This window comes from Centroberyx affinis, unplaced genomic scaffold (assembly GCF_046629955.1).
Source record: "Centroberyx affinis isolate AG114_WGS23_722 - 3 ecotype Tasmania unplaced genomic scaffold, CSIRO-AGI_Caff_v1 ptg000102l_1, whole genome shotgun sequence".
Classification (NCBI taxonomy): domain Eukaryota; kingdom Metazoa; phylum Chordata; class Actinopteri; order Beryciformes; family Berycidae; genus Centroberyx; species Centroberyx affinis.
The window spans coordinates 46345-117461 of NW_027278804.1; the positions used below are offsets into that span (position 1 = coordinate 46345).

Below are 71117 nucleotides of genomic sequence, written 5' to 3' on the forward strand. Positions count from 1 at the left end.
TCTGTGTCCGGGTTGGTGGGGTAGAAGTTAAAGGAGGACTGGAACACAGAATGGACACATAGTAAATGATTACCATCATGAATATCGATAATGATAATAAACAGGCAGGGTGGAAGTTAAAGCTGACCTGCGTTGGCTGTCCGACAATCAGAGAACGCCCTTTGTTGGTCACAAATGCCACCTGATAGATGTAGTTACTAATGTAGTATTTACCAGAGATCTGTAACATGGGAGAGAGTATACCCAATTAGTATGAGCAAGTTAACACAGTTGGTAGATATAGTTGCTTGTAACACATAGAAAAGTAATTATGTAATGTACTCTATATGTTATGATAGATTAATAAAGTTAAAATTGCGATACATGCATACCTTTATTCTAAAATATGACAAGAATACTAGTGTACAATATTTCTCAGACCATAGAATATACCCAAATGTATTAGTATAATGTATTAGAATAATATATAATGATGCTTTATTAAAAATATTGAACTCTTGAAAATAAAAAATAAAAAATCACTGAAAACTATAAAAATCGAGTTTCAGGCTATCAGTGCTGTTGCGTAAATACAGTAAGATCAATTGAAAAAAAAGCCTATTTTTACTTCCAAAATAGCTCACTTTTTGAGGTACACTGGTTTAACAGACTTCACCCAACATAATACCCAATCAATATTATAGTGATGGATGATATTGTCAAGTCATGTCACATTAATCTAATTTAAATCACTGACCTGAATGATGGCTTCTCCGTCATGTAGGTCTATCTGCAGTTCCTCGCCATTTTGGCGACCCAACAGTTCAGACCATATGTAACCATAACGCAACTGGATACTGGGGAGGAGAGAGAGAGAGAGAGAGAGAGAGAATGGGGTTAAACATTAGACTTCATAGATACTGGAGGAGGAGAGAGGAGTTACAAGGAGAGAGGAGAGAAAACGATAATTCAGTTGGACACTGGAGGGAGAAAAAGAGAGAGAGGAGAAAGTCAATTTCAGGGGGTATAACTGTGGACTTACCCAGTAATGTAAGCGTTGGTGACCTCCCAGATCCTGATCCCTGTGATTCGTCCTTCTCCTGTCGAGGAAAAAGCAGTGCCAGACCCAGACCCAACAGGCACAGAGAAGGAGTAGTACTGCGACACAGCTGGAGAGGCGAAAAGACAAGTTAGAATACAAGAGAAGGAAATAGGCTTCTGCTTCTTGACTTGACCCGGCCCCACTCTCTACATAGAAAGGTGTTATTAGAAGCCGGGTACGAGTGTTGAAGTGTAGAAGTGGCAGCGGGAGGGCTCGGCAGATGGATGGACTACTTACGTTTTGCCAGGCAACTGGCGCACATCACAGCAAGGAACAGGAAGGCAAACATCCTAGAGTAGGATGGACGAGAGAAAGGAAACAACACAGAGAATAGAAACCCATTCTTTAGCATCGTCATCAGCATCAGCATCATCAGAAAATTGCCTAGAATCACATTTGGTGTGCCAGCTAGGTTTATAGTTGCATTCCTGACAACAGACAGGTTTCGGGCTCTCAAGTTGGAAGGATAAGGAAGGAGGTGTGATCACCAGAGCTTGAACTGGGCTGTTCAAAATTCCCACTGAGCATGTGTTGTAATTAAACATATGCTGTTTGATTGACAAATAAATTATAAATAAATGTTGAATTGAACAGAAGATGGGAGATTCCATGTAATTTGTCTCCGTTTGGATAGCTGAACTGTGAAATAAAAACTGATTGTATTTTCTCTCCCTGTGTAGTAACAGTCTTGATACTAACTTGGATTGGCTGAATTAAAAGTGATTTTTTTTTTAGAAACCTTTTGTTAATGCAGATACATGGAAACTAATTGCATGTCACATAGCTACTGAACCAAAAATAATCAACAACTGGAAGAAAAAAAGCGAAATGATGACCAAGGTTCCAATACAACCAACTCCCGGTAACAGACCTAATGAAATGTGTTTTTTTGAGTGGTTCTATATATCCCAGAGGCATACCAGTTATAAAACTTGATGAAACACTGAAGCTTACTCAGCACATAAAGGACCATGTCAAGTAAAACAATAGAAATACCAAAATTGGAGTTCTACGTGACCCATAGTCGGGTCTAAATAAAGTACTCCAGCCTAATAGAATAAGTCAAATCATTAAAAACAATTAAATAACAAGTGCCCACAGCCAGTGAGATGCTATTGAAGTGCGTCAACTATAAAAAAAAATCAGCCACAAGCGGAGACAGGTGTAAATATGTAAATACTCACGTGCTACGCAAGTTCAAGTGATCTTCTGGAATCAGTGTGAGCTCCTGAACTGACAGTGTGCTGACAGTGGGACTTATATCTAGCCACCCCAGCCCCAAACCTTCCCACAAACACACACGCACGCACGCACGCACGCACACACACACACACACACACCTATCTTTTACAAGGTGCAATTACCCCAGCATTCCTAAATGACACCTTGTTTCTGCTGAACAATAGCAGGTGTTTTCTTTTGACAGGTCTTGAGGATTTAGGTGAATAAGGAAGTACACGTGAGGATGTAGTTGACTGCGTTCTCAACCACAGAGATACAACCAGACTCACTGGAATGGCAGACACACTAAATGACTAAATGACCTAGTTGTGGCAAGACACTTCAGACAATTCAATGATTGGACCCTTAATATAGACCACATTAGGGCCACGGACCCGCATTTGATGAGATTTTGTGTCTAGGATCCAAATCTGAGAATTTGTCCAGAATTCCTCTATTCTGGGTAGTGAGATAACAGTGAAACTATGATCCAGTCATTCTTCTACATTCTCTAACTGTGTTAACTTCTTGTAAATGAAATAATGGTGAAGTTTAACAATTCATCAATTTGCTGGAGACTCCCTGGAGCGCCCTCAAGGACCCCTGGTGGTTCACGTTGAGACCCACTGCGTGCTATGCTGTGTCAGCATAGCACTCTGGAGGGTCTTTATTAATCTCCATGATGGATTATTTGCAATCTTATTCATCATGTGCTATGTATTACTATGCTGATATGCTGTTTTACTGCAGCAGAGATGCAATTACTCACTACATCCACCTATGGGAATTTCTGTGTCATGTGAGGTTCAAATGAAGTAAACTCCTATCCCTTTACAAGTTCCTCTGAGTTCGTCTCAGAAGATTATTTACACAATTCACAGTCCCAGTTAAAATGAGATGCACTTGCGTAACAGAGACTGGATTTCAAATCTGTTCTTTTTTTTAATTGGCAGATTATTGTTTGTTTGTTTTTTTTTTGTTTTTTGTTTTGCCTTAAAGCTATAATTTGATTCCAAACCCTGTTTTTGGAGATTTGATGACTGGAGTACAATTTGAATACTGTGTTTATACCTAACAGGTGCTGATTTCTGTACAAGAAATGCCCGCAATTCCCCTCAAAACTACACTTTTATGAAAAAACATTAATAAAGACAGACTGCATTTACCCGACAACAGAACATCTCCAGTTTAGCACGGTTCTGTGTCTGTATCGACCCCCTACTGCCACCACATGAGAAGAGAGTGGATTCTCAAACAGCAATCAGACAGTATCATTAGACTGCTAAATAGAACCAGAGAACAGTCAAAACAAACAAACAAAAAAACATTTGCTACAGCAGTTTGTTTTTCTGGATCAGAACCCAAAGGTGTATCACAAGAAGAATAAATTGGCTCCCCAAATTATTTTGCATAAATTGATTTTGGGGATATGGGATATGTTTTTTTTCCAGTGCTTTCCCCAACACCTTGGAAAATTAGGCCCAAAGGTTGAAAATACAATAGCCTCAAAAAAAAAAAAAGTTTTGGGTTCTGAGAAGAATATTTTGGGAAGTGTTTGCTGACAGAAAAAAAAGGTTGAAAATTGCCATTTTATAATGTTTAATGGCCTTTGGCATGGTATGAAACAGTCCAGGGCTCACTTCACTTTCAGTTCAGTTGATACAAAAATGGCAATACATCTGCTAATGATAGAATATTCAATCTCATTTATTTTTCAACAGGGTAACAACAGGGTAAACTTTTCATGCTTTTTCATCCTGAACTGATGGAATTGGGAATGAACCGAACACAAGTTTGGTGATAAATCTTGGTGTCAAATGGAACAAGGAAGTGACCTGTAGAGAAAGGTTTACGGGATTATTCCAACTGGCTCCACCAGAATAGCTGTTCTAAAAAAACTGCTGCTACGTCACAACCTAGTTAGCCTACTCCTCAGCTTTGGAAATTTCTCAGTTGTTCAAGACTTCCTGCTTGTGATTTGTGACACACGTTTGGCCACCACACCACAAAGCCACCAGTCCTAAATCAAATTCACACAACAATCATGGGTCTAGTTCATGTTTATTGAAGTGATTTTACGTATGTAAACGGAATCAGGTAGAACATTTCATGAACTGATTTTGATCTAGTGAAAAAACAGTGAAAAAATAGATATTGCACAGAACCATCACTAATTCTCCATTCTATTAGATGTAGTTTGAAACATTATCATTGTATATTGAAACAAAAAACAAAACAAAAAATCATTTTCACAAGTGAAAATGAAGATGAGAAGTTATGGACTATGCAGAAAAGCATGGCAGCCCCTTAGTCTGATCTGTCCTACAGTGTTATGTGTCCAAATGGCAACATGAGTGTCGGCCAGTGTGTAAATGCTGGAGATGCATGATTCTATACTGCATGTACAGTGTGTACAGCAGTGTTTTTCACCTGAAGGTGACTCATGACAAAATGAAAAGATACGTTTGGCATTTCAGCTCGACTTGACTTCCTTGTAAACACAGCGGAGAATAACAAAGAGTCTGAGGTCAGTCTTGTCATTGACAAGTCAACAGGAAAGTCAACAAAGGTAAAAAGAGCCAACCTTCAGTTCTAATGTCTAAAAAGGGGGGAAGGATTACACACTATCTTTATCTGGTGTTATTCTCTTACACAAGCATGGATATGTTGAATATAGGCTATTATTCAACTAACTGTCACAATGATGGATTCTGGGTAGAAGTGGCATGAGGTCAGTCTATATAAAACTGAGAGGAAGACAAGGAGGGATTCTTAACTGTAATCACATCTTATCTGAAAGCTTGTGCAAAATATTACCCAATATTGCCATTCTTGATGCCTCAGATAAAGAAACCCAATCATGAGAACTGTCTAGTGCTGTTTGTATTATACATCATGTCAGTGTCCACCACGGCCCAATGAGCTCCAACTGAAGTGAGGCCACTGCCGTCAAAGTAGCCGCTAACCAATAGCAGCTCACTGCCGGAGTGTGTGGGGGTAGATGTTGAAGGAACCACCGTACGGCTGGCCTGCTGCCAGGAAGTGCCCCCTGTTGGTGACAAAATACACCTGCAGCACAGACGACAAGGAAAGGATTAATCAGGGTTTAGTTTGTCAAAAGATCAATTCCATTCTGAGTGAATGGAGAGATTATCTTAGTGTCAATTACTCATGACTACCTGTTACAACAGAAACAGTCCAAAATTGAACTGTAAGTTTGGTATAACATCATATTTGATTGGATTTTTTGATTCCTTCATACCAAATTAATGAGTTCATTTTGAAATTCTATCTATCTATCTATCTTACTCTCAGTTCATTTGTTTGTTCATCTGATATTTGTTTGTATCCAACCTATCAATTAATTGCTGATTTTTTATTGTTAAAATCTTGGTTAATGGAAAAATATTTCTTATGTTATTAAAAGTGTAACTCTGTCTTTTCCCCAACACAAATGATTTGAAAGGACTATACAAAAATGCAAAAATCAAGTTTTTGAGGAGAGGTGAGTGGGTGCAAACTGTTGACTTCCGTGTGAGTCTATACATGGTAAGAGTCTGTGACGACATCTTTGTCTTCTCTTTGTTCCTGCTGGATGTACCATAAATGTAAAGCATGATGCAACTCCAGGTCTGACCTCTTGCTACATTTCAAACAGTTCAACCCTCTACTAGTCAGAGAGCAACCTGACATCCTCAGAGTTAAGACTGAAGCTGACCAGGCTTTTGTCATGCAGGGCCCAAGACTTTTTGGAACTTATTAGGCTGAAAAAATCAGTGTCATCACTTAAATCACTTCTTAAAACACCTTCGTCCTGATAGGCTCTAATTTGATTTGATTCATTTTGATTCATGATTTCATTTTTGCTTATTCCTATGTAAGTGTGTTTGAATTTGCCTCTTTCATGCCACAGTATTTTATTTTTAATGCTTGCCTTATATACTTTTATATTTTGTTTGCTTGTTTTAAAAGCATTTTATTATCATAATTTTGAAATTATATAAAACATTTCTTCTTCTGATCCTTCTCCTTTCTTTTTCTTCTTCTACTACTACTACCACTACTGCTAATAATAACAAGTAGTAGTAGTAGTAGTAATAGTAGTATATATATATATATATATATATATATATATATATATATATATCTCCACCCAGCTGGAGAGAGAGCTGTAGGTCTGGCTCAAGGTTAACAGACAGAGAGAGAGAGGGAGAGACACAGCAAAGTTTGTAGACAAATGTCATGAAATATAACATTAGTTGAAACGCACAGTTTCTAAATTGAATTAAACTGAATAAAAACGCAGGGCAGCTGACACAATATGGCTACTAACTACACACACACACACACACTTGGCTTTGTTATAATCATGTTGGGCCCACGACGAAGCAAGTAGCATAGTCACACACAGAAGTGGAAACATGTTGACTGCAAGTCAATGAGTCTGGAAAGAGATGATAAAAATGGACACACAGATGTCATACCTCACACAGCATGCTCTGATGATAATATATATGGTATATACGCTCTTTATTAGGAGCCACCCTGTATGTGAAGGCTGCAGTGATACCAGAAGGAAATGAACGTAGACATTCCAAGGATTCCTGTGGTTCAAACTAAGTTTTTCACGGTAACTGAACCAGGAAAAAGGAAAAAATGGCTGGAAATTTTCTCTGCTGACTGATTTAGGATAGATTTTCAAAAGGTTCAAACCCCCGTAAAATGTTGTGACAGCAGTAAAAGGTTGAAACCTTAACTTTTTATTTTTACAAAATAAAACAAAAAACAACAACTTTAAAATGTTTATGCTTTATTTTAAAATTTCTTAAAGACTTTCCATAAAATTCAGTTTCAAAATGCATTTAAAAAAAATCTTTATATGTTTAATGTTTTTGTAGAAATAACCAGTTAATTCAGGACTGAAAAATGTCTCCAATCTCATGATTTGTTTTTCTGTAAAAGGCCAACCTTTTCCTTTACATTTGAAGTAAGAGAACATTTGAGTTTTTATTTGTTATTATTCAGGTAGAGTTTTGAAGCCCTAATGTTTTTCTTCAGAATCACGAGAAATTAGTTCTTAAAACACATTTTTCAATAAATCTCTTGCTTGGGGAGCATGGCCCTCTAACACGGCCTTTCTCAGATGTCTGACCCCACCCACCATCAAAACACATGTGAAAGAAACTTTAAGGTTTAAGAATAATTCTTCAACATGCCTCTTCCTGCATTTACATCTCCCTTTACTGACTGAAGTGGTGTTGATATGTGAAACCAATAAGGGATCAAAGCTTTCACATGGATTCACCCACTTAGTGTGTTTCATTGAAGGATCTAGTGTTCCTAATAACAGCACACTCTGCGTGGTTTTCAAAGGGAAAATGTCTACAAGCATAACATTTCATAATTGCATACCATGCTACTTTATGGGGCTGGATTAAAGTATTGTTTGTTATTCCCAGAGGCTGATTTGAGTGGGGATGACGTGAATGTGACAACATGTCTCAATCAATCAAATGAAGAAAAGACTTAGTGGTAAGGCAGCACAGGCGAGGCTTTTCTAAAACTCCTTTAAGACATTGTTGTGACTGTGATGGCCTGGATTTACTGTAAGCATGTGTGGATTCCTGTCATTATCACAATGAATATCAGGAAGTGGGTGAACTGGACTACCCAGTTCCCGGGAATATTTGACAGATGACAGCACACACACACACACATGCACACACACGCACACGCACACGCTCACGCACGCACACGCATTCCTTTTTCTCCTGACTAACCGCACTGCACCAACTTTTACCAGAAGTGTGTGTGTGTGTGTGTGTGCTGTCATCTGTCAAATATACCCAGGAACTGGGTAGTCCAGTTCACCCACGTCCTGATATTCATTGTGATAATGACAGGAATCCACACATGCTTACAGTAAATCCAGATCATCACAGTCTTGGCTCAACACTGACCATGTCATATTCAGAGGTCCCTGGGTAGAGTGGAGAGCCAAGGGAAAGTTCAGCAGCAACGCGGCCCAGAGACCAGATGTCTATGGCCTGTGTAGGGGAGGCCCAGCAAGATCTCTGGAGACCTGAGAGAAGAGCAACACAACACATTACATCAACCACTGTGTATCCACATTCACACACTTCCATACGTTCACACACTTCCATACGTTCACACACTTCCATACGTTCACACTGGGAGCTTCCCAGTACAACCACAGTCTTCTTCTGTTGCTCACTGGCTTGTCCAGTCAGTCCAGGGATTGGAAGCGGCAATCTTCCAGTCACAAGCTCTCTTATCTACAGTTACTCACCTGTACCAACGGGTCTGAACACATGAACCTACAATTTCTGACACATCACAGGCTATACTCAGTCATTCATTTTGACCCTTAGCGGCTCCTGTAGATGGTCCACCAGCATGATGTTGTCCAGCTTGATGTCCGCGTGGATCACTCTCCAGATGGACCAAAGCTGTGGCCAACTGAAGACACATGGACACACATTCTTGTTATGAGAAGTTCAACAATGTTCATAAATACTCATCGTCAATCCATTTTCAGTTCAGCTAGCATGCAGTAGAAAGTGGGACTTCTACAATGGCTACATCTGTATCAATACGGTGGCGTGAGAAGAGCAAAGAAGAAAGTACAACAGACCTGATGCAGAACGGGGCGCAGCTCCTTCATGGACAGAGCCTGGAACCTTCTCTGCTTCATGAAGTCACTAAGACTCATGTCCAGCAGCTCAAACTCCAGACTCTGTGGATGAAACTACTGTACCATCTGACAGTGTTGCATTTGTCTGTCCAAAGTCTCCTAAATTCTGAGCATGTTGATCTGCAGAATATATTAAAGGTTAGGGAGAGTTATACTGTTGTCAAATCAGATTGAAAACGGGGCCAATGTGGACCAGAGGTTTAAACCAAAACAAATGCTGCATCCAAATGAGTTTTTTCTTCATTCCCACTGATGTAAATATATTGTATTTTGACAAGCATGGTGCAAGTTAAACTTTGATAAGCAAACAGTTTGTGTTGTACCTCTTCCTCTGCCTGCTTCATCAGTTCCGGGTGGTTCTTGGTGATTTTAACGGCCACCGTTGTGTTGGTGGGTGTCTTTACACACTTGGCGACCTTCCCAAAGGTTCCCTCCCCCAGGAAGCCCTGCACCCGGTAGGATGAGGACAGGGCTGAGCTTTCACCTTTGACTGTGCAGGCAGGTATCCTACATTGCCTTTTCTATTATAAAAAGTAAACATATTTACAAATTAAATGTTATTTCTGCTTTCAAAGCCTTTTTATGTAATTTGCAATTACAAATATATTTAGGCCACTACAGTATGTAGCAAAATAATATCTTAAATGTGTGATTCCATGGTAAAATGCCATGGTTGTGCCACCAAATTTTGTGACTGCGCCACCAAGTGAAAAATGTATTTTGATTTGTCCTTGTCTTCTTTTCTCCCACAGGTTAATACCAGTTTGACAAGACCCACATTTTTTTCACCCGAGTCCAATTTCATGCAGTGGAAATAGCACAAGTAGCACAAATAGTCACAAAAGTCTCATAAGGCATTATAAGATTAAAGAAATAGTGGGCGAAGAACCGTAGATAAAAGAGGTGAAAGCTAGGTGGCCAGCACTCTTCACAGAGAGACAGGTATGCAGTCAGGTGTCTGTGGGCAAGCTGTGTTTACTGTTTGGCATTTCTCTCCCCTTTCTATGGTGACACAAATCCATGAATTGAATTTCATTTGTGATTAAACGTTTTGCTTTTGCCTATTTTGTTTCTGTCTTTGAGATCGCTCCTGAGCTCACCAGGTTGGTTTCTGTCGACCTCAAGAGGGCATACTTTGACGGGCTAGACCGGCATACTCCCCGTCCCGTTGAGGTGTACACAAATCGGAGGTCTGAGGGTGACATCAAGTTTGGGCAGTTGATGGACAGTCTGTTGTGGAATGTAAGTGATACAGCTTGGGATGAAACTATTTGGGGGTCTGATAGTTGCACACTCGTTTTCAGAGGGGAATCAAAATCTCATACAAATACAAAAAAATGTAGAGTGAAATACAAAAGAAATGGATATCAAAATCATGCCTTTAGTAACGTGAAGTAAAAATGTAATGTCATTATTAGGACTCACCAATGGAAGAGAGCAGTGGCCCTCCAAGGATTACCATACTACTTGAGAGAAGACCCTTTTCCCCTAATCCCTTTGCTTGCTTTCTTTATCAATTTCAATGTCTGTGCAAGGTGTATTGTAACACTGATGTATAAAATGCACTTCAAATTCATTTCCATTGCTTTGAATTGGAATTCTTTAGATTTGGATTTTTACCACTCTGATCTCCCAAAGGATGCAGGAACCCGCTGAAAGACTCAATACACTAATAAGAAAATAGGTTGGCTGGTGTTATCATGATTTTGGAAACTTACCTAATAAAGTTATTAGAATCCCCTTTTTTCTGCATTTTGTGCCATTAAACTTTCATATAAATAGATATCAGATTCTATTCCAAATTACAGCATTCTGTACACCGATAACCAGAGATGTTTAGTTGTGCTTCGGTCCTGTTTGTCTACCAATAGACTGTTATACATTTAGCTTCTCCCCTATTTCACATAACATTGGCTTCCGTATAGATCAATGCAACAGTGCTACCGCTTGGTGGCAGGCTCTACGCATACTGTGGCTGGTTTGGAGGCAAATAGGCTGCTGTAAGTGGAAGTTGACATGATGTTACAATTAGAGGCACTGTGGGGTTCTGTGTTGTGTTACAGGAATTCACCGAACATGCTTTAGGCCTAGTAGGAGGGAGTTCTTGTATACATTTTTGTCATACAAGATTAGATGCTGATTAGATGACTGCAACACATCATGGAAACTGTCATCACAGAATATCATGAGAATATAATTTCTCGTAATTCCCCCTCTGTACACAATTTACATCACTCACCCCTAAGAACTTATAAGACCATAGATGGAGGCGGGACCACTAGGTTATTAAGTCAATCATGTATTTACTACTGTTGTTTAGAGTGGTAAAAATTACCCCCTTGTTGTGGAGCCAATTAGATGTAACAACTGTATCCTTCTTGTGATATTTCAGTTTTTGTCAGTCTGTGTTTATTTATTCAAACATGTATTTCTTTATCCATTTATTTAGTTATTTGTGTGAAATCTAACAGTTTGCTGATGTCAAAACCCTCCTTACCAGCAAAACTACTGCTGGCAGCATTATGAGTTCACAAGTAATCAACCAAATAATCACCATTACCAAACTTGTTGATACACCCCTTAAATGTGTAGCTTAGTTATGCAACAACACCTCAGTCGTAATCTCAGTGAGTCTGCAGATAAGTATAACTCACGCCTGGTAGCAAGTGTGGGTTTCACAATGGTTTCAGAAGAACAGAAGAAACAGGTTGGTGTTTAGCTTTGTATAACTGATTTGAGTACCATTTATCTCTGTGAGCACAATGTAAATAATGTGCATGCCACCTTTTACATCATAGCTGCAGGTAATCCTATAACTAATTTCAGGGGGCATTCCCCCATTTCTACAATATACAATATCAGTTTTAATAACATGATGATGCTGATGTATCTCAAGTATATGATGCATTTGGATTCCTGTTTATTGAACAGAGAAATGATGTACATATAAGGCAAGATTTCACACTTCTGGGAATTTCACAGCGCAAGTAATGAAGTTATAAAGACTATGTAATAAAGTTATATCATTGTTGCAATTGATATTGAACCTTTGTTTTTTTATATATATATTACTGCAACTAAAATTGAAGCTTGTATATTGGGAAATGCATTTCACTCAAAAGGTGCTAGGCTAGCTTTACTGAACAATGCCAAAATCACAAACAAGCTTTGTATCAAACTAACTTTAACAACATAAAAAGTAGTGGATGTTCTGAAGAATAATAGTACCACGATTACCAGCTCAGTTACAGTTTGACATTAAGGAAGTGGTGTTAAATGGTTGAGTACTTTTTACTGAAGCAGAACCTAAAGTTTCTGCTTTTATCCATGCAATGCATCCAGCTTGTGATTAGGCTAATAATCATGTCCCTTTAACTGCTTCATGGCAGCAGAGTGCTGCGTCAACTAATCTGTCTAATCTCAGTGCTGCTCAGTAGAATATTAACAATAAAACAAGTCAACTCTGTCACTGTTGGATTCTGTAAATAGAGGTAAATAGTTTGCACTCTTGTCCTGTGCAACTTGTGGCATAAAAGTAAGAATTAATATGGTGGTCTTTCTCTTCTGCAGCATGTTTGAGTTGTCAAAGGTTTTGTTGCAACAGTTTGATTCGTTTTCTGCCTGTTTAGGTTTAAGATTCAGTAAATTTAATATTATAGTTTGCTCAGCTGATACCTACCCATGCTTCACAGGCAAATCTTCCATTGTCCAACACATCATATACAACAGTTCTTGAACGTATTCAGCGGGGACCCAAACATATTTAGTCCCTTGTCGTGGGACCCATTCACATAAGAACATTGCTTCACTTGACATTTGGTAACCCCCATGCCTGTGACCCATTTTGGGCCATGACTAATAGTAAAAAAAAAAAAGAGAAAAAAAAAAGAGAAAGGAGTTGAGATGGGGTATTTTATTAACAGGGATGGCACATAAGGTAATTAATAAATGTGTGGCCTAGTTCAGGCTGCAGGCTGTGAAGTTTATGGTGAATTGTCCTGAATAGTCTGTTCACTGATCCACACTGAGGCTGCAGTGTTAAGCTGGCAGCCTCTCTGCTCACTGTATCAGTGTAGAATCCATAACCTCACACCGATTCCCTCTGTGCCACTAGAATAAAATCTGATCTATTAAGATCTAAAAAATTCTTAAATATTTCCATCACAGGTCTCATTTGCCAAGTGAGTCATGACAGTTTGAAAACAGAAAACATGCAACTTTTCAAACACAACAGAAAATGAAAAGTAACTTTGAGATCCTACTTGCTGTGATGCAAGTACTTTAAAAAATTAGACATTTAAAGTTTGCAACTGTATGTGTTCCCCAACGTTTTTATTTGGAAGCTGTGACACATTTCCTGTGCTTATACATATATTGTAGACATCTGAACGTTCTCAGAATTCAGATGTATACTTTTCCTAAGCGGTGCACAGACCCAGACGATTGTGGCCAGGTAATGCCCCAGATAACATACCACAACCTAGATGTGCACTCCTCCTTTAAAACCAGGGTTATGGCTGTACATATTGTACATACACTCTGCTTTCAAGATCCTATGCTAACCTCAAAGTGACAAACAGAGTTGACCCAGACTGAACTTCAATCTGCCAGTTCCGGTTTAATGTCCATGTGAAACCACAAACAAAAGGGGGTTCATAAGCTCAGCAATGGTGTGGTCATCATGCGAAGCTGCTGTAAATATTTATTAGTTGGAAAACATGAGCGACAAGCTGGCAGGACCTTGACAAAGCTAGTTGACTTGTAACCTCCATTATGGGGCCAAATGTGGATGAATGCGCTTGCAAGGTGCATGTGTTTTCAGGTCTTGCAGGATAAATGAGCAACCTCCCTTTACAACTTGAGATTATTCTAAGAAAAGTGATGATTTCATATTGTCACCTATTGCACAAAGAGACCTGCATTACAGAGTATGATTCATTTACACAAAACAGGTACATAAAATGTAACATTAAAGGAATAGTTCACCCAAAAATGACATTTCTGTCATCATCTACTCACCCTCATGCCAGCTGAAACACAGGTGAATTTTGTCCATATAACACACAGGGAGGTTGCCAGCACAACTCCATAGCAGCCTTCTCCAAAACAACTGAAGTCAGTGGGGACCTGTTCTTCAGAGTTCCAAAAAGACCTACAATATATTTACACCATAATTTAGTGCAAATCTTAACTACAGCTAATTGATTTGCAACAAATAATGGTGTATAGGTCTTTCTATTCACAGTGTGATTGTTTGGCTGTTTTTGTTTTGGAACTCTAAAGAACAGGTCCCCATTTACTTCAGTTGTTTTGGAGAAGGCTGCTACGAAGTTGTGCTGCAACCTCCCTGTGTGTTATATGGACTAACTAATTTCACCTGTGTTTCATTTTGCATGAGGGTGAGTAGATGATGACAGAATTTTCATTTTTGGGTGAACTATTCCTTTAATTTCCCTTTGTAGCTGGTGTCACAAACTATGGGTCAGAGGGGCCAAAATGGGCCATGCTGCTACTTGTGGAAGGGTTCCTACATGATAAAATTAGAGTACGAGGGTAAGAGACTTGGATCATATACTGAAAAGCTTTACGTAGGCTCTGAGCTCATATGTTAGATCCAAACGATATCTTTAAACAAAAACACATATTGCTCATTGTTGAAACTGTGTGGTGAAAGATTGAACACCCACCACTGACTAAACTGATTCTCATCGCTACCTACTCTTTTTTCCAACTGGGTCACAGGATAAAAATGTTCCTTTACATGAGGCGTATTTGTTCACTGATCAAGCAAACCCACCATCAACAGGGCAAATTAATGATGAATCTTCTCCCCCTAGACTGTTTTGTTTTTTTTTTTTTTTTACTTACTTTGATAACCGTTAAACAGGAAAGTTCTCTAATCTCTATTTTCTATGCCAGTTTCGGGCAGACAAAGAGAATTTCTTCTCTACTTTATGGGGGAAGTCATAGAGTTCATTTCTCCTCTACCTCATATAACAATGTAAATCAATTCAACTGTACCATTGGGCCATTTAAGCATAGCAGGACCTGTCTGTTTTTATGACAGCCCATAAACGACTGCACAGATACAGGGAAATGGCCAAGTTTTCATAGGGGGAGTATAAAGTTGGCTGTGACTGTTACTATGTAAAGCCCAGTCTGGTCTAAAGTGCAAAAGTGACAGAAGTTCTATTTGCTGACAGCCAGGTTGGTTTTGGCAGGCCACCAGAGTCTGATAATCTAATCTATCTTTATCAAGGTAAAAAATGGGTTGACTAATGTGGATTTATGTGTGGATTTACTAATGTCAGAATTATGAGCTCAGAGGTGATGAAGGTGATGAGGATCGCTGGTCTTGAATGTCGCGACTGCTCTTGGTGGCAATGTTCTGGACATGGATCAGGTTTAAGTCTAAAGTGAGGAAAAAGAAAAAAAAAGTGATTAAAAAAAACATATCCAATGAAAAAGTAATACTTGTCTACTGCTAAAATTATTCTCCTACACTCTCCATACAGGAAACGTGCACTGGATGTAAAGTCAGTCACTCATCTTTTGTCTAGGGAAACTGTATGAAAATTAATATGAACTGTATGATTTTGAGGCACGCATTACCACCAGGTAAAAAAATAAGGTACATTTTTTGGTAATACAAGTCTGTTATTAAGATTAAAATGTGATCAGTCATAATAAAGGTAAAAGTGATGGAGGCCTTAATCGGACAACATCCAAGGGTTTATAGGGAAATGCATCACATCATCAGCAAATTAAATGACTTTAACTTTATGGAAACGTGATAAGCAAACTGAAAAACAGATAAAAAGCACAACATCTTCTCACTTCTCTTTTAGATATCTTATTTGCCTGAGAACGGAAATATGTACAGTGTGAGTGAGAAGTGTCAAATGATGACGCACACGTACTTTTCTTGGTGAAACCCTTCTTTTATCTTCCACCCACATCATTCTCTGGAAACTAGTACCTACCAGCAGAGGAAGCCTGCCGTTGGTTTGCCCCTTAACCAGGTTTAGAAGTGCTTACCTGTGGTCTTTTCTAACCTCCAGGTCCCCACATGCATCTTATGTATGTGGGTCAATGGAAGCCTTACTCTCTGACAGACATCACTGATTAACCCCGACTGACACAGCAGAGTCAGAGCCATTACACCGTCATCAGGCATAAAACCTTCCTTTATGCCCTGCTACTACTGGCATTGCATCAGAGAGTCACAAAAAAAGCATTAAAGTTAAATGTCCCTGGGAGTGAAGTGCTGGGTAAGCAAATTCTTAACAGAATGTCAATGGGGTGAGGTGGGGACTGCAGAAGAGAGAATAGAGTACAAGAGATAAAGAGAGAGAGAGAGAGAGAGAAAATTTGTCATATATGATAACCTACTTTTATGTTTACAATTCCCACATCAGCACATATGCAGACACTTTGTATTGCATAGTATTGCATTCTATTCTAGTCTTTTCTATTAGAAATCAAGAATTTGAATCATGTTGTAATTCCCTAAATATGCACTCACGCACCCACACATACACACACACACACACACACAGTCCAGAAGCAGTGCTTTATCCAGACCAAACCAGTTCTGTGAGCTCTGAGATTTGGTTCCTCAGCAAGTGGGCACAAGAAAAAAAACCCAATTGCATTAAGCTGGTTTCATGCACTAATACCTCCCAGTTGTGATGGGCAGCCATGGGGAAAAAGGTTGTGACTATGCAAAAGCCTAAGTAGAGGCATTGAACTACAGGATGTGGACAAAATAATGGAAACACTTATAAATATATAGCTAGCCTATAAGCTTCAGTCCTTCTTGCAATGCTGTCACACAAATCCTCAAGTGGGATATTAGACACTCTTGAACTGTGTGCATTGTCATTTTTGATCATTCATCAAGAAGCAAAGCCACCAGTTCTTTGAAGGAAGATATTGAAGGTGGAAATCTTCTTTGCAATCTGCACTCCACCACAGCTAAAAGTTCAGTGGCATTTAGATCTGATGATAGCAGAAGCCACAAGCAACCACAGGTGGAAAGAGTACTGACAAATCCTACTCAAGTACAAGTATTGTTACTTTAGTGAAAATTAACTCAAGTACAAGTAAAATTACTCGTCCAGGAAATTTCTCAAGTAATTGTAAAAAAGTAGCCTATTTAAAAGTACTCAAGTAAAAGTACATTTGCATTACTTTAAAACTGTTTTATATTTTATTTATTTACCCTAATAATTACATTTCACACATCCAGCACGTTGCCAGTGTTACCTAAGCTGTCCCAATGCAATGTCATTAACCAGGAAGTGAAAAATAGTATTCAGAAAAACACTTTTAATACAATTTTCTCAAGACAAATCTGTATGTAAAATACATAAAAAATACATACTATTTATAAAAAATCAAATATGCTGATATTGGAAAGGACATACAACCTGTACATGTACAAATAAAAATATAATACAAAAATAAATATACATACTATTGCATCAACGTATCAAAACATAAATAAACAATAGTTAACAGCCTATGGGTCCCAATTGCAATTATGTTTTACCGTAAGGACAATAGATCTAGCCTTACCTGTACATACTGTGATGTAATTATAAGCTATTGTGCTACGCCAAATAACTGAGTCTCTGACCCATTTTACACTCAAACAGCTCGTTCAGATGCGGCCAGGGATGCTCAGCTTCGCGCTTCTCTCCTTTGCCAGACAAGCTAGAGCTGCTAGCAGCAGCAATATCAGAATCAGATACATGCATTTTGCTATGGCTATATCAGCAGTGTCAAATGAAACTGAGATTTCTGAACTAATGTGACGATTGGGATCATTACAATTTTGTGAATCGTCTACGCCTGTCTAATTCAATTGGCCAGTCTTGAGCGCGATTTAATTTCATTGGCCACTGCACTGCAACGAGCCACCAGTTTGGGCGTCCTAAATGCGGAAGTGATTCTGGACCTGCAGTCCCAATGCTACCGTGTTGTTTTCATAGTGCGGTGTGCAAAACAGAAATCTGAATTTACTCAGTAACGGAATGTACATTTAAAAGTAGTGAAGTAGAATATCTGTTATTCAAATTACTTGAGTAAGAGTAAAAGTATAGCATCATAAATACAGAAAAAAAGTACAAATCCTCAAAAAAACTACTCAAGTACAGTAACAAGAGTACTTTTCATGAACTTGTTCAGCAGTGTGTATATGGGAATCTTGAGGGAACAGACATTATTTGGACTAACTTTATTTTTTTGGCTGTCCAACAGTACTGAATTGATTCAGTACTGTAAGTACTTGTAAAAATGATGCTTTTATAAAATATACAGTACTGTGCAAAAGTCTTAGGCACCCTAGATTTTTTATATAAATTTTGTCTTAGATGTTAACTTATTTGTTCTCTGCATTAGTGTGTCAGTAGACTGCTCTTTATAGTAAATTTTTTGATATTTAGAAACTTTTCATTTGATAATTTTTGAATGCATCTTTGCTTTATAGATTTGTGTCTAAGACTTTTGCACAGTACTATAAATATGCAAAAATACATTTAAAACTGAGCCACCAGGACCCCATTTACACCTTTAGCGATCAGACAGCATTCCGATTGCACTTATCCACATAAAAATCAAGGTGTAAATGCACCCAAAACGCATTGGGGACGGATTAAAATCTGATTGCTTAAACCACCTCGGAGGTGGTTTGAGACACACTGTGGCTGCAAGTTGGTCAAGTGTAAATGGAAATGTTTCTTCTAATCACATACATAATCTCTATACTCCTCCCAAAATGTTACGTATGGTTAAAAACTAGGCCTGCATTCAGGAAGAGGAATTTGCATATTGCGAGGGAAAGCACAAGCGGAGGGCAAGCGCATTTGGATCCGGTTGCCAAAGACACATTTAAATATAATGTGGATAGATTTTGCCTGTAACCTTTGTGTGAACTCTACCGTGGCCATGCTCTCTGCCTGTGGGAATTGATTGACAAATGTTCAGTCCTGTCTTATTATCATATAGACACGTACACTGTTGACACACACACACACACACACAACCACTGAAGAAGTGAGTTTCAGCAATAGCCTCTCATGAACTTTGGGAAAGTTTTAAATCGATGCTTTCTCTGGGTTCAATTTATGGTCATGTCATAAGAAATGACCTCTGCACTGCATTTTAACTTCATTTGAAGTCCAAAGACACATACAGAATAAATGCTAAATATTGCACCAAAGCTGGTTTCTTGGTCTTTTTGGTTACCTTATGATGAAATATCATTTAAGGCATGCAGACTACAGCATAAGCTCATCTTACTAGTGAGGTGTTTTTGACAATTATGTAAAAATATGACACATAATACACATAATAACACATATACTTAGTCTATGTGAAGTTCGTGATTGTAAAATAATAGTGGCAAGATGATAGAAAAATTACATTTGTTCAGCTCAGAGATTCTTTATATCAGGGCTATTCAGATGGCAGCCTGCAGGCCGAATCTGGTCCTTCAGTCATTTCAAATAAGCCCTCTGATTGATTCATAGCAACTAATTAAAAAACAATATTAATTTATTTTTCCTATAAAAATGTGTGTGCCTGGGGGTCATCCTGAGGATGAGTGGGCTAAGGCGCACACCATGTGACCATCCTGGGTTCGAATCTGGTCCAAGAGCTTTGTCGCATGTCATCCCTCTCTCTCTCCCAGTCTCTCTCTATGCTGAACTGTCAAATAAAGGTGAAAATGACAAATAAAATAATCTTAAAAAACAAAAAGGTGTGTGCCTTCTGTAATTCCCCCATTGTCTATATTGAAGAGTATTAGCAAGTTAGTGAGATGAATTGAGACCAAACCACATTGTTTAAACAGACTGAAAAACATGCTGAAAAGTTGCTGTGTTGTAGACTGTTGTGGACCTCCAGCAAGCGCAAAATTCTGATCTCCGGTTCTCAGAAACCTCAGCTGTTTACTGCTAGCTTGCTGTTTACGGCTGTTGAGTGGGCCGCTGGTGGCCAGTGGAGTCATTTAAGATCTCTCATTCTCTCTCAAGTTAGCAGCACGGGTAAACAGGACTGCCTTCAACACCAAAATAATGAAGCATTTACTTTCAGTAACCTGGTGATTGGATCAAGTAGGTGTATTGGTCAGATATGTAATGTCTGGCCACTGAGTTTGGTCACTGATCCACTTTGAGGAAGGGAGACTGATGAAGGCTGAACAATTGCCTTCATTTCTCCAGATATTACGAACGCTCAACTTCAGCCAGGGTCGCACAATGATATATATATATAATGACATATCTTTCCTAATTTACTTGTAAAAACCAGTGTTGCCAAATAATTTTCAGGGGAAGTTGCTACAGGCAGGTCGATTTGTTGCTAAAAGTTGCTAAATGAAGTTGTGATGTCATTGCGTGATGACGTCATTATGTAATGACGTAAAACTGCGTCATTATGTAGAATACACAATGACATTACTCAAATTGACTGTCCATCTCGGCAAAAAATATGATTTGAAATTTGTTTGTTTATTATCACATAGTTTTATATTTGTAAAAGCAATATAAACACAACATTTTTTATGATCAGATATTTTTATTTTTTTACCTTTTTCAAGACTAGCTTAATTTTCGTCTGCAGTGAGTGCGCTAGCATGTAGTAACGTTACTGAAGGCTTAGCCCTTTTCAGATTGTTAATGCTACTTTGTGAAGGAAATTCTAAATTGGTCTTTTTTTTTGATTGTGACTTCCTAACCAAACAATTGTACTCTGAACTGAATGTGTTTAAATGATTTGACCAAAAAAATTAAGTTTGTCTCGTCGAAAGCATGCTACTGCTGCTGCAGTCAGCCAACGATTGCTGCTGCTGCCTGTGCCTGGCTATTGAGCTGAGCCGTCACTACTGCTGACGTCACTCACAATGCACTTTTGCAGCCAGGCAGACAGACCGTGTGTTGTGACTGAGTGTGTGACAGAGAAAGTCATTTTTGTGTCATTTAGAGGGAAAATGTGTGCATTTTAGCGTTTGAGTCCCTTTTCAAAAGTTGCTAAAAGTTCCAAATACATTTTTAAAAGTAGATAAATTTATTGCTAGGTGCTTTTTGAAAAAAAAGTTGCCAGGGTAGTCTGAAAAGTTGCTAAATCTAGCAACAAAATTGCTAAGTTGGCAACACTGGTAAAAACACATTGACACCTACAGTCCTCCACTTTAAGTAGCACACGCCTAGCCGGCAAACTTAACTTATTGTTTTATTCTTTTTTATTTTGTCGTAACTGATTGTGTTTTGTTGTTGTATCGCAGTGATTCCCAAACTGTGGTCCGCAGCCCCCTGGTGGGCCTTGAAGGTACTGCAGGTGGGCCGCGAGAGGTCATTTACAATAAATAAATAAAAAGTTTTTAATTTTCAATTTTATTAAAATATTAAAATATTTATGATTAAATATTTGCATAAAAAAAATAATCAGAACTAATAAAACAAAGCCGTGGGATTTAAATTACGTGTTATTCTTCATTTATCGGACCTATTTTTGATCCAGCCGGAACGTATCTTATATCTCGTCATTGGCGGGGAATTGTTATTGAGGGAATACCTCATCATTGGCGGGGGAAGAGTAAAAATGGAGTGGTGGCTATCAGGTTGCAAAAGGAAAGCTGTTAATGGAGAATCAACCTCCACAAGCGAATCACCAGAAGGTCAAAATGAATCCGTGAAAACAAAAAGGACTCGTAGAAAGTACTGAAGTGAGTACCTATCGCTGGGAATGTTACACGGCAATGAGCCCAGCTGTGATGGATTGTAATAACTGCATCTATTTTCTGTCTGTTTTTTAATTTTATGTATAAGTGTTTTATTATCCAGTGTCAAACAGCCAGGATACGAGCTTAACAATTCACTATTTGCACATTTCTTACATTTGTTGCTTTACAAATTGTTACGTGTATGTGGATGGATTATTGATTTGCACTGCATTGCTGTATGCCCATTCTGTTTCTGAAATAAAAAATATATAGGGAAATACTTCATCTAAGTCTTGTGTGTTGATCAGAGTTGTGATTAAAGTTTTGGGTAGGCCGCGGAAGATTTTCAGATTTAAAATTGAGCTGCGGCATTCTTAAATTTGGGAATGGCTGTTGTATTGGCTTTTTGATCAGTCGTGTTTCTCCACTTGAGAGACTGATCTGAGACTTAGCCTATTTGGGATTTCGGTGTGCAGCATTGCAGCTAGCCTGTCAGCTGTGTTTTAAGCGTTTCCACTAGCCTAGTGGTTAAAGGATAAGGCTGGTGTTTTATAATGCATTGCTTACTGTCAACAAATCCTATGAAAATAACAAAATCAACAATGTGTTTGCTCTACTCCCGTTACTTTCTGACTTCCCACGTACCGTTTTTAGCCTTGAACACGGAAGTCATTGGCTCCAATTGTAAGCTAAAAACCTTGAAATACAGCTCACAAAGACATAGTTTCAATTTTAAAAATCGCTAACTGTTACCTCGAAAAGTCAGGCTGTTGTAGTTATTACCAAATCAAATTCAAATGGGAACAAATTCTTCATTACACCGGGGACTATTTTCGGTGCTACGGAACTACTTTCCTGTGTTTACAGCCGGCTTATTAAGTTGTTTGAGTAAAAAGTCGGCTGGCCTGGTGCATCACGATGATGAAATATGCTGCCCAGAGCAACGGCATGGCTCTTTGACGTGTTTTCAATCATTTTTTTAATACAATGGAGTTCTATGGCTGCATTGGGCACTGGCTACATGGACGAGACTTGTTGGCAAAACAAAATCAATGCTGATTTTGTTATTTTCATAGGATTTGACGACGGTAAGCAATGCATTAAAAAACACCAGCCTTATCCTTTAAGCTTACCTGTGCGCTCCTCTCCAGTTGTGGTTTGTACACTTGAGAGTGAAACCGAGAACTATGGTTACAACGGTCATCTCGTCCGTCTCACAATGTGTGTATGTGTTTGCAAGTGCAGTGGCTAATCTACGAGTGATAAAAAATATTTTTTACCGGCAAATATTTTAGTTACAACTACATCACGCTAGCAAAACAGTTTTGGCAATGCTAACGAAACATTTTGGCTAACAGCCTACTATGATACTGAAAGACAGCTATCCTACCAGAGTGTACCAATGTATTAGAGTAGATCTATTCTTGACAATACATAATTATGTGCCTACCCTGATTATTCCAGGACTGAAGTAACTTAAATTATAGCAACAGTTGATGCTGCACACCTAACTAGGCGCTGTGGGACTGGACAGCATCTGGACTTGTCTACTTGTCTATTTGTTCACCTACAAACACATAGAGTGAAGCAGTCCTCCTCCTGTTTTGGATGAGGCCGCTCCTTTGTGCCATAAGTCAATCATGCATGTTTCGTGGGGAATCGTACCCAAGTAGACATGGAATAAAGAGAATATAACACATAGAATAGACTAATTTCCACTATGATGGTCTCATTTCTCTATGTTATGCTACCAAAATTAATTTGAGAGTGATATATTTAGGTAAATATATATATATATATATAAATATATATGTATAAATACATTAGGTAGTCCATTAGGTAGTTTTTGTATCATTACTGCAATCAAAAATAACAGCTTTCCTGAAAGATTGTAATGCACTTTGCAACATTTGCAGTATTAATTTGCAGTAAAAGTAAAATTTGCATTCAAAGGTTTGCCAAGAATTGCAAATTGAATAATCTTCACTGTGATAAAATGGTGCAATTCTTTTTATGTCGGTCCTTGACATTTCTCAAAAGAATTTGCAGGATTTTCAGCAACAAAAAAGTACATGTTAAAATTGCAAACCTTTTCAATGTGTGGTGAATAGTTGGTTTTGCAAAAAAGTAATCTCAAAATGACTTCTAGGGGTTCCACTGAGGACTAATGTGTTTTTAGACTCCATGGCTGTCGAACAATGACATTGTTCCGTAAGTCAATCTTTGGATTTACCCGCCTGTGACACTCACCCTGGCTTTAGATATTTTGCAAATCCATTGAAAATAGTTTTTCAGCTGACTCATCCATAATTGTTTTGACAATAACCTTAGTGCAATATAATAAGAAGGGCAATAGCGATTTTCATTAAGCATGCATGCACAGACGTAGTAACACTTATACAGAGTAACTTGTACATCTACAGAGAGACAAATGCATTTGTTTGCCAAATGCCAGCATTGTAAATACGATCCTAATCCTAGTGATGCTGGTCCCTGTGGAAAGCTGTGTGTGTGTGCGTGCATGTGTGTGTGTGTATGTGTGTGTGGATGTGTGCATGCCTGCATGCTTATTTGCTGTGTGTTTGTGTATTTGTGTTTGTGTGTGCTTCTGTACAGTAACTCCTTGCAGAAAAGTTGGCATGCAGGCCCATACGGGTTTTTCCACGTCTGGCTGGAGGCATGCTGAGGCAGAGAGGATTTACAAGAATTGGAGGAGAGGTGAAAGAACAGCTCTGCAACAGTTGAAGCAGCAACTCACATCCAGTAAAATGAATGTCTACTGAAGTGTGTGTGTGTGTGTGTGTGTGTGTGTGTATGTGCGCGTGCATGTGTGCGTCTGTGTCTGTTTATGTGGTGTGTAAATGTAAGTGAGTATTGGCCTACAGTTTCTGGGAAATGGTGCAACCTACTTCAGTGACTGATGGTCTGTGTACGTTTATATCCAGAGAGCAGACCCCTCTTCAGTTTTCTTGGACACAGGCCTTTGCAGTCACAGTTGGAAGAATGTCCCATTATCTGTCAATGTGGCCATTATCTCCAAACCCCTCTGTCCCACTATCTGCCTGAAGTAGCGAAAATCACAAAACACTGACGATTATTTGATTGTATTCTGGGTTTTTTTTCCACTTATCTGAACCTGAATTTGTAGGTATACAGTTGCATATACATTATTAATACTAATTGTATTATTAAATATTTTTCCTGTTTCAAAGTACACCTATATAGACTATTGCGTGTTGACTTATTTTGTTGTTAAATGACTAAATAAGTTAAAAATGATGAAAATTATAGAGGATTGTTTTCATTATTATTATTATTATTACTAAAAATTGTACACCTACTTTTGAAACATACTGTATAAACTGATACATCGGAGACAAATTACGAATCACATAGTAAATGTCTGTGATTTTTCTGCTCAGTCTTGAACAGCTGATTTATGTGTGTGTGTGTGTGTGTGTGTGTGTGTGTGTGTGCGCGCACATGTGTAGTACTGACACGTATGCATTTGCGTAGGTGCGTGTATATGAGTGTGGGCACATGTGTGTGTCTGTCTGTGTGTTTGCGCATATGCATGTATATCTGCATGTGTTTCTATTGCAATGTTTACATCTACATCTATATATCTGTGCACCTGTGTATTCGTCTATCGATCCTGTCTGTGTGTCAGACCGGACAGCGTCTCAAATTGATCTCCTCCATCCTATTTCTCTTGTGTAAGCACACAAGCACCCTTGTGTAAGCACCCTATCGCAATCTCCCTACCCGATATCTGAACATGAACAAACCTGTGTTCGGGGGCTGGGACCCCAATCATAAGCAATTTAGCAGCATTTTGGAGATTAGCTGAACACAGTGTTGTATTGTCACTGTAACTGTACACATCTTCATTCTTATATAACTGCAAAAAGATGTCAGGCTCTTCCTTGTATCTATCCTGAATTTGTAGAATACAATTTACAAATCATTTTTTTTCATGGAGTGAAATAACATTGCAGCAGAAAGTGCGTGATGGAAGCATCTGCCATCATAAAAGTGAGGAAATTTGGAAATAACACTCTCAAAGCAGCTCTCGCAAATACGATTAGTGTTTCAGCAGCACGGGGTGTTCAGATGTTCTGGCCCCTTCTGAGATGTTTTGTTTGTCTAGCCTAATCCTAATGACCAGAGATAGAAGAAACAGACAACTCTGTGATTCTGTTTGAGCATTAGTGGAAAGGAGATAAGAACTGAATAGCCAACACTGGAAATTGATCATGTATGAATAGTCAACACAGAAATCACTTGATTAAATCTTGAGATTGAGGCTTGACCCTGAGACTAGGCCTGATAGAGCGGAGACTGTTGAGATAGAGGCCTCCGTTGACAGGGAGAGGGAGAGGGAGATGTGTGAGACAGAGAGCAGCCAGGTAACGGCATACAGAGAGATAGGAAGGCTTATGAAAAGGCAAGCAGACAGACAGGCCCTTATCTCTCTGGCAGGCCACCTCACACTGAGCCACTGCCTTGACACAGTAACTCTCTGAACCAGGGACAGACAGGGACGACAGAGCAGGTCAAGTTAATATGTCACCAACTTTGGCTTTCCAGCACCGTTGTGAAATCCTCGTGTGAATACGTGCCGTGGAGAAAGGGAGGGTTTCTGGTCAAAGGAGCTTATCTCAGGGATCGGGCCGCTGGTATAAAAGGCCGGCGATGGCAGAGACTCAGAGTGGACATGCTGCTGCAGCACTGAGCCTCCAAACCATCCACCTCCACCTCCTCCAGCAATTTGCCACCAGCAAACTCTTCATCCGGTTTCAACCAACCATGGGAGTTGCCTACAGTGTTGGAGAGTAAGTGAGGAATGAATGAAGGAATGAACAAGACAACTGAGAAGATTGTGGGACTGGATTGTGAATGTGGAGACAGCCATGTTGTAAAGATCTAGGGCAAAATCAGAGTCAGCAGAATTTTGATTTTGCTTGTTTCAACTGGTTTACAACATTAAGCAAAAAAAAACAAAAAAAAACAACAATGTTAAGCAATAAAATGCATTCTTATAATTGGATTGCTCCAAGAGAACATTTAATTATGATACAGGAGTTTGAATACAGTCCTCTAAATTTGTGTCACACTGAGACCAAATCAGCTCAGATCCATAGTCAATAGCTTAAACCTTTTTCAGATGGAAATTCTTAATATTCTAATATGTGCCAAGGAAACAGGAGAAGGATTTTACTTATTTGGGCATTGGGGATTTGTATTGTGGAGAAAGGAGTTGGGGCGGGGGTGTGTGTGTGTGAGACATAGAGAGAGAGGAAAGGAGAGACTGGAAATTCCAGGCTTTCAGGAAGTGTTCCACAATCTCCTATTGGATTGCCACAGAAGAACACTGCTTTATTTATTATGAAATACTAATACTTACTACTAAAACCGTGCCTCACTTTCCCGCTCTTCACGTCCGGGCTTGTCTCTGTGGTAGCCTGATATGGTTTCAAATTGGCATTTGTTCAAACATTAATTTGTTTTCATTCTCGTGGGAGAAATAGGTTGGGCCAACCGTCTTTAGAAAACAGGAACAAAGCGCAACTGTAACTGAAGTAAATGTTTAGCCAAAGATGTATTTACTGTATGTTCAGGAAAGTTGACCTAGCTTTACATGAATGTAAAATTGAACTTCATATCTATGAATCAGTAGCAGGGTTTGGTGGTGGCAGCAGTGGTGATAGTGGGGATGTGGCACATGAAGGTTTGCTGTCCTTCCCACATTAAAATTCTCATCTGTTTTCATGCGACAGCGTCTTAAGATCCGCATGCACAATAAATAACTAATGCGCTTTGTCCCTTCGCCTCCGCAGGGTCGATCACCTCTACACCTTCTTCGTCCAGTGGTCGCCGGACATCTACACCAAAGACAACAAGAAGCACCGCCGGCCCCGCTACCTCATCAGGGAGAAGCACCAGAACCGCTACCTGGTAGTGGAGAAGGACAAGGTGGCTGAGATCAACAAGCTGCTCAAAAACCCTGACAACCCCACTGCCAACCACTGGGAGGTGAGGACTGCATGAACACACACACACACATCTATGGTCTTTCAGCTGCGGGGTCTCATCAGGTCAAGTCCGTATGCCTTTTATGTATCGGTTTGTAGATATTGAGAGGTAAACTCATAAAGTATCTCTGACTTAATCGGAGCAGCAGCGTACTTGGCAGCTCTCCCGGAGGTTGTGGGAAATCCTGCCCTCTCTATATATGGACATACTTCCCCTAACTCACCCCAACAGCCCGGCACGGCGCCTCGTTTTCCTGTTTAGAGAGAAAAGAAACCGTTCAGCCACTGCAGAGGCGACCAATGGGATTTCACTTTCGTCCGCGACCAATGGCATTTCAGGCGTGGAAAGTGAAAGTTTGTTTCGAAGGCATTAAAAGGGGTGGATGCTGGCCGGTTCAGTTAACAGACATGTGGAACACCAGAGTAAAGCGCTTGAGAGAGAAACCTGGAGCTATGAGGCAGCTGCCAGAGAATATCAGGGTGCTTTATTTTGCCAGTCAGTGTGAGGAGCCATATGTTGAGGTAGGAATGCTCTCTATGCATCTGTACCGAATCACACTGTGTTGCATGGAATTGTATTAGGGGATGTATTTATGGGGTAAGTAGCATAATATCTGATCTAATGTCTTGGATGGATGAAAACATGTAAGTGTGCTTTGTCATCCATCCAGTCATCAAATTATGAATTCACTTATGATGATGCTGGTTTCAGCTTGCCACTCACTGGTTCTGTAGATTTCACTTGACTTTTACTTGACACAGACTGTAAATGAGTCACCCACCCACAGCATCCTATATGTATAGTAAAGTCAAGTGGTACAAGTGGGCTTTTGTGAATCGAATGTGAAACTGAACATGTTACTGTAGGGTTTCTAACAGACTGTGTTGTGTGTCGTGCCCTCTTGCAGATCATCAAGGTGAAGGACTCCAAGCGGCGCCAGAGTCTGTGCAGCTCAGAGGACTCTGAGGCGGAGGAGCCCGAGGACCAGGAGGAAGTCGAGGATGTTCTTCCCGTCCTCACCGACCACAGCCAACTGCTGGATGACCAACACCTAGAGAACGTGAGTTCCCACTGCAAAGGCATTTTGAATCAGTCTAGATGGGCAGGTTTCGCAATAAGTACAGCTAAAGGTTTTTCTTTTTTTTTTCCTGTGATATCATATATATATATATACATATTTATATATATCATGAAAATTAACCAATTACCCATTGTGGTGTTTTGATGAATTGTAATAATCACTGTTATATCTATCATTTTCTGATTTTTTGATGTATTTATTCAATACCAACAGCTTGCCTCTCATATGCCAGCAAGAACCCAAGGCTATCCATGGCAACTGGTCTACAGCACTGCGATCCACGGGACCAGCCTGAACACACTGTACAGAAATATGGCCGGTCTGGAAAGTCCTGTGCTGCTGGTCATCAGAGACACGCACAACAAGGTTTGCATCTGAAGCCCCACATTTCTCCATCAATTATTTTCCGTCTCTCTCTCTTCAAGCCGTTCCAATATAAATACTGTAGTCAAACTGATACCTTCAGGTACTGACCGGGTGTCTCTGTCTCTCAGGTGTTTGGAGCTTTTTCCTCAGATCCATTCAGAGTCAGCAACTACTGCTACGGCACAGGGGAAACCTTCCTGTACAGCTTCGGCCCCGACTTCAAGGTGAGAATGGGACGGAGCCTTCTTTCTTAACCTCTGGATACAAACCGATGTCGAGCCACAAGTCTGAGAGCTTTTCATTAGCCACTTTCTGATCTGCAGACCCAGTTTCAGAACCGCTAGAGAAGAACAGTCTAGATAGGAGGTTCATAGAAACCTTGAGACTGAACAGAACCTCAGCAAAATAAATCGACTTTAGGCAAACACTGAAAAACTCTCTTTGGTCCTCCTTCATTGACATAGAGTGTGAACAATTATCAATAATCAGTTATTATGGTTGTTTTGAAATGTCTTCACTTAGTATTTAAATGCAGTATATTTGAGCTGTGTGTGATGAGTTTCAGTACAATTTTCTTATGTCTTATATTTTGTTGTTTACCCAGGCGTACAGGTGGAGCGGGGAGAACTCCTACTTTGTGAGGGGCCACTTGAAATCCCTGCAGATTGGCGGAGGAGGGTACGTTATATGGTTATTGCCTTCTCCAATAAAATGTACACATGCTCACAGAAAGAAAAAAACAGTAGCATCCTTACCTATCTATGCCGTAAAACGATAAAGCCTAAAGCCATAAAATGATTACTTTCCTTCTAAGAAACCCTCGAGATACCGTAGATTACAACACCATTTATCTAACGAGAACATTTTACTGGGATTGGACTGTAAAGTGCTGTTTTGTTCTCGGCCTGCAGGGGGGGCTTCGGTCTGTGGCTGGACGCCGACCTGTACCGCGGTTCCAGCATTGCGTGTCCCACCTTCCACAACGCACCTCTCTCCACGCAGCAAGACTTCATCGTACAAGACCTCGAAGTGTGGACCGTGCAGAACTGAGGGAGAGCGGCTGAACGGATGAGAGAATGAAAGCGTCCCGTCTGGAGTTGTGGAACTTCAGGGCCTCGAAGGCTTGCGTGTGGCCTAGACTGGTTTAGCCCCTGTGTGACCTGTTACAGCTGTCAACTGTGCGCAGTTTGGCCTACACAGACAAGTGCTAAGGTGCAGGGTCCTGCTGTATGCTGCTGTAAACTACCTGCTGTTCACCGGTAGCCCTGCACTAAGCCCAGTGAGTATCTGGCCTCAAAGCTTTAAGCCCTCCATCCCGTCCCCTTGGGTGTGGAGAGCGTTATAATGCAAAGTCCACTATGAGATGAAAAGCCTGTATCTACAAAACAGTACATAATTCAGGAATTAAGGAGCATTGCTTATTTTCTGATTAACAACCATGCAATTTTGTTTTAATTATAAAATGTGTGTGTGTGTTTTATTTGGTTTCATGCCCAAGGTTCATGAAACATACCAAGCACATAAAGGGCCATACAAAACTAAATAGAAAATAGAAAAATGGGGTTCAAACATGATAACATGATAGGATTCCAAATGGCCTATCTATATTCTAATTGTATTTTTTGAGTCTTGTCTTCTGACATGTGATTTGGATGTTTTGTATTTGAAAGCGACAGCTTGCAGGTGACGACCTGACCACTCGGGTTCAGAAATAAAAGAAGTGATTTGCACTATACATAAGATATTCTCTGTGATGTGTACAGTTTGTGGAGATGGGGATCCCCAGCTGTTAACTGTCACCTCTGTTTTCTGACACTGAGACATCTGCCTGCCTATTTCCATAGATGGGTAGATATTGCTAGGTTGATTTTACCTTCCACTGTAAATGTATATTTTCTCCTTTTCTGAAAGAAAAGACTAAAAATGGAAATGGTTCAATTGCTTTTTTTTCCTAGTGTTTGTTCACCTTCTATGAAATCTTTTTTTTACTATTTAAAGTTATTTTTAAGAAAACTAATCCAGGAAAGCAATTGTTTTACTTCTGTTTGTTTGTCTGTGTTTGGTTTACTTTTCTGTGTATGTGTGCGTCTGGATATCTGCCAGGCAGTGCTGGCGCTGCCGATGCGGTTTTGTGGGTGAAAGCTTATTAAAACTTTCTGTTCTCCTGGTGACAGTCTGAGTGACACATTCATATTTTTTGTGAATGAGTAATCATGAATTAACTGTGATGACATTTTAAGTAGCATCACCCTTGAAGAAGATGATTGGGTAACCCTTTAAATTACAGGCCGTTATAATAAATAATAAATAACTAAGTAATATCCAAGTAAAATAGATGTAATAACTAGTAATAGCATTACAATGACTGGTAATTACTTGCTAATTATTTTTAGGCAATAATGGTATACAACACTGACAGACTGCTCATTGCATATTATTGTCCAGTAATTACTGGTAATGCTAATATGTCGTCTGGTAATTACTGAGTAATACACAGGCCAAAACAGGGCTTTTTACCAGTAGTTGTATTATAATAGGCCAGTACACACACACAAGAATATATTTGCATGAATAGAGCAATTACAAGTAATTTTCCTATTTTAGTATCCACACACACAGAGGTAGCCATCATATAGGTCACCTCTTTTGTATTTGTGTAAAGTAAATGTAAAGTAGCAGTAGACATATTATTATATAGTATTAGACATATATCATAGTATTAGCGCAAACCTCCTGTCTCTCAGACAGCAGGCTGCTGCACCTTCTCTTGCAGCTTCTGGCAAGTGAACAATAGACTGTTTGGATTAATTCCCTCCTAACAAAGAAGCTACAGCTCAGCTACAGATCAGCACACATTTGCAGTGCCACAAGCTTACAGGGAAAGTTGGACTTGGTCACAGTGCAACAGCAGTCAGGAGGACTGATGGCCCCTAATCAGGTTTAGGATTAGTGTCTTGCTCAAGAGGACAAGTCAACATACATGGACTGAACCGGTTCAGGTTATGCGACTGCACTACCTCTACTTCTACCTCCAACCTGATCAGCTGAATTGAGTTACAAAAGAATCAATGGATGAGAAGGTAGTTCTCTTCCTGTCATACTATAGGCAAATTCACTAGATAAAACATACACATCAACATTGAATGTACAGTAGTCTTTTCATGAAGTACACTGATGAGGTGAATCCAGGTAAAAGAATTATCCGGATAGGATTAAATCTCAAAATTGGGTATTTCAAAACCAGGAGATGTGATCCTCATCTTACAAAATTGGGATACGTATTTGGTAATCCAATCCTACCCAGAATCCAGATCAAATGTTGATTTGAGGTATTTCAAAACTCTAAGGGGGAGATTAGGATAGGTTTGATGCTAAAAATCAGGATTATCCTGATCCCACTGGAAGGGTGGATCCAGCATGGATTCAAGGTGGATGTAGAGACGTGTAGGTCACATGGCACATATTTAAGCATTCTTTTATTCAATGCTTGCATATTAAAGTAACACAGACCATGCCAAAACAATACCCCATGAGAGGGAATGGGAGTTTGTGAACAGGAAAGGGCGGCACAGCATCAATGTGCAACTTGTGGTAAATGCAGACCTCATCATTACTAACTGTGTTGTGAAATGGCCAGGATCGGTCCATGATGCAAGGCTCTTGAGGGAAAGCCATATTTTTAGACACCTCCAACAAAAACCCCCAGATGGCATCATATTAGGTGACAGCGTATACCAACTCTTACCATGGCTAATGACACCTTTTGCCATGGTAAACAATGATGCAGAGGAGAGATTTAACTGCGCTCATGGAAGAACTAGGAGCACAATTGAATGCTTAAATGGGGTGTTGAAAAGGCGCTCTGCATGCCTGAACTACCTGCCTGTAGACCCACAGCGAGCATGCAACATAATTCTCGCCTGCATCGTGCTTCATTATATCGCTGAAGAACGCAAGGTTCCTCACTGTGATGGAAGGGGTGATCATTCACAGCCCCAGGCAGATCGCCCTGACCTACCACTGGCAGCACTGCAACCAGATGGAGCAGCTGGACGGTCAATGAGAGACGCTCTAATGAACCATTATTTTACTTAGGGTCTTATGATCAATAAAAACATTAGTATGCTGACAAAACAGTTTTGTGTTTTGACTTTTTTTTTAATCCAGTAAGACATTTAATATACATACCATGTTAATGAAATGTTGTATTGCTTTGAGCAACAGATGGGGCCTATCCAAAGACTGCAAATCTAGATTCTGTAATCCTGATCTTGTGGTATCTGGATCAGAATGATCCTATCTGAAAAGTCTTTGAAAAACCAGGACAAAACCTACAAGATTAATTTTATCTGGGATAGCAAAAAAAGGGATTACAAAATCTGGGTAATTCTGATCTAGATTAAAGGTTTTGAAATACTGGGCCCTGGTGTGAATGAATTGCACAGTATGCTGGAGCCATAGAGATAATACAGAAATATCGCCCTCTGGCGTCCATTGTTCCTTACAGCAATCCTCTTGAGCTCGATGAGCTCTTGCATCGACTGTATCGGTCTTAATTTTGACAGTTCACACCACAACAATGGCAGGAGTCGAGGATACACAACCTGTCCAAGTCGATATTTCTAAAACAAACGCCGTTCCAGATGAAGGATATGACAAGAAATGTATTTTTTGCAAGATTGTGAACAAAGAAATTGGCACGGAGCTCCTTCATTGTGTGAGAATATTGTAATAATAAACAATAACATTGAGCACTAAGCTAGGTAGCTAACGTTAGCCTGCTGCTAGAGAAAATAGTCATCCAAATTGTGGTGACCTCTGCTGAGTGAAACAACACTTAAATAAACTACAAAACTGCTATAGAAGTACTGATAAAGAGCTAAAGAGAAGAAGAGCTGTGTACATTTCTGTTTTATATTCACAGTAATTGTTTGTGTCACCTGTTGTAGCACCTTTACCCTCCCAGACTGAACTGGAGGTAAATTAAATGTTTTATCTTCATCACAGGACGAGGAGATCTCGTGTTTCAGAGACATCAAACCTGGAGCGCCGCACCATTACCTGGTAGTCCCAACCAAGCATGTTGGGAACTGCAGATCCCTCAGTAAAGAACATGTGCCTCTGGGTAGGCCTTCATCAACACACTTGATGACTGATGCTTGTGGAAACAGTTGCATTCTGAAATTTTGGGCTACCACATGTTGCTGTCTTTAATTGCTGTGAAGTGGAGAATCAGAAAGTACTGACACTACAGTCACAGTAGAGTTACAAAAATCAAAGATAATTTTTCTGTTAATGCATTGAAAACCGATCGTATCTACAACTGGATTATGTTACATTTGAATTGTAATGAGTAAAGTCAACCTTGGGCACTCTACATTCTGTGTTAAAAAGTCTTTATTGTATTGGTATTGTATTGTATTGTATTGGTTACTGGCATATGTTTAAAAAAGGAACTTGTGTTTTTGTTTTGATCCCCAGTGGAGCGGATGGTGGAGACAGGGAAGGAGATCCTGCAGAAAAACAATGTCACAGATCTCAGCGATGTCAGGTGAGCTATTGGTGCACCTACTGATGACAGCATTGTGTCTTACTGCTTCACTTTAACCATTGTTTAACCCTTTAATCAGCTGATTATTTAGCTTTCGAGCATTGTGTTGATTTGACCTCAACTGGGAGACTGGACCATCTTGTGTAATCATGAGTAAACGTTTTTGCTGTAGAGCCTCCTAACTGCATCGTACCTTAAACCAGTGAGCCTGTGTGGAATGAAGCCTTTTCCTTTGTCTGCAGGTTTGGCTTCCACTGGCCGCCATTCTGTTCTGTCACCCACCTCCACCTCCATGTCCTGGCACCTGTCAGTCAAATGGGCTTCATGTCCCGCGTCTTCTACAGACTCAACTCCTATTGGTTCGTCACGGTAAGCGCCCCCCCTTGATAGTTTGGTCGTTATTTGTTCCAGTACTAAAAATGTTCTTGTACATGATTTGCGAATGAGTGCACAGGCTGTCACAGGCTGACCAGTAAGTCAGAAGCTAAACTAATGCAGAAGTTAACTCTCAAAGACTTGCCATATAATAAAACGACCATCAGAGAATGCAGTTTTTACCATCAAGTGTTAAATCCTTGCTGTTACAGTGTTTTAGAGTATGATGACACCTACAGTTTGTATTTTTGGCCTGAGCCGTAGTGAGTAAGTCCCTGTAACTTGAGCTAAGCATGATGAACTCTGTGTTCTTTGCTGTAATTTACCTTCTCCGGTTTTCATACCTCAAGTTGAGAAATTTGTTCCTCTATATATACTGAGGATGCGTTTCACCTCATCGTGACTCCAAGGTTTCCCTTTGGGTAATTTTAGAATGTTAATCTTTTAAAGCATGAGTATCTGCTTCTTGTCAGATGTCAATATCTGTTTCCTTATACCCATAAAACGCTGCATTTTGGGTTTGTTTCCTGTAACTCAGGATTGTGTCAGTTATTGAACCACATGATAGTTTGCTTGAGAAGGAAGAAGGACCCGCATTTTCTGGCACTCTCTGTGTGTGCAGTTATTTAACAGAATTGTTCTCACCTGCCAAAACAAACCAAACTTACGTAATAAATGCTTAGAGTTTGAATAAACTGCTCCAAACATGATTGGAGTAAATGTGTCCTTAGAGGAGGGTACAGAACACAGACCTGGCAGAGTAGTATTCAATACATAAACAGTGTTATGTTTTTTGATTATTACTAAGTCAGATAAGCTTAATGTAATAGGCTTCATGAAAGGTGGGAGAGTGAATCAGATTTTGAAGCCATGTCGTTATTAGATGGCATGTACCTCAGCCTCTGAGCCACCAGCGCACCCTGTGATGACGGTCTGATCAATAGGAGCCTGCTCAATATTAGCTGCCACATCACATTTCAACTAAACCACAATTTGGGACCTGTAGCGATTGATTAATCGTCATTCCATACCGTACGTCTAATTCCTGTTTTGTCCATGTCTGTCAATCTTTTGCAGGCAGAGCAGTTGATTCAAATCCTCAACTCTAAAGGAGAGACCAACTGATCACTTGGTTTGGCTCCAGTGGCTTCTTGGATTTCTTGAACGTCATGAGGTGCCTAAAAAAAAACAAAACATGGCTCCATCTCCTTCCAAATGCTGTGTTGGATAGTAAACTACACTCACTGCCTGTGTGGCAGCTAATGACAGTATTTTAAACTGGTGACACGTTTATAATCAAAAAACACTTTGGTTTTTGATGGTAAGTAGACACTTAATTTTGTTTTGACAGTTGGAGTGAGATGAATTAAATCTCCATTAATTCATGGCACTGAAAAAAACATGAGTTAAATGGAACTATTATACTTTATGGACCAGAAGGCATATCTCTCAGCTGTTTTAATCACAAGAGAAAGTGATTCCTTCCTGAGTGATAAATGTGCACTGAATGGAAAGGTGTGCTGAGTGGAACAGTGTCTTTTACTAACCTCAATGCATCTCAATGCCTAGTATAGTTTAGCATCTGCATCATTTCATTTCCAAGAACCCCCATATTACCCACAAGCTGGAAGATGCAGGACTGCTTTGGTGCTTTGCAGATCAGATGTTTTACGCATGGAAGAAATGATGTGATTTTAAATATGATTCAAATGTTGATCATCATATATGAGAAACCTGCCTATGTAATGATTACCAGAGCTATGTTGAGCTACCCCTTAACTTGTGACACAATGGACATTTTGAGGCCTACCTAGACATGAGTCAACACACTAACATCTTCATCAACTATTTATGAGGCTCCTTCACAGTGAAAGCAAATCTGTCACCGTCTCACATTGAAAGTAAAGTATGCTTAATGATCTCAACAAGCACTATTATACACTGAGATATTTGATAACATGTAATGTCCAACAGTCAATGGAGTGATGTAATATTGACTGATTGGTTGGTGCATGAAGTGAAAATAACACTTATGCTATGTATTAATGTGATGTAAGCAAGTCATATGTACTGTATGAAAGTGTGCAATTATTAAGAAAGATAACTTGGAATAAATTATACTGCTGCTGCCAAGTGTCTGTTACCAGTGTTGTGAGTGTAAAGTTCTAATAATGGTATCAGTTTACACTCCTCTCACTCATTAGTTTAACTACACCAGTCAATGATAGTGCTTCCACTTCAGAAAGCAACTAACACAACAATAACAAAACATAATGGTGTTTCATTTTTTTTATTTTGTCAAGCATAAAAGAAACAAGAGTGCATTATAGCCCAAAAAGGCCTTGCTGATTTATCAATGTGCTGTTAATGTGACATTAAGTATTAACTATATCTGTGTTCTATAGGCTCTGGAAAAACAAACAAACAAAAAACGATGTATATTATTATGCATGGCCATCACGTCCATTAGCAGCTGCAGATTTTATGGCATTTATCAAAGTCGATGCATAGTTTTTCATTACTAATTTCTCACTCCCGTAAAGCAGCATCTTGTACATCTCGCCCGGTTTACCTACGATGAACCAAGTGTGAATGCGTACGTAGCGAGGCCGCCTAATCTACAAAGCACACTTGTCGTAAGGAATACATGCCCTACCGCCCCCGGGCCAGCAGGATCAAGTTCATCCTATAGCACCATATTGTCTGTCACAGGCAGCCTCATGTTCTCTTTGGCTTGGGCCCAGTCTCATTAACCACTCTGACTTCATTTCAGCTGTCTACTTGTCCACTTTCCCCACATGAAAGAGCTGGAGGAGGAAATATGGTGAAACGGATACATTCAGCACGTCTTGATAATGGGGACAGGGATGGGGATAGAGTCTTCTGTTAATTAAACCCCACTGTTACTTAGACTATGGGGTTTGGTTTAGAGTCATACTGAATGAAACTTGTATATCTGCACTCTCAGTGTACGTTCTGCCCCTTTAAGGGATTCTCACTGCCAGTTGCTTTGATACTCTTAGGTCCACAGTTCCAGATAAGTCTGAATCTCAATCAATGTTAAACACACACCTCAATTTAGTCAAATAACAAACAAATGAACTAATATATCAACCAGTTGTTGAAGTGCAAAGGACATCCATGGGACAAGTCTTGTTTTTTGGTCCCAAATATGCAAATTTAAGCCACTGAGGCAGAGCGATATCAGTGGTTCGATTTAACAGCCACTTAGTTTTGGACTTGTGTGGGCAAATGAATAGGCTTGGGCAATATCCAAAAATATATCCGGTCACTGCAACAGGGTGATGATGACACGGTCATCCTGCCCCTGCCACAGCATCTCCCCCTCAAAGTGAACCAGCCCTTGCTTCCTGGCCCGCAGAAGAATCCCCACTACTTTGTTAGAGATAGTGACGTAGTGCTCGAACAGTTTCCCGAACTCTACGGCGATCACCGCCCCGTCTCGGCCCCTCGCCTCCCCGATGCTCCTGATCACCTCGCACAGCTCCTGCACCTCCCGGCCGATGTGCGTGTGAGCGTCCTTGCCCCGCTGCTCCGTCATGGAGCCCTGCAGGGGCCTCCCGTAGCCGTCCTGGCCCCTCTGAGGGCCGGCCGTGGCGGCGGGCCGGGCGTCCTGGCTGAAGGGGTTGTGCTTCTGGTACTCCAGCCGCTCGTCGGACCACTTCTGCCAGTTCTCCTTCAGGCCTTTCACAGAGACCACGCACACTGTGCTGTCGTCAGGGAGCGGGGCGGGAGGCGGGACGTCGGTCTCTGTCTGCATGGTGGGGGCTCCCTGGTGCTTCGTCCCCATCCTGGGCTCTGGGAAGAGAGGCTTACATTTGCTTAGAGGAATATGATGTAGCACTCACTGTATAATAAACCTGTATTGCAATTTAAAAAAAGTAAAAAACAGCTATTCTAAATTGTCTCTGTGTAACTATTATTACATTTTGAAGCTAAACATGACAGTAATTTTCACCTCAATATTATAGCCCTGTTGTGTTTTCTTTTTTCCTGGTGATCCAGCTATGTTTAGATATGCCTTCAGGTTTCTCTCTGCATAAATGTACAGTTTGAATACATTTGCATGCTTTAAAGACATAAAATACATTATATCACTTTTAAACTATTAGCTGTGACTCCAGTTTCTAATGTCATAATAATACCTGTAATAACTGATGATGATATTGAGAGTTGAATGAAGATTAGCAATGACCCACATTCAAAATAACTATTGATCCATACAGGTCATAGACAGTTCATGAAAAGAAAAAGTAGGAAGGAAGATTATTTACCAAATGAAGTACCATATCAGTTCACCATTAAAATGAGGACAGTGAGTGAATGTAAAGGTGCGTGTGAAGTAGCAGTCTAACCAACAAACACTCACCTGACTTACATGATCTGTCACTAATGGGACTCGATTGCCTCTTCAGCTACAATAAACTTTCATTGTATCCTGCCTGGAAAAGCCTATTGTGGTTAACATTGTAACCTTGCAGTGCAACTTTACAACGCTGCAGCACTGCTGACAGTAGCAAGAGTACGGATGCTTTAGTGCCCCGAGGCAAAACCACTCTGATGGACATCTGTCTCCACCAATGGCCTCTCGGGGATGATGTGGACAGCCAATCGCTGTCCAGTGGGGGCGGAGGTCACACATGTGCTTCTGAAGTAAAGCAGATTACAGCCAGAGGAGAGGAGATATGTCGATTTAGTCGGGCACGCAAGTGCAGAATAGGAATCTACTGACGAAAATATGTTCACCTAATACGTGACAAATTACTACTTTTGATAAAACCAAGACACTGCGAAGTTTAGTATCAGTGGGGCAGCGATAGGCAAAATTGGAAATTAAAGTCACCTGTGATATTAAAGTTCTCAAAATGACAGCAGCGTGTGTGAATCCAACTGTTATGTGACTGTAAATATATGTGAAAATACACACATTGCTTAATTGTATTTCAAGTGAGTTTAATGCCGCTTAACTCGAATTCCCCGTTCTTCTGCCATGTATGGTCATTTGGTCGACCTATCCAATAAACAAAGTGGTAACCTGTTTCTGGACTGCCCGGTTTCAGGCCGGACGTATTTTGAATCCGCAACAAATATGGCGGCCCCCACTGGTCGAACATGCCTACAGTATTTGCTGCATCTTGCCCAGGATAATCTTGACTTCAGGTTGCCGGTAACCTTTCATAAAACACTTTCAATGCTACATACGCCTTTATGAAACTCTCTTATTTAATTGTTGTTGTTTTTTCTGTAAAAATAGCTGAAACTGGCAAACTAAAGTCCCAGTTTCCCCTGGTCTGCTATGTTAGCTAGCTGCAGCTGCTAGACTCGCTAGTTCAAAGCTTTTAGTGACACTGACAGGCTTGTAGTGTAACAGTAGTGATGGGGTTACATTTTGTTTTGGTTCTACGTCACATTATTTGGATGTTTTATTATAATAAAAACAGACACACAGACATTTCCGCATATACCTCCATCTGTACATTTTAAAAGGTGATAACCAACAATGCACCTCTGCACGTTTTCCATAATTACCAACCATAATGTTACCTTCAATATGTAAATCTCCTAATGTGTATGCATGTTTGCACGCCTGGACATATTCTATATATTTATTTTCTCCTAATGGGAAGTGATGCACACTTGCACAATTACTTCAACCTGTAAATCAGTCAGTGGAGATGCTGCATCTGTTGTCTGTTGCTGCATTTGCTTATTATTTTCAGTATACTCTGTATTCTGCTGCTGCTGCGACAACCCAGTTTCCCCATAGGGAACATTAAGGTGTTGCCTAATCCAATCCAATACAATTCTAATCTAATCTAATACGTTTATCAGTGCAGGCCTCCATCTGTATTTCTGAGCATTTGAGAGGTGCAGTACTGATCTTCTCTGTGTTCAATCTTCCAGGAGATCAGGGCCCTGCTGTCTCTCAGAGGAAAACCATTCCAACCCGGTCAAAACTTCAAAGAAAAGGTATAGCAAGTCTAATACAAGATGTACCTATTTCAGCTGTCCTCTGTTTTGGTTGCCAACATGAAAAACAAGACTTTCCCTAAAGTCACTGTCATCCCTGCTGCTCTTCTCTCCAGTCTCCTTTCTGGTGTCTGGATGGCTTATCTGAAGAGGACGTCCACAGCATCATGGCCAGATCCGTCTGTGCAAAGTAAGTGTTTTGACCTTTGTAAGAAAGGAAGTTAGTGGGATTGTGCCTGGAAAAATAGTATTGATGCTGTTGGTGATGGCATAACCTGACAAATCTCCTTTTTTATGCTGAACCTGCTGCACATGTTGCATTTTCAATTCAGACTCACGGATATCTATAAAGTGTGAGTGCTTGTGGATGTTTGAATAACATTTGTGACAAAATAACACCCATTTCTTTCAGTAGTCATGCATCCTAGTGTTTGGCTGAGAAATGGCTGAGATACAGCTCATGTTTATTCCTCTAGGTCTGCTTTTGAATTATGGGGTCATGGACGGACACACAGCGAGCTCAGAACATCCCTCTTGAAGTATCCGTCAGAGAACATGGTTGGTGATGGGCAGTATCAATATTAACAATATCGATATTAAGGCCCAACGGAGTGTGAAGCTAATGCGCTTTCTGTTTGCATTCCATTTCTTTCTCCACATTTCCCCTTCAGTCGCCATTCATGCGGCAAGACTCCACATACAGAATCAACGTCTACACCTTCAACAAGACTCTGGAGTTTGCAGACAGAATCAAGAGGATCGATGTGAGTCTAGGCGTATGCTCATGTGCAGTGCATGGATGTGGGTGAAAGAAGGCAAAAATGAACGAGTATATGTTTGCATTCTCTTGGCAGGCGATGGAGTATCTTCCGTTTGAGGGCACAGTGAGCCTGAAGAGCCCTCAGCACATCTTCTGTTTGTTAGAGGATTACGGCTCTGACCCCAACAACATCCCGGAGGATCCCTTCTACATCTACTTTGGCCGCTGGGTGAGAGATGTGTGACTGCAGACGGAAAAAAGCAGTGAAGTCAAAGCTCAAACAGTTAAAAGTACTCAAAAGATTGGCATTCCACCAGAGAATTGTTAGTTATAGATAAGAGAATAAGTTGCCATATTGGTTGGTGAGCAGTACTTGAGGATTGTCTTGTATACTATTTCAAATGCTCTAAATGTTTCACTCTAAGAAAGACTGCATTTTCCGCTACCAAATTGTCACTTCGGTCATGTATAACAGCAGGGATGACATAGCTAAATATGCATCTACAGCAGGAGGAACAGACATTTAACAGCAACAATATTCATTGAGTATTTTCACATGTTTCTAGCAGGGTGGGTAGTGGTCTACCTGTGAAGGGTTGGACTGCCAATACTAACTGAATGCAGGAGAAACTCTATATTTAAATGTAGCTTAATGCTCACTCATTTGGACTAATTTTACTCTGATTCCAAAGAAACAAAGCTCACAAAACATACCTAAATTGGACTGTGGTAACAGAAAATGCCTGTCAAGCATCTGTAAAAAATGTATCCAATGCAACTGAATACACTCATTCCTACGGCAGGTAGCGGATGGACAGCGTGAACTGATTCGCTCCCACAGTGTGAAGAACAGACACTTCATAGGCAACACCAGCATGGACGCCGGCCTCTCTTTCATCATGGCCAACCACGCTAAGGTCAAGGAGAACGACTTAGTCTTTGACCCGTTCGTCGGCACAGGTGAGTTAAGTCTCTCTCCCTCTCTCTCTATCTCTCTCTCTCTGTGTGACATACATACACACTTAGAGAAATGTGTGTCATATAGGTGCTGGGAGTGATCCTCTCTTCATCTCTGTCTTTCAGGGAGCCTGTTGATAGCATGCTCCCATTTTGGCGCCTACGTCTCCGGAACAGATATCGATTACAACACCATTCACGGGAAAGGTAAGGCTTCGTCTACTCGACGCTAAAAGAGCAAAACACTTACGCAATGCCTTTACACGTGTCACACCGACTGCAGTGTCTTATATTCCTCTGAATTCTCCCAGGGCGATCCAGCCGTAAAAACCAGAAGTGGCGCGGTCCCGACGAGAATATCAGAGCCAACCTGCGTCAGTACGGGACAGAGAAGTCCTATCTAGACGTCATGGTGTCCGACGCATCCAAGCCTGTCTGGAGGGACGCTGCGCTGTTCGATGCCATCATCACTGATCGTAGGTCCTTAGTTTATTCTTAGTCCGACATGTTATTGGCTTGTTCTGACAAATGCTAACAAAGTGCTAGAACAGAGAACCAATTGCAGAAGACACCATACTTGACTCTATTGTTATGTAGATTCATGTGTTGATAGCATTTGTGTAATTTCCGCTGTTTATTATTTTCTTGGTAGTCATGTACCATGTCACCAGAATTTCCTTCGGGATCAATAATCTATCTATCTATCTATCTATCTATCTATCTATCTATCTATCTATCTATCTATCTGCATTTTGAGCTGTCAGAAATGGCTCCATTGTATTTTGAAAATGTTCATATCAGCAATCTGGATGGGAGAGGATACATTTAGCAATAGTTTAGGCTGTGATGGATTGTTCTCAGTTGGACTGGGACATCTCACCCAGACCCTGCATTTATCCCCCTTTTAGTAGGATTCTTGATTCTCATGTGTATTCGGTCTGTGTGGTGTGTTGCCAGCTCCCTACGGCATCCGCGAGTCCACAAGGAGAACAGGCTCCCACAAAGACATCACTAAACCTCCTGATGACTTGTAAGTTCACCTGACACGCTGCTTAATCTCCCCCACTAATGCCATATTGGGTCTTATTTTGTTAAAAGGAATGAAAGGTTGATGGATCATCCTATCCACACATGCTTTTGGGTATTACTCACTAAGCTTAGCTCTTACTCCAGAATTTCCGTTACGTCTTACAGTGTCTTCTGACTGTTACTAATCACCTCCAACTTCTTGCCCCTCGAAGCATTTGACTTTTCCTAAGCATCAATTTTAAATAAAAAGATCTTGTTCTTAACTGATTTGCCTGATTAGGTGAAAGTAAAAACAAGCAAATGATTGGAAATACTCAAAGGGAATCATTTGAAATGTGTAATATACTGTTAGCAATACTCTGGTGTAAACCTGTCATGTTTATTTTTTCTCCTCCCCAGCTGTGGGGAGAGCCATGTCCCCGTCTCCATGGCGTACCACCTGAGTGACATCTTCTCCGACCTGTTAAACTTCTCTGCCCACCACCTGCTCCTGGGCGGGAGGCTAGTTTATTGGCTGCCTATCCACAGGCCAGAGTAAGTACGCAGACCTCTAATATGATCATTTAATAATATGATTCTCTTTGGAAAGATGAGCCTATTGTTAGAGTTGCAACTTTACTTTGCAACTCTAACAATTTACGTTACTTTTACTTTGAAACTTGAAACTGAAAGTCTCTCACACTGGGATCCAGGCTTAAAGCGTATTTACTTCTGTTGCTCTTGTTGTGTGAGAACTCCCTCAAAGTAGGCCTTCAACCACTTTGTGTCCCGAACCATTGTTTATAAACATGCTATGCTGTATGAAGATTTATATTTTAATATCTGATTTTGTTGTCTACAGTTTCCCTAAGCCTACATTCAATTTGTACAGTGTTAGATTTAGAGCTGTGATTTTGTTGAAGTGGTTCTTTGCTCATAATAATAATGTTTACCACTAGGGGGCAGGCTCATCCTATAAACTGGAACTGCATGATGCAGATTTGTGGTGGACACAGGCTACAAGATTCTGATCAGATATACAGTACTGTGCAAAAGTCTTAGGCACCCTAGACTTTTTATATAAATTTCTTAGAACAAGAGTCTTAGATGTTTATTTGTTTTCTGCATTAGTGTGTCAGTAGACTGCTGTTAATTGTAATTTTTTGATATTCAGAAACTTTTCATTTCATTAGTTTTGAAAGCATCTTCACTTTATGGATATCTTTGACATATGCCTAAGACTTTTGCACAGTACTGTAGGTCTAATTAAGAGCCATTCCATGCAAATATTTCAACATAACGCAAAGAATTCAGTGCATATTCCTCATCATAGTTTTTTTTTTTTTAGCTAAATTAAAGGATAATACCAGTGTTCATCTAGGTTACCCTTCTCCTTTACATTATTCCTGCTAGTGTCTACTAGAGCTGCAACGATTAATCGATTAATCGATTAGTTGTCAACTATTAAATTAATCGCCAACTATTTTGATAATCGATTAATCGGTTTGAGTAATTTTTTAAGAAAAATAAGTCAAAATTCTCTGATTCCAGCTTCTTAAATGTGAATATTTTCTGGTTTATTTACTCCTCTATGACAGTAAACTGAATATCTTTGGGTTGTGGACAAAACAAGACATTTGAGGACGTCATCTTGGGCTTTGGGAAACACTGATCCACATTTTTCACCATTTTCTGACATTTTATAGACCAAACAACTAATCGATTAATCAAGAAAATAATCGACAGATTAATCGACAATGAAAATAATCGTTAGTTGCAGCCCTAGTGTCTACACACAGTCAGGGTGCATCCCAAAAATCACTCTTCCTTTCCTCCGTGACCCGGAAATTGCAGAGCAGGGGAGATATGAATATGACATATTTTGTGCTGGGTGTGCATAAAAACTCTTATTGGCTGTGAGGCATATTGTGGGTTTGGGCTGCATCAGTTATGATAAGGCCACTTCATCACTAGGAGATGTCCATTTTTGATGATGGAGTAGCAAATAAACTGTCCCAAATGGCCTCCGCTTCCCTCGCTCCCTCCTCTCCTCCACTCCATTTCTCCCCTCGTCTCCTCCAAGTTGCTTCCTGGTAGGAGAGGAGTGTTAGTGAGGGAAGAGAGGAAAGAAGTAGTGAAAAAGCTTTGGGATGCAGCTTCAGAGTAGCTGGAGATATCAGGGCTCGTTTTTCTACCTCCAGAAGAAGCCATTTGCTGACATTCATTCTCAGTCAGTATGAAAAACAACTTCCACACACTTTAAAACTGCCTGAGCTAGATAATCCATCACAGGAAACACAAAGCCTTAATTTGTTTTGTCAAACTATGTTTTATTGTTGTTTTATGGTGCCTGAACTGAGTGTTTTTCATATCAATGTGTGCATTATGTTACGCTCTGCTTACTGTCAATCACCAGACACCCACAGGAAGAAATAAAGTCTCCTCCAGGAAATAATCCGTCAAAAACATGTCGCCTTACAAACTTTATTGTCACATCCATGTCTTCTTGTTTAACTGGGACAGCAGTAAATTTCAATCTAGGTTTGACACAGTAGTTTGTATTTAAAAAACTAATTACATAAACCATGCGTTGTAAAATGATTGTGGGAAATTAAAACTAGACGTAGACAGTGGTAAATGGGCTATAACTGTAAATGACGCCGCTATTTTCCTTTAATTAGTTATCCAGCTATTAATTAGCTCAAGGAAACCTGGAGTGTCTATCTGCTCTTTCAGGTTCAGTGCAGCAGATTGGCATCAAAAGGAATTTCCACCACATGTTTCCTACTCTCCAACTTTTCCCTTTAGCACTATTCCACTCCCGCTCCCATAAAACATTGTCCTGCGTGTGTAAGCACCTGCGTGAATGACAGTGTTTACACTAGCAGTATACAGGTGTGTGGAGGTATTCCCGCCCATACAGCTGGGCCGCAGCAAACCACAACTGACAGCGGTAAGCTACTTTATGTGTCGGCTGTATAAAGCCTCATCGTCTGGACAAAGTTCTTCATTGTTAAGTGTTTTGTGAATTAGCAGAAACGTTAGTGCTGACTGGAAGCGCAGGTGTTTTGACTTGAGAGGTATGAGCCACAACAGACAGCGTACGTTTGGGGAAGAAAACCCCAGAGGGCTGGCACTCCGTCTGCCCACTGATTATAAGACTGGGAAGGGGGTGAGGTCATCACGCATGTATGAGTGTGTGTGTGTGTGTGTGTGTGTGTGAGAGAGAGAGCGAGAGAGAGAGCGAGAGAGTGCAAGCATGCACTTAAACTAACAGGCTTTGCAAACTTTTGGATTACCTCTATATTGTTTATGTGTGTTTATGCGTGTGTACGTGTGTCAGTACATACGTGTGTGTGTGTGTGTGTGGTCTCGTGTTATGAGCGCATGCAAGATGTATGTCATCATGTTCACACATTTGTCTTTGCTACTCATCTCCTGGCCCGGCGTGTACCGGTTGCTTGACCCCGTGTCTGTCAGAGCGCCGTGCCAAAATAAACCACCGAGGCCCAGCGTCAAGTCAGATATGTGGACTCTCTGTCTCTGCGGCCCGCACAGGCCGACCTGTGTGTGTGTGTGTGTGTGTGTGTGTTTGTGTGGTGTTCGACGTGTGTGTCTACGCGTATAAGCCCAGACGTAGCCTGTCTCCTGGGCCTAATCTGGGGCTCTACAGTGGGGATAGGGGAGATATCGGGTGTCTGTCACCCCCACATATGTGTGTGTCTGTGATGGTAATGGTGAGAATGGTGTGTGTGTCTGTGTATGTGTTTGTGTTTGCGTGTGCGATGAAGATAGGGGGCTGTCTTTGGGGGGGGTACACGAGTTTGTGCCGGTGGTGGGAGGCCATGTGTGTGGTGGTGGTGGTGGTGTGGTGGGGGGGGGGGGCGCGATGACAAGCGACACAAAGTCCTGTCAGCAAAAGACTACGTCGAAACCGGGTCAGACCCCCTGAACTCTCTCTTTCCCTTTCTCCCCCTTAAAAACAATAAATGGGAAGGACGGAGAAGAAAACGTATCAAGACGGATTACGGAGTGTCAGTCGTCGCAGCCATAAAGTGACCTAATTACAGCATAAACAAGGGAAGTGAAGAAGTAGAGTGTCTGTACTGTCAGAAGTAAAATGATGTTAGAGGGTAAATGAGCGAGAAACACTTGATCAATTTTAAAGCAAATGAAAGTGATCTGACATGGCACCCCATTTAAAAACTGTTCTTGACTGAAAATATGATAGGATATGAAACTAGGATGTTTCCTTTCCGTAGTGCCTTCCAAAAGGCGGTGGCTTGAGCTCAGGTGTGACTTGAGATAAATGAAACGTTAAGAACTACATGATCAAACTGGCATAAGGAATAAAGTGTGTGTGCTTCTCTCTTGAATTCCCCTCTAAAAAATTGTTCTGATTGTTGGTGAAATAAAACCTTTAATAAAGAAAAAGAGGCATCCTCAGGGCTCAATCACAACCAAACTCTGTGGGAGGAAAACATTGTGTGAAACAAAATAAAACTTGTGAGCAGTAGTGTACTGTGCGAGAACACCTTTTTTTTGTGGCAAAGTCAAAAGGACTTATGGAAAAAAGATGTATTGAAGGTGAAAGACAAGTCCCGCCTCTGCTGAGATGTAAAGCCCAATCACGTGACAGCTCGGCCGGTCCGGCTCTTCGCTAACGACTCCTGATTGGCAGGAGAGAGTTATCGCCCGGCCGCATCACCGCGGGTCGCCGTGACGACCAAACATCCCGTCGCTGCGGAGGCCCGCGCGTGGCCATGGCAACCGGGGAGACAAACAGTGAGGTGCAAATCTGGCTTTGAATAGGGAGTGTTGCTACTGTGATGGAGGTTAGGAGAAAGTGCTACTGACACAAATATGCAAACACATACATCATCCGCCGTTAATAGGCCCTGGCCTGGCCTGGACAGCTTTTAGCTGCAGAGGCTGGCGAGCGATGACAGAGCCAGCAGTCAACCTGTCAGCTCAGACTCAGTTTTTCCGCCATCTTTGCACAAAATGGACTACCTTTGCTTTTCCAGCCAGCTTCACGCTGCCCCGCTCCAATGTGCAATGACATGATTGGTGAGAAAGCGAGAGACAGACAGACGGAGAGGAGAAAGGAGAAGGTCGCAGAATGTCGGCGAAGGTTAGGCAGTAATTTTGAGAGGATTAGGCGACCTCGCTGTATCCCAGCAGCCTTTGTGTGGCCTCCTGCAGCACTGAGGCTCCAGAGAGAACATGAAGAACTGTCTCGCACATACTCTCATTTAGTTCTCTAGGTACGTTCTGTCAAGGGTTTATTATGCCCAGAATGATGAAACTAGTCTATTTATCTGTCGGTCAGTCTCTCTCTGCTCCTCTGACTGAGACTGATCAGTAACTGTGTGTATGTGTGTGTGTGTGTGTGTGTGTGTCCTGCCCAGGTACTGTGAGGAGATGGTTCCCCTGCACCCCTGTCTCAGGCTGATCAGTAACTGTGAGCAAACCCTCTCCAGCCATACGTCCCGACGCCTCATCACCATGGAGAAGATCAAGGAGCCCGAGGTGTGTGTGTGTGTGTGTGTGTGTGTGTGTGTGTGTATGCGCATATATGCGTGTCAGCGTGTGTGCACACCTGCGAGTGTGTTTGCGTGAAGGTCTGTGTCCGGGCTTGCAAGAGTTTGGTGCATGTTTGGAAGTGCGTTTGCATGATTGTTTGTGTGTGTGTGTGCATGCTTGTACATGTCTCCATTGCATTGCATTTTCATTGCTGTATTTTTTTCCTAGAGGTAGGTTTCAGAAAATGCCAGAACAAAAATATGGTCACTGTTCTGTACACAACGTGGCACAAAAGTTTCCTCCCGTGGTTGTGCGGTTGATGTGTGGAAACAAACTTATATATTTGCCTTTTGCTGTGTGTGTGCGTCCATATGATCCAGTTTTAGGAGGCCTCCCGTTTGGAAGTATGACTTTCTACACAGCACATGGTTTGAAGTCATGTATTTTGGTAGCATAGTTATGATAAATTACATGGGCGTGTCTGCAAAGCAAGCGTCCATGTGTGCTGCGGAATTTGTTTACGGTTTTCGTATGTGCGAGCATGCACAGCAACACTGATACGACCACGTTTATGTAAAATGGGAGCATGTGTGTGTCTGCCCGTCGCTGCCTGTTTTTTTTGTTTTTTTTATGTGCGGTTTGTAGCCTTGTTTGTGTATAAAACCGCATAAGTGTATATAGCGTATATGTATGTAGTATGCATATGTGCGTGTTTTTACATGCCATCCCAATGAAAGTCAACAGCGATGGTGTCTCTCTCTCTCTGTCTGGGGCAAATCCTCACCATCTGGCTGCGATTGGCTCATTTCTTTTATACTGGGACCCTAAATGGCTTAATCACACATCGTATGGAAAACAATCCATCTTTGGATCTGACATCCAGTCCACTTCAAAACCCCAAATTGCTCCCATAAAGGGAACTGTGTGACACACACGCGCGCGTGCACACACACACACACACACACACACACACACACACACACACACACACACACACACACACACACACACACACACACACACACACACACACACACACACACACACACTCACACACTCACACTGTTTGATCTGCTCTGACTGGCATGTATCTCAGGTCCCGCAGTGGTTTTTTTTTGGTTTTTTTTATTCCCCCAAATAGGCCTCAAGTATTAAGACATCATACCTATCAACACTCATGAGCATTCTCCAGGCTTCACAGCTTGGTGTGTGTGTGTACATGTGTGTGCACTTGCATGTATTCATATGCATGTGGTGCATGTGCCTACTCTTTTCTGCGTTTGTGTGTTCTGACGGGAAAGTGGCTAATAGCTGTTGTGAAGCCGATAAATGTTTCCTGCAGAAGTCTAGTGTAGAAAACCTCTCTGAAACCTCTCATTTTCTTATTTATGAGGTGTGACATAGCGTGTTTGGTGACCATAAAGTTCGAGTTATTTGGCTAATTTAGCACTAAATGTAAGTAGCCCTCCACCTGTATGGCTGTTGGCAAAGTTCGCGGGATAATTTCCCCTGTTTCCAGCCATTTGAAGTCGAGTCGCTCTGTCCCTATAAAGTCAGGGTCAGGGTTAGGTTGTCAGTCTTGTTACCCAGAGTTCTCTGTCTGATGTGGTCATGGAAACCATCTCCGGGTTGCTTGGCGGCGTCAGCCGGCGATGGAGAGAGGTGTCGCTGACAAATCACAGGCCCAACACTGGAGTCATCACTTCCAACTCAACTCACCTCATTATTCCTCTTCCCAGCATCTCTCTCCATCCCTCCATCCCTCCATCCCTCCGTCCCTCCGGTGAACAAAGGCTACCTTACAGCCAAGACAAACTGTTTAATTACAGCCATTCATAACAGTTCATATACTGCACATTGCTAATATACACTAGGACAGTCCTATCACTACTTGGGAACTTGGAAAAACCCTATGTAAACCTTGTATGTGATACCAACATCATGCTGACATCCAGTTGGAGTTGCTCCATTGACTATAAATGGGAGACGGACTCTTTTGACTCAAAGATTTATTTGAACTTTTATATCCAAATGAGCTTCATATTAAAATAGTGCAATTGAATCTGAATATTTGCCCTTATTGCCAGAAAATTGAAATTATCCCCGTTTCTTTCAGAGTTTTTGTTCTGTTTCTAGCGAACTGTACATTTGAATAACATGACACATCAGGAGGCAGGATAAGCTCTTCTGTTTCTAGCTATCGGGACAGAAGTGAATGATCACAAATAGACATTAATTCCTATATGAATTTATCTGCAAAGCAACCAGCAACAAGTATAATATGGCTGAATGCTGAAACAACTGAATCTATCGTTTCCTTGTGCGCACTAACTGGGGAAACGAGGCAGGACTTTTAGCGTGACAATCTCTGTTGTTGTTTGGTAATTTTGGGCTTCTCTCCATGGTACGGTTGTGGAGGGCATTGTTACAAATTTGGGGAAGGTAAAGCAGCTTATTTTCAGGCTTTAGTGTTTCTCTCAGTGGCTGCTAGGGTTCAAATCATATCAGGTTTAGTACGGTAACCTGTTTGTGTCTCTGCAGGAATCTGATGCGCTGGCTCATCTGGCAGACCCACGCTTCAGCCCCTACCAGGGACACAACGCCTTCAGAGAGAAGTACTTCAGTGGACTCAACAAGAGGGGCGGCAAGGAGGACAATGCATTCACTGTCAATGGAGAGTCACTGGATGAATGACGGCAAGATGAAGATGAAGATGAATCACCTCAAAGCCTCAATAAAAGGGATCAAACCCTGTGACCAGAGCAAAGGACAATGTAAAGGTAAAAGCAGACAGATGAAGGCGGGGCATGGATGTCAGTGGACTCAAAAACAACAAATTACTGATAACTTGTTTGTGATAATTTTGATTTTTTTTTAATCTTTCACAATGGTGTAATTATGTTTTTATGCCTGTTGCCATTTCTGTGCAAATAAAAGGATTTAATGGACCGATTTTACAACTATTGTCGGTGTCCTTCTTTACAGAAAAGTGCTGACTAAGAGAAACTAGTGGTTTGAAGTCAGACAGTAGACTGCCTGTAAGATCAGTTTAACTCTTGCTGATGTTTAATAAAAGTCCTTTTATATGCACATACACTCTAAAACTTTACACCTCCTATTTCATGTTGAAAGATCATTGTGGTTTGAAATGTACAGTTTCAAAAAGATTCATAAACAGCACTAAATTTGAACAGTTTTTAACTTTACAGAGCCTAGTCAAATAGATGATGTCCAATGCTTAATATGGATACGGATAATTAGCGCATGTCATCTTGGTGCCAGATTGACCTGTCGGACTTGCATATTGATTGATCTGAGGCACAGGAACATTTTATTTAGGCGGATGCTGCTCTGTCACAGTGTCTCTATACACTGCAAAATGGTGTCTAAAAATACATTTACAGCCACAGCCCCGCTTTAGTCAGACAAAGGGAGCGTGTTTAGGCGAGAGAGAGAGAGAGAGAGAGAGAGGCCTCCCTGTGCAGGCAGAGACCAAATAACAGGGCGTCCCCACCTCGCCGCACACCACTACAGTTAGTCAGCAGCTTTTGTTGTTTTCCGACCGCAGTTTACATGCGGCCCGGCTCATTATTCATCTCCTGAGAGCGACGCAGCGGGCCTTTATGTACATTACCCCGTCGCTCTGTTTATCAGTTGGGCCTCTGCCTTCCCACCACACTACCCAGATCAGCCCTTCTTCAGAGGGGAGAGAGGTCCGGGCATGATCACACGATACCCGGCTCGCCATCGCTTGCGGTGCGCGCCGTTTACTGTTCCCACAATGCCTTTTTGTTGTCTATCATCATCAAGGGGAAGCGACTGATTCCACGGGACAGTTGGCGCGACCTCCCCCTTTCCTTTCCTTCCTCATCGCATCCCTCCTGTCTTCCGTCTCTCAGCCTTTCTTGCCCTCCATCACGTGTAAATGACTAATTCCCAGCAGAAGGCCTCTCTACGTTGAAGTTGGTCTTCTTCTGTGAGGAGTGCTCTTTGTGTGTGTGTGTGTGTGTGTGTGTGTGCTGCCACAATACAGTGATAAAACGTGTTCTCAAGAACCCTCAGTCTCCAATGATGCAGACTATAATTAGGAGGGGGGGGTTCCTCTCCACACCATGTAATGTTGTCCAGACGTTTAGGAAATTCTGTGTGTGTGTGTGTGTATGCATGTGTGTACGTGCGAGATCTGGTTTTGTTTTAGGCTGAAAGCTAACAGCAGCATAGCCGGTTTTCCTAGTGACTAGGAAAGTGATTTGAAACCTGTAAATACATAATTGTTCTTATCTGAATCATTGATTAGTTGGTTAGTTAATTAGTTGGTTAGGTCTTTCTATCTTTGCTTCTCTCCTTTATTTCCTAATGTGCGTGTATATACGTGTATGTATATTGATTTTTTTTCATTTTTATTTGCGTTATTTAGTCAATTAATAATTGTCCAGGCCTGGTTCCTCTGTCCTCCTCTCTCTCCTCTCATAGTTTCCCCCCCAACCCAACCCCCCACCACCTTCCGACACACACACACACCTGACCAGCAGGCAAAAATACCCAAAGTATTTATTTTACGATGATATGAAATTGAGAAAAGCAAGCAAATCTGTAACCAGCAAATGTTTGGTGTTTTTACCTGATAAATAACTAAACCGATTAATTGATTGTCAAAGTTATAATCAATTAATTTTCTGTCGATCAATTAATCCATTCAGCACTACTGCTCACCCTCTCCCCTACCTCTTTCCCTTCCATCTTGCTCCTCTCTTCCCCTCCTTTCTCTTTCCCACTCCCGTCTCAATAATGTCCCCTTCGTCGCTCTCCTCCTCACCTCCACCCACTCACTCCCATCCTTCTCCTCCTCCTCCTCCTCCTCTTCCTCCTCTCCCCCTCCTCTCTCCTCTGTCATCTACACCCCTCTCCTTTTTTTGTCGGGAGGCGACTCCCTGTAGGAGGAGAGGGCCGCCGTTTTGGAACGATGGCTCCTGATTAGACTCCCTTCTGCCTGAAAGTGACCTTCAAACTGCTGAATCAGGTGGTCCACCATGAGAGGCACATACACACACACACACACACAGCCACTCCAAACAGTATCCACCCACCCACACATACACTATGCACCATTAGAGACCAGAGGAGCTGGGGCACAGGGCAAAAAACACATAACCACACCACAACTGGTATCATTAACCACCAGAAGAAGGCAACACACACACACACACACACACACACACACACACCCCTCTGAGATCTTTAGGGAGTGTCCTGCAGTCAGAGGGAGTGGTATATCCATCATGATGTCCTTATCAGGTGCTGCTAGACGTGATGGATAGATGTTCCCCACATCTGTTAGCCGCCGATGGATGACAAGTGATTGGAGACCTATTGACCTGTAACACTAGCCAACATATTGATCTGCTTTCACTGAGGTGTGTGGGGTGCACGATGGAATGTGTGTGTATGTGATTGAGTGTGAAAGAACAGGACTGTGTGTGTGTGTGTGTGAAATGGAGAGAGAGAGACAGAGAGAGAGAGTGCAGCTGGTAGTGGGGAGTGTCCGCGCTCCACGTCCGCATGCGAGCCACTGAACAGATGTGGCGCAGGTGCAGTGCACCTGTCCGCATAGCCAGGGGAGTTTGGACACCTGCAAGTCCTCCACCCCCTGCCTTCCCTCCCTCCCTCTTTTTCCTTTCTTCTCACCCTCTCTCCCTCCCCCCCCACCACCCGGCCCTTAGGTCACCCCGGTGCCCCCCATCCGCCCCTGGAAACCCTCCCTGCAGCCTCCTCAGCTGTGGACAAGAGGTAAGGTGAGAGCCGTTATCTCGCCGTCTGGGAGGAGAAGCGCGGCGGAGACGGAGTCATTAAGAGCGCCACAAATCACGGCAGGAGTCCCCAGCTCTCTCGCGCAGCTGTGCGAAACTCGAACCGCGCTCGGAGGAAAGTCGAAAGCGATACGCAGAAGTGAGGAGGAGGGAGGAACGGAGCGGGACGAGAGAGGAGAGGAGAGGAGAATATCCTGAGAGGGCAACTTTGCTTTTCAAAGTCTCAAAAAACACATAGATAGTGTAAGTAAGAAATGATAGAATTCAGATGCCACTAGATGACAGCCTTGAGTGGGGGAAACATTCAAACTAAGTGATAGCCGGGCGGCCTGTCTGTTAGCCTGCGGGCCGTTTGACCGTTTGCCATACATGCGGCTAGTAACCAGGGGAAGTTCAGGGGCTAAGCTTTTGAAAACGACTGTCCCGACAGAGCTGCGAGTGAGAAAGTGCAGAGCCGCTCCGAACGCACAACATCCTCTTTAAGACCCCGGCCTGGAAGTGGTGAGGGTTGTTGCCCCGGGAAGTAAAAAGGGGTGAGTGAACGGCTTGTCACACAACTTCCTCATCCCGCCATCATCGCCATCGTCTTCTCATCACGGCCTCCTCCTCCTCCTCTCTGTTACCTTGTTTGACTGGCACTTTGAATCAGAGTTTGGAATCGTGGAGTAATGCTGTTTTAGTATAATACCTGAGGAAATGATGCTGTAGCTGCCCTAAAACGTCACATTCTATAAGTAACTCTAGTTAATATCACGAAAATGATTTGGTTCATATGCTTTTATAACAAGCTTAATACTGAATGTCAGTGTTTCAAACCTTGCAATACTTTGAATGAACTTAGTTTGTGGTTTATGCAGTTTTATGCCTGTATTCATTTTTTTTCCAGCATATGACCCTTAAGTCAACCACAGAGCACGGCACACATGCATTGTTGTTTTTGTAAAATTCCATGTTTGTGTGTGTGTGTGTTTATAGGGTCATCACACTTAATACGGCCGGAAAGGGGAAAGAGTGTGTGCCGCGGAAAGCAGCGGGGAGCTGAACCCAAGACAAACAGTGAGATCAGTCAATGTGTGTATTTGTCTATGTGCCTCGTTCTGTGTTTATAGTGTTTGTCTGTGTGTGTGTGTGTGTGTCTGTGTGTGTGTGTGTGTGTGTGTGTGTGTTCTTGCGGTTGTCACTGCTGTTCTTCATTAATGAGAAGAAACCGCTGGATGGCTCCCTCACGCCCTTTTTTAATGACTCTTAACTGCCAAGTGGGCATACACACACATACACACACACACACACACACAGAGCCAAGATGGCAAACATGGTGGCTGTGACACATTTCCTTTTCTACTCTTGCAGGGATCATAAAGCACTAATGCTTCTAATCAGGCTTAATACTGAACCCCAGAACGGATGTAGCCTATATTGGAGCCTTTTCTGAAATGATGTCCCTATGAATATGGAAATCAAGATAAAAACAAAAAATTCTGGTTTGCAGCCATTTTGAAAATCACCCTTTGCGCTTCATCTTCATCTTCACCAAGAGTTCAAGCTTTGACTTCTTTCTAGAACCTCTCCTCTGTCCTGTAAAACTGTCCTGTCCACATGTCGATATTCAGCCGTACCTGCGAAAAGCCCGGTCCTCCATTTTCTTTGAATTCCTCATGCCCCCCTCTCCACCTCCAGCCCACTTTGCATGGTGCTTGCATCCCCCACATGGTCCCTCTCCCTGAGAAATTACATCTTTCAGGATGAGCTCCTCTGCCTCTCAGCGATGAAGAGCGTAGGCTTGTGGGGGTCGTTGGGTTTGAATTTCAGCGATGTGCCTCAGTGCCTGTGGGGAGGGTCTGACTGAGGTGTGGGGGTATGTGTGTGTGTGTGTGTGTGTGTGTGTGTGTGTGTGTGTGAGCATGTGTATAGGTGAGCGTGTGAGCATCCCTCCTTGCGTGGATATGTGCGTGTGCGTGTGTCTCTCACGGCTGTTTTGCTGGGTGGAATGTGCTGTGCATGGGGGTGTGTGTTAGTCGGGGGCCGGGAGATACGCAAGATGTTGTTGGAGACTATCGCCCCTATCGCTGCTGGCTGATGGCTGTAGCGTGGAGGAGAGGAGGAGGAGGAGGAGGAGGAGTAGGAGGAGGTGCCAACACACTCACACCTGTCCCCTCTGCACAGGTGAGCCTGCTGGAGACCGGCTCACCTGCATGTGTTTCTTCTGTTGATGTTGTTTCTATCCGTGTGTCTCTTCTCTCCTCTGTCTCTTGTCTCCCTCTTGGCCATTCTCTCCGTCTCTCTCCCTGCCTCTGTGTCTCGCTCACTGTTACTCTGTGTCCGTGTGTTTCTGTGTGTGAGCCTGCATCTTTCAGTAGCTACACTACCAGTCAAAAGTTTGGACACAGCTGATTGAATGTTCTATGTTTTTTCATGATCTTAAAGCCATTTTGATCTAAAGGCTTATGCTTAGATGCTTGAAATTTGTTTGTTGATGCCTATGAATGAATTTCTTTCCAAAGCCTTTGCCTTTCCATCAATGCAAAGGGCGGCTACTTTAAAGAATCTAAAATATAAGATAGTTTTGATTTGTTTAACACTTTTTGGTCACTGCGTAATTCCAATTGTGTTATTTAATAGTTTTGATGTCTTTACTATTATTCTAAAATGTGAAAAATAGTAAAAATAAAGAAAACTGTGGTGTGTCCAAACGTTTGACTGGTAATGTATGTTTCCATCCAACTGTCAAGTGATGTTTTAAATGTTGCATAAATAAAATGTGTTTCTGTCAGCTGGCTTGAAGTGAAGTAATAGGCTTCCTAAATGTAGAATATGACAGAAAAGACATCCACAAGAAAATGGAAAAGTCTTTCAAGAATTGATTAGTATCTGTGGAAAATCCCCTCCCACTTTAACCTTCCTCTACCTGCCTCACTGCTTCCTGGATGGGCGGAGCCTCAGAATCAATATAGGCAGCCAGCTCACCTGTGGCAAACGTTTGAGAACAAAGAAGCTGGCTGGCCTCATGTGGATGCCTCATCCCTCCAGTGATCTGTGTATATGATATATAAACCAGTTTAAGCTATCCCATAATAAAAGATTGGACTGGAACTCCTGCCTTCTCATCTGCTCATCTGTCCTAACAGACAAGCCATTGAGTTGGTGATATTCCTGGAACCAGACTATCCTTAAGAGATCAGTATTCCTTCAAGCTAAATATTCTTCAGTATCAATATTGTTTTTGTTACTGTTTTTTAATTTCTCATGCATGAATCCCATATAATCACAAACAGACAGATGACAGTTTGATGAAAAAAACATTCAACATCCAACGCTATTCACAGTGTAACTTCTTTATCGACAAAAAACTCTTTCCGCCTCAAATGAGCATGAAAACCTTTGTGCAGTATTGAGGAAATTGAATCAAAGTTTTCATTCAGCTTTTCTAATCTGATCAATCACAATTCACATAAAAATACCTGGATGGAAACTCCGCTTCTGACTCCATCTCTCCCTTTCAAACTTCTACTTCTTCTTCTCCTCTCTCCTGCACTGCGTGGCCAAACTCTGCCTTGCCAGTATCTGACAGAGTGGAACTCAAACCCAATAAACCCCACAGGTTTTACTCAGCGTTGCTCTTGTTGTTACAGCTTTCTGGCTCGGTCTAGACGCCGGGGCCGCCGACACTCCGGGTTTCATCTGTTCGGTATTCGTGCCCGGAGCTGTAACAGTTTTGTTTTTCATGAGATAAAACCCAATGCAGTGAGGAAAAATCACGATGCTGGTAAAACGTCTCTTCTGTTGTCTATAAACTTTTGAAAGTGAATTAAACTTAAAGCACGGTCCAACTCGTGTACTTTCCCATCTTTTGTTTAAGTTGTGTGTCTCTCCCCCCTCAGCAACCACAGAGGCAGCGCTGGGAGGGAAAGAGGCTACTTGAGGGGTTTTAAATGGTCTGTATTAAATTAAGTATTATGGGCAGGTTAACATAAAAACATGGAATTCTGAGACAGACCGCCAGAAACGCTGTTTATTTTTGCTTACCGATATTAAACAATGTTGCTACGCTACCTCTTCTTGCCGTAAAAATCGTAAACAATCGGCGGACCGCAAGCGACTCCGCTGGTGGCGCGGGGCTCGGCTGCTGGCCTGGGTTGCCAGGTCACTGGGCTATCCAGTACACACAGACAGCAAAAAACATGATGATTTTACTTATTTTTCTTGCGTTTCTATTTGATCAGTTTGTATACTGCACATTTTGATGGGAAAATTGGAAGAGAGAGGGCATAAGAGTCCAATTCAAAGCCATGACATCATGAGCAAATTTTGGCTCAGTCCCACCAGGAAGCCCAAAACCGGACTTTGATCTGGGTCTAGGTTGCATCTCACAATCTATAGTGTGTAATATGAGGATGGTGGGAAGTTGATTTGATTTGTTTACCTTGCGTGTTTGGGTATTGTAAGGGGAAATTGTTTGTTGGTGCCGTTACTTCATTTCATTCTTGCATAACTTTTGTTGAACATTTTGGGGTTTTATGAATCTAAATAAATCAAATGTGTGTTTGTGTAAGCTTCTGCGTGTGCGTGCATGAGCATGGCAGTGTGTGTAGATGCTTGTGCATGCGTGTTTGCGTGTGTGTGTGTGATCGGAACTATATCTGTAGAGTATGTATCATAGGGGCTTTCCACAGCGAGTCTTTCTTAGCTTGCACTTTTTCCTTTCCAGTCCAGCTGCCCCCATTGAAATCCGCTGTCTTCTTGTCTTCCTCTCCCTCAGATGCTCTCTATGTCCCACCTGCCAGACTAATGAAATGATTCAGCATCTGCCATAAAACAGCAAACGGCCCCGGTAGTCTAAAACCACCGCTTCGTTTTATTTGGATTCGATTTGAATCAAGGTGTTCATTCTTCGTGGTCCGGGGTTTTTTCTCTCTGGCAGACTCTTTTGAAATCTTTTCATGTAGTGGGACGATCACACCTGACACAAACTCCTTTGAATGTATTGTATATACTGTACAGCACTTGTGTCACGGTTCAAGTTCAAGTCTCCGGTTTAAAATCCTAGAAGATCCATTCCTTCATAACAGCGATGCATTTGTCCTGCAGAAAACGGACACAGAAAAGGATGAACACTCTTCTTCCTTCATCCCTGTTTTCTATGCGATCGCTCAAACATCTCAATTCTGTTAACACTGGAGGCAATGCAACAAACTGTCTGGCATCCTCATAGGGCTGTAAATGCTGGAGGAAACCAGCACTAGTTTGGAATATAGCTGCGAGCGGGTCAGCCCATGCTGTGCAGCTCCTTTGCGAGTCGAGTTGGATTTGACCCTCATACCTTGATGCAAGCCGACAGGTACGTCGAGTTCTCTGGTGGTTCTGTACGACTCCGGCGATCCCCACTCTCCACACAGTCGGTCGTGGTTCCTCGGAGAATTGAGCCAGATGGTTCATAAAAGCCAGCAACGCAGCAGGACAGGAGGGAGAGAGATGACCATCGAAAGCTTTAGAAGACGATGGACTCCTGAGAGAGTGGCGGGCGTTGAGACGAGGCCGCGTCATTCTGACAGCTTCTTGGCACGATCGTGGGACGAAAATGAAAATATAAAGCATATTTTCATCCTTTTTTCCTGATAACTTTAATATGTGCATGTTTGTGGTTATGTCTGTGTGTGTGAAAGAAACAGAACTACCTATGTGGTACCAAATGAAGTCCCTCCATCTAATCCTCTTTATTGAAATTGGACCACCAGTGAGTCTCCATTTGCTCACATAATATACCACAAGCACAGGAGGCAGCAGCGCAGTAATCCTCAAACAACACTGGGAGGTGAATGGCTTTTCTCAGGTTTACTTTATGGACCATTCTGGTTCTCCAGCGCAATTACTTGCAATTGTAATAGCATCAACAAGCAAAGGCCATAATCATTAAGGAAACAAATTACAAACTAGGATATTTACTCACTAGCCCCTCTACTGAGCCAGAAGAGAGGGGAAAAACAGCTCAGGAAAAGTAGAAAGCTTTCAGAAAGCCTTTTCATCCACTGCTCAGATGATGCTATAGTCGCTTTTGAAGCCTACTGAAGTGTAAATGCACAAGACGAAGTGTTGGGCGCTTTGGCAAACTAAGGAACGGTTGTTGGAAGAGATATGAAAGGAGCCTTGTCCTGATGTAGGGAGTTTATCTCAGCCTTTATTAGACACTTAGCACCTCATCAGAAGCTGCCAGACGGAGACGTTATAAAAGGGCTGATTGGAGGAGAGCCAAACTGCAGCCACGGCCAGCGTGATTGGCAGGTGTTGGTGGGCATTTCCGCCGGTGGCGTTTCCCGGTATGGTCCGCTCCGCACTGGGAACGGGCTGGAATTCATCTGGATCCGTCAGCCACAGTGGCTTTTAATGGTGACGGGAGCTACGCCGCAATTTTTAAAGTCTTTCAAGTTATCAAAGATATCTGAGGTTTTTGCTCCATCGTGCATGAAAAACCAGCATAGAAACCAGGCTAACCAGTCCAGCAGCTTGCTGGTGTGTGCCACAGTTTGATCCACTGCACTGCACATTTTGCCTGGCAGCATTATGCAAGGCACAATGTTGTGTAAAGTTTGTATTGGGAGAACCTTAGGTGAGACATTCTTCTCTGATTTCATAAGCACAAGTGAAGCAGTTTTTCTTGAATTCGGCTCTCTTTAAGTCACTTAAGGAACTTTAAAAGGAAAGCAGGACTTCATCTCTCTGTCCCAAACTCACCTCACCAACCTCTCTCCGTCTCATACCCCCATCCCTTCCTCCCTCCCTCCCTCCCTCCCCCATCAAAAGTACATGTGCCCTCGGTGAAACGTTGTGTGTGCCTCCAACAGTCATTTATCATCATATACTTATTTCCAAAAAAGAACCATTTGTGTAATGAAAGCTGAGAGGGGAAAGAAAAAAAAAAAAAAACGGAGAAAAGAAAAACTTTCAACCTGTAATAAAAAACAGACATGCCATGCACCGGGAGGAGGCGAGGAGGGGACGTTTCATTTGCTGCCAGGGTTCCCCAAGGTGGGGTGGGGGGGGTGGGGGGGGAAACGTTACATTATAAGGAATGAATTAAGGCTTGGATGCAGAGAGGGAGCTTAGATGCTCGTCGCTTTTATGAGGCTTCAAGCAGAACCGAACGCACCGTTGTTGGGCCGGCGTTGTTGGGACGCCGTTGGATTGTCCCGCTCCCAGAACTGAGGTACATTTTTCCACTGCTGAGATGCCATCGAACAACAGTTTAGAGTCTATGTCCAATAGAGTAGAAGGCAGATTTCTGTTATGTTCTTAATAGAGACACCTGAGGAGAGGCAGGCAATTATGAGCAACAGCAATTTTTAATCCTGCTTTTGTTCTTTACAGCTCCTTATGTTATAGTCTGTAGACAGAGTTGGTCACAGTTGGCTGTAAAAGACGTCTCAACGATGTGATGTCACACATGGAAATGAAAACAAATGGCACAGAGACACAAGTGAACAAAGGAGTGCTGATGTGATTGCATGTCATTGGTTTATTTCAAGATACATTTTGTAAACATGGCAAAACCCATTTTTGAGAGTTGAAGAGGCACAACATACATATTACAAATGCACACATTCATGTTCAGGGTAGCATATTCTTCATTGGAGTCTAACTTAAAGTGTTATTCATCCCTAAGGCTTTGAAGCACATGTACATTACCTTGTGTCTGTTTGCCTGAGGTACATGTAAAAAAGATATTCAGAGATCAGGGATGTGAAGTAGGTGGGACTGGAAGAATAGGTCAAAGTCCTGTTTTTTGCTCATTGTCATAAAAGCGACTTCCACACAGTTGGGTCATTGCAAACAGATGTGCGGAAGTGCCTTTGTCTGCATGGACTTTTACCTCTATTACCTCGGAAAATCCTCAACAGGTGAGCAACAAGTTCTCACATAAGTGTTGCTTATACAGTTTGGGGCAGGAGGTACAAGGGACTGTGGACAGAGGTAGAAGTACACAAATTCCTTACTCAAGTAAAAGTGCAAATACTCATCTAAAAATATACTCTGGTAAAAGTTGAAGAACCATTTCAAATCCTGTACTCAAGTTAAAGTATAAAAGTACATGGTCTTAAATTTACTTAAAGTATAAAAGCAAAAGTAGTCCTCTAAAAAAGGCATTTCTAAAACTGGTTCTCTGTTGAGCCTTCCTCTGAATCACCTCAAATCACTAACGTTAATTCTAGCTGCTGAATTCACTAACATTAATTCTCTGCTCTCTTGTTGCTTTTCTCTCTGTTCTTTTCCCTCCTTTTTTTTGTGTCACTTTGATGAACAAGCAGCCAATCGCATTTGACACTTGATCAGTGAGTAGAAAATACAGATTGTTCTTTTGAAATGTAGTGAGTGAAAGTAAAAAGCCTTAAGTGAAAGAAAAACTCGAGTAAAATACAGATACTCGGAAAATCTTCCTTACTCCCACCTCTGACCCTGGACCTGTTTATGCACGGATGCCATATGATAATGAGTACTGGTATGCTTTAATAAGTCTTGGTCCCATGACAAGACAACATTTACTCAGTTTGGTTGAAGCGTTTGAGAACCCCTGCTCTATCAAAGGCTTGAATAAAAGTAAATTAAATATTCCTTGTTGCCCTATCAGAGACAAACAGCTTCTGCGTTTCACCTGTTTCCATGCACCCTGGCAGCCAGGCCGGGTTGGGTTTGTGAAATGCCTACAGTAATTGGCATAAAATAGCCTCTAAAATCCACAATGTGCCTATTACACAGTAGAACCTTTGAAGCCATGAGGTAATGGACTACTGTGCTGTTTTTCTTCTTGACACCCTCTTTAGCAGAGAATCAGATCCAGCACATATGCCGGCAATGAAAGCTCTGTGATTTACCGGCCAGTTAACTGACACTAATGGCTGGTAATTGATCATTCACATTATTTATCGAGCATTGCGAATTTACAATTTGCAAATTCAAACACACCTTGTTTTCTCACTTATCTCTCCAGAGGGCGGACTTCTTTTTTCAGTGATCCATGAATGTGCATGAGGAGAGGTAACGCTTGTTAGCAACACCCTCTCTCACACACACACACACACACACACACACACATACTGTATATATATATATATATGCAAGCATGCCGCACGCAAGCTCAGTCCGCACCTCAGTGTGCTGGCGAAGGCCTTTGGATTATTGGCGAGGGAAAAGAAGAAGAAATTATGAATTACAGTTTTTGGAAATAACAGTTTATCTTTTAAATGTCAAAGGAATCAAAATGAAAAGCGAGCAAGTGCAGGGTGTATGTAAACTATAACAGGGTTTTTCATTCGCTTTGGCTCTAAAGCCATGGGCTATAATCTGAGAAGCAACAAAGCGGTGCTGCAGGATTCTGACAGATTTTTGTTACAGTGATTTATGAAAGCAAACATAAAGCATAAGCTGGTAGATTTGTGCACTGGCTTTACTTTGTTTACAGTCCATTGATAACGTTGTTTAACTGTGTGGCCCAACTGACATGATAGTAACTTCATTCTCTACTTACAACCCCTTATTCTGGCCACTCTCTCTCTCATTTTATCTCCCTACCTTTCTTTGTTTCTTCTTTTTCTCTCTTTCTGTCTCTCTCTCTTTCCTCTAACTGCTTTACTTAGCGTCTTCCAGACAGAAGGGACACACTGCTGCAGTATCAGCACCTGACAGGAGGGCCACACAGTCCCCTTCACACTGTTTGAATGGAGTCAAAGCAACCTGGTGACTATTTTGCTTTCCTCATCCTTTTTCTGCCTTTATTTGTCCCTCTCTCTCCCCACAAATTGAGCTTACTACGGACAACCAGGGAGCATGGAGGAAATTACCCGACGGAGGAGACCGTCCCACTGTGAAACAGACTCAGGTTGAGGTTACCTTCAAACGGCAGATCCTGGGTCGTTTCTGCAGTTTCCCCTCTGGAAAGGTTAAGCGTCTGGTTTGGTGAAAGTAAGCCGATCCCCAGCGTGGCGCCCAGCGAGGGGCAGCAATTTAGTTTTAGAGTCAAATATTCATGGTGGTCGCAGTGCCAAGAGGCTGGCATCGGCTACACACACACACACACAAACATTCACCATATCAAGTCATTCATGTGTAGCAGGCCTCATTAGTGAAAAACAAGCTGAGATGACATCACTCCTTGGGCTCAGAAAAAGGACTTGTGGTGCGGGTGTCTGAGAAAAGAAACAAGGGAAAAAACAAAGGGAAAATCATTCTTTGAGCTAGATCTGCATTCTCTTTTTTTGATGCTGCAACAATAAATCACCTGTCTCTATATTCATCATTATAATGTCTGCAGAGGGTTAGAGGAGTATATTATGGGTAAGAAAAGGGAGTTATCATTTGGAAAACTCACCTCTCACATATTTTAAACGTCTTGGATGTGTCTTTCTGAGATGGGTCATCAGTTGTATGAGTCTTATATGAGATTTTCTCCTGGCCCGGTCTCTACAGGTGCTCCTTGGCGTCTGGACCGGTCCGAAGTCCAGCCGGCCCAACGCAGGTGATAATGATCAGCACTGATACGGATTTGGTTCGCATCTCATGTGATATCTGACCTGCCTGGAAGGGAGAGAGGTTACACGCGGCATCTCAAGACACGAGGGCTTGGAGATTTATGGGCCTACAATAACTTTAGAGTTGACTCATGAAACCTTTATGAGGTATGGCAGAAATCAACTTCTCAATAGATATATCACTTTCTCATTAGATGTATCATTGGCTTTTATCCTTTCCGTCAAACTGTGGACTACACTCCTCCCAAAGCACGGCACTTGTCATATCAACATGATCTACAAGGATTTTATTACTCCTATCAGGATTGTGTTTTTTTTAACTGTTAGTAGATTGCAATGCCTACATGCATGGGTTTGTGTGTGTGTGTGTGTGTGTGTGTGTGTGTGTGTGTGTGTGTGTGTGTGTGTGTGTGTGTGTGTGTGTGTGTGTGTGTGTGTGTGTGTGTGTGTGTGTGTGTGTGTGTGTGTGTGTACGCACTATTAGAAGTGGAAAATACAGGCCCATTAATTCCTCTTTATGCAGAAGGGAGGAACATTAATAACTTCTGAAAATAAATGTCTCCTTGTTGATATTTAATTTCCTTCATCTGCAGTTTGGACATAGTTCATATCATTTTGAATGTGATAAATGCATGTTTGAGCATCGATGATGCCACAGATACTGTCTCAGAAACTAAAGCAGACGTCAGATCTGCTGAGGATTTGACTTCAGAGTCGTACAATGCGCCAAGCTCTCTCTCTCTCATGACCAACTCCACTCCATGACCAAGTGGAAAACATTACCTCACATTTTCTTAAGTGTTTCTCAACATATCGAGCAGCAATGTTTATTCATGTAATCAATATGGAAGTAATAATAATCAAAGCATATCTCTCCTCTATTTTGGCCCTCAACAGTAGTTCTCAGCTTCACTTGTCAAGATTGTCCTGGACAGGATTCCTAACACTTGATGTGTTCGCTGACCTCTCCGCTATGAAAAAGCAATAACCTTAAATCATATAATAATAGAAGTGCTGCAGAGCGTGGAGGACAGCCTTGTTTCGGTCTTTTTTTAGTCTGTCCTCAGCTGCTGTTTGGTCTAGTCAGTCATTTTAGAATTTAGCTAAGGTCAAAGGTCATTTTTCAGTAATTTCCCTATGAGGGTTGATAAGTCTATAATATTTGAAATGGAAACTATGTGACTTTATTTGGTGTATGCCACAGGGACAGAATTGGCTAACAAAGCCAGACAAAATAATGCAAACAGATGTGGTCTACGATCAAAAATTAAGACGCATATTCCTTTTTAACCTATACAATCAGGGGAAACCAGGCTGGATTGAGGTTCAGAAAACTTTATAGTCTATCACTTGGCCAGAAAGCTCTCTTTGGCTTGAGCTCTTAACAATCAATAAAACCAATGAGAACACAGACATTAGACAGAGATCTCACATGCTCTGTTCGTAAGGCTGTCACTTTCTATTGTGGATTTGTAAAGAAGATTGAGGATGGAGCAAAATTTGGAAAGCAGAGAACCAGTGGCCAGCGGTGAAGTAGTGCGGTTTGTTATGGGTACGGACTGTTTTTGAACACCTCAAACTATGTGAGCGTGGAACGGAGCGGTGATGAAAGAGACCAAAGGGGTGTAGTCAAGATCGCCAAGCATCAACTTTAGAGTTTGTTGAAGTCTGCAGAACAGCTGGCTAAAACAGTGCAAGGTAGATTGGGTGAATTTAGAGGGAAAATCCACCCAGGAATTCACATATGTTATCCCCATGATCTTGGACTGTGCAATCAATGTTTGTGAACATAAACGACTCTTTCCAAAAGCTAGAACCCAGATAACAGATCATCTTTGAATTAGAATCCTTTTTTTAAGGTGGATTTTCTCATCAGGTTTAGACCTATAGGAGGTTCAACGGGTTCAATCCGATAATATAAATGTGAGAAAACTTAAAATGGAATGAAGGAGACGATGTTAGCGCTAAGATCCTTCGGGGGAACTGGGCCGAGGCATGATATGTTTTCATTTGCAGCCTCTGAGGTATCGCGAGCACATAAACACATCTGACCTATATCACTCAATCTCTTTGACATACTGATCTCTAAAAAGCACTAAGGCTCCCAGTCTTTTCAACCTCAGCAAGCATTGTTATGATCCTCTGTCTTCCCCCATAGACCAGAATGAACCAAATGACAAACTAGCGTATTTAGAAAACGTTGTCATCTTCTTGGCTTGTTTTCAAGCTGAAGGTAACACCGTTCTTTTATTACCTTGCAGGCTTCCTCCAAGTCGATTATGTTCTACATGTTTGCATTGTCTTTGGCGCATGTGAAAGTGGTTTGCATGTACATGTGCATAATGTGTATTCATGCATGTGTATATAGGCCTAAGTGTTGAGTGTAGCACTGGTTGTGCGTGCTTCTGTCTGTGTGTGTGTGTGAGTGGTAAGTGGCTTTGGTATGTAGAATGTCTATTTGCGTGTGTGTCGGTGCCTGCAGACGGTGTGTCAAGCACGCATTGGCTGCTCCTACGAAGCACCTGGCATACCCCCACCTCCTTGCTAACAGGGCCTGACAGATCCGCTTCATGCAGGTCCAGAGGAGGAAAACACTCTGAGATGGATCTTAAATTATGATGAGTTGGCAGGTCATTACTAGTATCTCCGTGGCCTCTTCACATCAGCCAGATGAGCTATGAGCAAGGGCAGAACTTAAGGATTTCGGGCTCTAGCCCAGGAGGAATATCTCCATACCATGTTTATAATCCCAAATTCATATTTTGTGGCCATTAGGGACATGTTTGCACTAGCCCAGACTGACGATTATGAGTAGCAGATGCACAGCGAATAAGTGAAATGTTGCCTGGATAAGGTTTGAGTTTGGCAATTTTCTCATAAGCCAAAGGGGTGGTGGGGACAAACAAAGGGGATGAATTACATAATTTATACCTCACCTTTGCGACACCCAGACCAAACACATGCGCACATGACAAAATGCATGTGTGTGTGTGTGGTCTGTGTGCATGCATGGGTGCTTCTATCCATGCAAATGTTTGTACATGTGTTTGTGTGCCTGTCTGCAGGTATGTGTCTTTGTACATCTGTGCATGTTTGTGTGTATGTGTATGTTTTGTGTGTGTGTGTGTGTGTGTGTGTGTGTGCATGTGCATGTGCATGTGCATGTGCATGTATTTTGCACTCTCTAAGCCCCTGTCTTTGATGTGCCCTTTCTGAGTTGAAAGGGTAACATGAGAACTCAGGACCCACAATGCCGCTCTCACCTGTGTCCTTTGATGATAGGACAGAGGCTAAGTAGACCAAACCATGGATGTCTCTGTCATGGAACTCACACACACACACACACACACACACACACACACATATATTCTCCACGACCTTTTATTGTGGTGAGTGCAGAACTCAAACCACTCCAGCTGCCTTTGTTGGCCATAGCTCTGATGCGCTCCTGTTACGATGGTGGATGGATGGATGGATGTCATGCAGAGGTTAAGGCCCTGCTGTCCTCTCTGCATCACTCAGCTCCGCCTGTGGGAGCCTCTGAAAACCCTGGACACCCCTATTAACCTCCAGACCACTGATCCTTCTCTATACATCGCTTTGCATTACTAGACTCTTCATGTCTCTCTATTTATTTACCGTGTTTCTCTGTTTCACCTTCTCCCGTTCCCTCTCTCTCAAGACCTTGTTTGAGGACCGGTCGTTGCAGGCTGGTGTCCAACATGACCAATATTATTTTTGTTGAGAAACAAGGTTGTATGTTGCATTCAAATCATAACATTTGACTTTCCGCTGCCAGTATGTCTGAGGATTTGCTTGAGAACCAAGCTTCTAACTGAAGACTAATAAATAGCTTATCCTCTTCAGATACACACATGCACATCCCCAATCTCAAACAGGTGTACAGAAAAAAGTAGTCTTGTCTATGTCGGTGCTAGCAATTACATTTACATGTACATTTTGTTCTTTATAGAGTCATACTCGTTGTTTGTTTGTGTATATGTAGTGGAAAACTGGACAAGACTTAATCACTTGGTCACACATGACTGCTTTGGCCACAGGAGGGAGCAACAGGGCCATTTCTCCCCATCTATTGATTATTTGTCTATCTGTGTCTCTCTCTGTCCCACTTTATCTGTCTGCAAAGTTACTTTTCTATTCTGGGATTCCTAGAGCACTAAAAAGATAAAGAAAATGGAAGTAGAAATATAATAAATCCACTGTGGCTATGGAACCCATTTTACAGTGGATGTGATGAAAATGTATTGTAAGTATTACCTTGGCATAATTAGTTGCATATTAAACTACCTGACTCTATTGCAAGTGGGATAACGCAAACAGAGGTTAACAATAGTCCTAGGTCTTGCAGTCTAATGTGCAGCATAGTCGCATACTGGCTGGACAGAGAGTGATGAGTTGACAGCGGGATGAGGAGGACAGGTGAACCAGATACTGGCTCAGGTCAGTACAAGGTCAGAGCACAGAGCGAGAGAAGCGCTGTATGTGTGTGTGTTGGGGGGGAAGGGGGGGCGGGGGGATAATTCCATGAGGTAACAACTCTTCTTCCCTCTGAGTCTCTCACTCTCTCGCTCTCACTCGTTCTCTCTCGCTCACACACACACACACACCTTCGAGCACTCCCTCCACACACAAGCCCCACCGTTTAGCCGGGCAGAAGCGACCCATTGTCAAACCAAAGAGGCGCTGAAGGGTCCTGTCCTCCCCCGTCCCTCCATCCCTCCCTTCACCCCCCCCTCCCCTCCCCCAGAGGGATGACAATGACCTCTGTCTGAAACAGAATAGGTGCTGCACCTGGGGCCAGGGGGGGTCCCACGCAGGCTGGTCTGATTCACCTCTACTCTTTTCACCCTCATGATCAGTGTCACACAGCACCTTAAAAGTCCAAAATAGATCACAGGCCTTGCTCTCTTGGGTCCTCTGCATAAGAGGAGTACTATTCCTTTTTTAATGATTGTTTTGGGTCCCAGGTCAACTGAATAAAATGCTGAGTTTGGGTTCCAGCCAGGTTGAAAAGGTTTAAGATGAAATGAGATGATCCCAGTGGGGAAACTGGGTCATTGCAGTTGCAGAGAATAGCATATTGAGGATAATACAACAAATACATAAATATAGGTAAAGTGTCTTCGTTGCCAGATGTACAGGTTAGCAGATGTTTGCAAGATGTGTGCATCGCTAGTTGTTCACATCATCAGATATACAGATGGAAGAGCATATGCTGTATGTATGGATTGTGTCTAGCTGTGCAAACGTAAGTGAACAACCCTTGCCATAGAATGACACTTGCCTCTGCTCCAGCCAATGTCTGGCATGACATGATAACACTTCCTAAATCAAATCAAATCTGTGCTGACACTGTGCCATAGACACTCAATGATATAAT

General features: G+C 41.7%; 6 protein-coding genes across 7 annotated transcripts in view; 4 read left to right on the top strand and 2 right to left on the bottom strand.

Moving 5' to 3' along the window:
• The window catches only part of LOC139647825 (zymogen granule membrane protein 16-like), a 2901-nt gene extending 541 nt beyond the window's left edge, over positions 1–2360 (bottom strand). The window contains exons 1-6 of the mRNA XM_071523806.1: positions 2266–2360; positions 1319–1371; positions 1022–1148; positions 737–836; positions 128–220; positions 1–38 (exon numbers count right to left, since the gene is read on the bottom strand). The exon at positions 1–38 is cut by the window's left edge and continues 541 nt beyond it. Of these exons, the coding sequence (XP_071379907.1) occupies positions 1–38; positions 128–220; positions 737–836; positions 1022–1148; positions 1319–1370 (410 nt within the window). The 5' untranslated portion in view covers position 1371; positions 2266–2360. The remainder of the gene's footprint in view (positions 39–127; positions 221–736; positions 837–1021; positions 1149–1318; positions 1372–2265) is intronic.
• A 25784-nt stretch (positions 2361–28144) lies between these two features.
• Positions 28145–31413, top strand: ncoa7a (nuclear receptor coactivator 7a). The gene is made up of 6 exons (XM_071523952.1): positions 28145–28301; positions 28688–28840; positions 29075–29227; positions 29356–29451; positions 29832–29905; positions 30139–31413. Exons 1-6 carry the CDS (start codon positions 28188–28190, stop codon positions 30275–30277), a joined length of 729 nt encoding a protein of 242 aa, XP_071380053.1. The 5' UTR covers positions 28145–28187; the 3' UTR covers positions 30278–31413.
• Positions 31414–32644: 1231 nt separating this feature from the next.
• Positions 32645–33322, top strand: LOC139648000 (putative nuclease HARBI1). The gene is made up of 2 exons (XM_071524026.1): positions 32645–32655; positions 32728–33322. The coding sequence occupies exons 1-2, from the start codon at positions 32645–32647 to the stop codon at positions 33320–33322; spliced, it is 606 nt and encodes a 201-aa protein (XP_071380127.1).
• A 484-nt stretch (positions 33323–33806) lies between these two features.
• On the top strand, positions 33807–37271 carry hint3 (histidine triad nucleotide binding protein 3). Its single transcript, XM_071524007.1, has 5 exons — positions 33807–33944; positions 34235–34352; positions 34709–34778; positions 35021–35147; positions 36231–37271. The coding sequence occupies exons 1-5, from the start codon at positions 33807–33809 to the stop codon at positions 36276–36278; spliced, it is 501 nt and encodes a 166-aa protein (XP_071380108.1). The 3' UTR covers positions 36279–37271.
• A 1171-nt stretch (positions 37272–38442) lies between these two features.
• LOC139648008 (actin-binding Rho-activating protein) lies at positions 38443–38964 on the bottom strand. The gene has a single exon (XM_071524040.1). It carries the CDS (start codon positions 38962–38964, stop codon positions 38443–38445), a length of 522 nt encoding a protein of 173 aa, XP_071380141.1.
• A 1296-nt stretch (positions 38965–40260) lies between these two features.
• On the top strand, positions 40261–52339 carry trmt11 (tRNA methyltransferase 11 homolog). Of its 2 annotated transcripts, none has more exons than XM_071523995.1 (13): positions 40261–40341; positions 41079–41144; positions 41261–41334; positions 41621–41702; positions 41816–41908; positions 41999–42133; positions 42708–42864; positions 42988–43078; positions 43183–43337; positions 43819–43891; positions 44290–44424; positions 49281–49401; positions 51937–52339. In XM_071523995.1, exons 1-13 carry the CDS (start codon positions 40264–40266, stop codon positions 52087–52089), a joined length of 1413 nt encoding a protein of 470 aa, XP_071380096.1. In that variant the 5' UTR covers positions 40261–40263; the 3' UTR covers positions 52090–52339. The 2 variants fall into 2 exon arrangements, with proteins under 2 accessions (XP_071380096.1, XP_071380088.1); XM_071523987.1 differs by having other exon boundaries at positions 40264–40341; positions 42988–43068; positions 43173–43337.
• Positions 52340–71117: the final 18778 nt, after the last annotated feature.

What these genes read in the sequence shown, in the direction of transcription:
- ncoa7a (XM_071523952.1), top strand. Translation starts at nt 28,188, where the DNA reads ATGTGGAACACCAGAGTAAAGCGCTTGAGAGAGAAACCTGGAGCTATG. An exon ending in GTGAGGAGCCATATGTTGAG is followed by an intron (nt 28,302 to 28,687) that starts GTAGGAATGCTC and finishes GCCCTCTTGCAG; the next exon opens with ATCATCAAGGTGAAGGACTC. An exon ending in TCAGAGACACGCACAACAAG is followed by an intron (nt 29,228 to 29,355) that starts GTTTGCATCTGA and finishes TCTGTCTCTCAG; the next exon opens with GTGTTTGGAGCTTTTTCCTC.
- hint3 (XM_071524007.1), top strand. Translation starts at nt 33,807, where the DNA reads ATGGCAGGAGTCGAGGATACACAACCTGTCCAAGTCGATATTTCTAAA. An exon ending in GCACGGAGCTCCTTCATTGT is followed by an intron (nt 33,945 to 34,234) that starts GTGAGAATATTG and finishes TCTTCATCACAG; the next exon opens with GACGAGGAGATCTCGTGTTT. An exon ending in ACAGATCTCAGCGATGTCAG is followed by an intron (nt 34,779 to 35,020) that starts GTGAGCTATTGG and finishes CTTTGTCTGCAG; the next exon opens with GTTTGGCTTCCACTGGCCGC.
- LOC139648008 (XM_071524040.1), bottom strand. Translation starts at nt 38,964, where the DNA reads ATGGGGACGAAGCACCAGGGAGCCCCCACCATGCAGACAGAGACCGAC.
- trmt11 (XM_071523995.1), top strand. Translation starts at nt 40,264, where the DNA reads ATGGCGGCCCCCACTGGTCGAACATGCCTACAGTATTTGCTGCATCTT. An exon ending in TGACCCGTTCGTCGGCACAG is followed by an intron (nt 42,865 to 42,987) that starts GTGAGTTAAGTC and finishes TCTGTCTTTCAG; the next exon opens with GGAGCCTGTTGATAGCATGC. An exon ending in ACTAAACCTCCTGATGACTT is followed by an intron (nt 43,892 to 44,289) that starts GTAAGTTCACCT and finishes TCTCCTCCCCAG; the next exon opens with CTGTGGGGAGAGCCATGTCC.